The sequence below is a fragment of the Eucyclogobius newberryi genome, unplaced genomic scaffold, assembly GCF_026437365.1.
Source record: "Eucyclogobius newberryi isolate DKJ021-1_F unplaced genomic scaffold, fEucNew1.0.hap1 SCAF_19, whole genome shotgun sequence".
Taxonomy (NCBI): Eukaryota; Metazoa; Chordata; class Actinopteri; order Gobiiformes; family Gobiidae; genus Eucyclogobius; species Eucyclogobius newberryi.
Window position 1 is genome coordinate 27,578,530 of NW_027315823.1, and position 51,150 is coordinate 27,629,679.

General features: G+C 41.2%; 2 protein-coding genes, 1 long non-coding RNA gene and 1 pseudogene across 3 annotated transcripts; all 4 read right to left on the reverse strand.

The window, feature by feature from the left end:
- Positions 1 to 7,041: 7,041 nt before the first annotated feature.
- Positions 7,042 to 8,498, reverse strand: LOC140365924 (E3 ubiquitin-protein ligase TRIM35-like; annotated as a pseudogene).
- A 1,403-nt stretch (positions 8,499 to 9,901) lies between these two features.
- Positions 9,902 to 21,358, reverse strand: LOC140365767 (uncharacterized). Its single transcript, XM_072452325.1, is given in 5 exon segments — positions 9,902 to 14,921; positions 15,141 to 15,413; positions 15,741 to 15,929; positions 16,886 to 19,036; positions 19,039 to 21,358. Coding segments are annotated over 5 exon segments (9,174 nt in total). The 5' UTR covers positions 21,230 to 21,358; the 3' UTR covers positions 9,902 to 10,551.
- Positions 21,359 to 27,104: 5,746 nt separating this feature from the next.
- On the reverse strand, positions 27,105 to 32,777 carry gm2a (ganglioside GM2 activator). The gene is made up of 4 exons (XM_072452945.1): positions 32,692 to 32,777; positions 30,824 to 31,007; positions 28,113 to 28,295; positions 27,105 to 27,300 (listed from the first exon to the last, which is right to left on the reverse strand). Exons 1-4 carry the CDS (start codon positions 32,760 to 32,762, stop codon positions 27,145 to 27,147), a joined length of 594 nt encoding a protein of 197 aa, XP_072309046.1. The 5' UTR covers positions 32,763 to 32,777; the 3' UTR covers positions 27,105 to 27,144.
- Positions 32,778 to 41,304: 8,527 nt separating this feature from the next.
- On the reverse strand, positions 41,305 to 42,550 carry LOC140366281 (uncharacterized). Its single transcript, XR_011927873.1, has 5 exons — positions 42,486 to 42,550; positions 42,236 to 42,289; positions 42,019 to 42,063; positions 41,550 to 41,785; positions 41,305 to 41,427 (listed from the first exon to the last, which is right to left on the reverse strand). It is a non-coding gene; the product is annotated as an uncharacterized lncRNA (long non-coding RNA).
- Positions 42,551 to 51,150: the final 8,600 nt, after the last annotated feature.

Below are 51,150 nucleotides of genomic sequence, written 5' to 3' on the forward strand. Positions count from 1 at the left end.
GAGGGGGAGAGAGGGGAGAGAGAGGGAGAGGAGGAGAGAGGGGGAGGGAGAGAGAGAGAGGAGGAGGAGGAGAGGGAAAGAGGAGAGGAGGAGAGGGAGAGAGGGAGAGAGAGAGGAGGAGAGGGAGGGAGGGGGAGAGAGAGAGAGAGAGAGGAGGAGAGGGAGAGAGGGAGAGGAGGAGAGGGAGAGGGGGAGAGAGGGGGAGAGAGAGAGGAGGAGGAGGGGGAGAGAGGGAGAGGAGGAGAGGGAGAGAGAGAGGAGGAGAGGGGGAGAGAGAGAGAGAGGAGGAGGAGAGGGAGAGAGAGAGCGAGAGGAGGAGAGGAGAGAGAGAGGAGGAGAGGGGGAGAGAGAGAGAGAGGAGGAGAGAGAGAGGGGAGAGAGAGCGAGAGGAGGAGAGGAGAGAGAGGGAGAGAGAGAGGGAGAGGAGGAGAGGGAGAGAGGGAGAGAGAGAGGAGAGAGGGAGAGAGAGGAGGACCGAGAGAGCGAGAGGAGGAGAGGGAGAGAGAGGGGGAGAGAGAGAGAGAGGAGGAGAGGGAGAGAGGGAGAGGAGGAGAGGGAGAGAGGGAGAGAGAGAGGAGGAGAGGGGGAGAGAGAGAGAGAGAGAGAGGAGGAGAGGGAGAGAGAGAGGGAGAGGAGGAGAGGGAGAGAGAGGGGGAGAGAGAGAGGGAGAGGAGGAGAGGGAGAGAGAGGGAGAGGAGGAGAGGGAGAGAGAGAGGAGGAGAGGGAGAGAGAGAGGAGTAGAGGGGAGAGAGAGAGAGAGAGAGAGGAGGGAGAGAGAGGGAGAGAGAGAGGAGAGGAGGAGAGGGAGAGAGAGGAGAGTGAGAGAGAGAGGAAGAGGAGGAGAGGGAGAGAGAGAGGAGGAGAGGGAGGAGAGGGGGAGAGAGAGGGAGAGGAGGAGAGGGAGAGAGGGGGAGAGAGAGGGAGAGGAGGAGAGGGAGAGAGGGAGAAAGAGAGGAGAGGGAGAGAGAGGGGGAGAGAGAGAGAGAGAGAGAGGAGGAGAGGGAGAGGGAGAGAGAGAGAGAGAGGAGGAGAGGGAGAGAGGGGAGAGAGAGGAGGAGAGGGAGAGAGGGGGAGAGAGAGAGAGAGAGAGCGAGAGGAGGAGAGGGAGAGAGAGAGGGAGAGGAGGAGAGGAGAGAGGAGAGGGAGAGGGGGGGAGAGGGGGAGAGAGAGAGGAGGAGACGGAAAGAGGGGGAGAGAGAGAGGAGGAGAGGGAGAGCCGGGGGAGAGAGAGAGAGAGAGGAGGAGAGAGAGAGCGAGAGGAGGAGAGGGAGAGAGAGGAGGAGAGGGAGAGAGGGAGAGGGAGAGGAGGAGAGGGAGAGAGGGGAGAGAGAGGGAGAGGAGGAGAGGGAGAGAGAGGAGGAGAGGGAGAGAGAGTGAGTAGAATAGAATCAGTATTTTGAATTTATAAAATGTCTGTTTTGTTATGACCAAAAAAACTAAATGATAATTGTTCTTCAAAAGAGACACTGCTGTGTCACATGTGAAGTGTATGTTATATGACTTGTATAATCTAAACATGTGAAGTGTATGTTATGTGACTTGTATAATCTAAACATGTGAAGTGTATGTTATATGACTTGTATAATCTAAACATGTGAAGTGTATGTTATGTGACTTGTATAATCTAAACATGTGAAGTGTATGTTATATGACTTGTATAATCTAAACATATGAAGTGTATGTTATGTGACTTGTATAATCTAAACATGTGAAGTGTATGTTATGTGACTTGTATAATCTAAACATGTGAAGTGTATGTTATATGACTTGTATAATCTAAACATGTGAAGTGTATGTTATATGACTTGTATAATCTAAACATGTGAAGTGTATGTTATGTGACTTGTATAATCTAAACATGTGAAGTGTATGTTATATGACTTGTATAATCTAAACATGTGAAGTGTATGTTATGTGACTTGTATAATCTAAACATGTGAAGTGTATGTTATATGACTTGTATAATCTAAACATATGAAGTGTATGTTATGTGACTTGTATAATCTAAACATATGAAGTGTATGTTATGTGACTTGTATAATCTAAACATGTGAAGTGTATGTTATATGACTTGTATAATCTAAACATGTGAAGTGTATGTTATATGACTTGTATAATCTAAACATATGAAGTGTATGTTATATGACTTGTATAATCTAAACATGTGAAGTGTATGTTATGTGACTTGTATAATCTAAACATATGAAGTGTATGTTATGTGACTTGTATAATCTAAACATATGAAGTGTATGTTATGTGACTTGTATAATCTAAACATGTGAAGTGTATGTTATGTGACTTGTATAATCTAAACATGTGAAGTGTATGTTATATGACTTGTATAATCTAAACATATGAAGTGTATGTTATGTGACTTGTATAATCTAAACATATGAAGTGTATGTTATGTGACTTGTATAATCTAAACATACGAAGTGTATGTTATATGACTTGTATAATCTAAAACATGTGAAGTGTATGTTATATGACTTGTATAATCTAAAACATGTGAAGTGTATGTTATGTGACTTGTATAATCTAAACATGTGAAGTGTATGTTATATGACTTGTATAATCTAAACATGTGAAGTGTATGTTATGTGACTTGTATAATCTAAACATGTGAAGTGTATGTTATATGACTTGTATAATCTAAACATATGAAGTGTATGTTATGTGACTTGTATAATCTAAACATATGAAGTGTATGTTATGTGACTTGTATAATCTAAACATGTGAAGTGTATGTTATATGACTTGTATAATCTAAACATGTGAAGTGTATGTTATATGACTTGTATAATCTAAACATGTGAAGTGTATGTTATGTGACTTGTATAATCTAAACATGTGAAGTGTATGTTATATGACTTGTATAATCTAAACATGTGAAGTGTATGTTATGTGACTTGTATAATCTAAACATGTGAAGTGTATGTTATATGACTTGTATAATCTAAACATATGAAGTGTATGTTATGTGACTTGTATAATCTAAACATATGAAGTGTATGTTATGTGACTTGTATAATCTAAACATACGAAGTGTATGTTATATGACTTGTATAATCTAAAACATGTAAAGTGTATGTTATATGACTTGTATAATCTAAACATATGAAGTGTATGTTATGTGACTTGTATAATCCAAACATGTGAAGTGTATGTTATATGACTTGTATAATATAAACATGTGAAGTGTATGTTATATGACTTGTATAATCTAAACATGTGAAGTGTATGTTATATGACTTGTATAATCTAAACATGTGAAGTGTATGTTATATGACTTGTATAATCTAAACATGTGAAGTGTATGTTATATGACTTGTATAATCTAAACATGTGAAGTGTATGTTATATGACTTGTATAATCTAAACATGTGAAGTGTATGTTATGTGACTTGTATAATCTAAACATGTGAAGTGTATGTTATATGACTTGTATAATCTAAACATGTGAAGTGTATGTTATGTGACTTGTATAATCTAAACATGTGAAGTGTATGTTATATGACTTGTATAATCTAAACATATGAAGTGTATGTTATGTGACTTGTATAATCTAAACATATGAAGTGTATGTTATGTGACTTGTATAATCTAAACATACGAAGTGTATGTTATATGACTTGTATAATCTAAACATGTGAAGTGTATGTTATATGACTTGTATAATCTAAACATGTGAAGTGTATGTTATATGACTTGTATAATCTAAACATGTGAAGTGTATGTTATATGACTTGTATAATCTAAACATGTGAAGTGTATGTTATGTGACTTGTATAATCTAAACATATGAAGTGTATGTTATGTGACTTGTATAATCTAAACATACGAAGTGTATGTTATATGACTTGTATAATCTAAACATGTGAAGTGTATGTTATATGACTTGTATAATCTAAACATATGAAGTGTATGTTATATGACTTGTATAATCTAAAACATGTGAAGTGTATGTTATGTGACTTGTATAATCTAAACATATGAAGTGTATGTTATGTGACTTGTATAATCCAAACATGTGAAGTGTATGTTATATAACTTGTATAATATAAACATGTGAAGTGTATGTTATATGACTTGTATAATCTAAACATGTGAAGTGTATGTTATATGACTTGTATAATCTAAACATGTGAAGTGTATGTTATATGACTTGTATAATCTAAACATGTGAAGTGTATGTTATATGACTTGTATAATCTAAACATGTGAAGTGTATGTTATATGACTTGTATAATCTAAAACATGTGAATTGTATGTTATATGACTTGTATAATCTAAACATGTGAAGTGTATGTTATATGACTTGTATAATCTAAACATGTGAAGTGTATGTTATATGACTTGTATAATCTAAACATGTGAAGTGTATGTTATGTGACTTGTATAATCTAAAACATGTGAAGTGTATGTTATGTGACTTGTATAATCTAAACATATGAAGTGTATGTTATGTGACTTGTATAATCTAAACATGTGAAGTGTATGTTATGTGACTTGTATAATCTAAACATGTGAAGTGTATGTTATGTGACTTGTATAATCTAAAACATGTGAAGTGTATGTTATGTGACTTGTATAATCTAAACATGTGAAGTGTATGTTATGTGACTTGTATAATCTAAAACATGTGAAGTGTATGTTATGTGACTTGTATAATCTAAACATGTGAAGTGTATGTTATATGACTTGTATAATCTAAAACATGTGAAGTGTATGTTATATGACTTGTATAATCTAAAACATGTGAAGTGTATGTTATGTGACTTGTATAATCTAAAACATGTGAAGTGTATGTTATGTGACTTGTATAATCTAATACATATGAAGTGTATGTTATGTGACTTGTATAATCTAAAACATGTGAAGTGTATGTTATGTGACTTGTATAATCTAAAACATGTGAAGTGTATGTTATGTGACTTGTATAATCTAAAGCTGAGACATGTTCTGTTTGTCCCTCAGTCATACGATGGAGCTGAACGGTGCAGTTACTGAAGTACAGAAGACTGCGTAGCCATGGAAACAAAGTCTTGTTAAATACTGAGATATTCAGTATTTAACGCAATAATGTCACATTCATGTGCATATAACTGATGTAAATAGAGTGTTTATTTTACCATTATTATTAGTATTATTTTGTCTTACGCTGTTTTTATTTTATCTTTATCTTTATTTTCCCCCTCCATTCTTTATTAGGTATGAGAGGTTCTGTCTATAGGAGTTTTGTTAATAAGAGTTTTTCTATTAAGATCGATCTATTAAGAGTGTTTTTTAAACTTCCTACAAGTTATCTGTCCTTTTCCTCTGTATTTACTGTGTTGCTGTGGACAATAAAGGAATATCTTATCTTATTCAGTTTGTTCTATTTGACTTATACAGGTTGTTTTATCATTGTTAATATTTTTATGTTGCACTGAATCACTAAAGCAAGTTCCACTGTTTGTGAATTATTTTCTTTGACAATGGCAATACATTTTCTGATTCTATTAATGATGATAATAATAATGAACAGTACACAAGGGACTCCCACATTGTAGCTTTAAAACTCAACTAAAACTGGCTAAAATCAATTTATCATTTGTAGTTATAATCAGATTTGCATTTATTGAACAAGTTCATTCATGTTCATTATTCTTATTAAATACATTAATAAACAAATGTGTTTTGTATTTATTAAAGATTGACATGACACAAAAACGACATAAAAGGAAACTGAATATAATTAAATACTGCTTAACTCAATTATGTAACAGAATCGATGATTATATTTTATATTTCTTCTCATCTGATTAAAGAAAAAAGAGCATATTGCCCTAATTATATTATGTAAATAAATAACTGAAAAGTTAACAAAATAAATACCCAAACCAAAAACTACAGAAAATGATGAGGACGTTATTAAACCTCTAAATGTAATTCATTGTCATTAAACCAGACTTTTTATCTTAACACTTCTTTATAATTCTCTTAAATATCAGAGCTTTACAACATGATACATGTATATTTATAGATGAATATAACAATTCATCATTATACGTTACGTAAACAGACTATTTCAAGCCGAATTATTCCAAAAGTCCGTGTTGACTTCTCAGTCTTTCACGCTGCTGTGACGTGCGCGCTCCCGACGCCAAAGCCTCACGGCGATGACGTCACAAAAGTGGGAGGAGATATACCAGTATTCAGGAAGTAATGCGGAACTAAAAAACTTTTTTGGAACCATGCGCCAATGAGCAGCTCCATAGGCTTCAATGGCGGCCATCTTGGCTTCCGGGGGCTTGGGTAACACTTACCTCTAGTGGACAAGTATGGAACTACAGACTTTAAACGCTAGAAAAATAATAGTTCTGTCTCTGAAATAATAGATGACTTATTAAATATGAACGTGCAATTGGCAAAGATTGTTAGAATTTGCTTTATTCTAATGTGAAAATAAAGTGCACAGTAAAGGTAACTCTAAAAAGTCCATTATTTAAGCTACAACAACATCCAAACGTTACAAAGATAAACAACAAAAAATCACAAATAGTATGAGGATCGGGAGCTAACTACATCAGTTTTCTCAAGTCAACATTGCTTTTAAATGTAGGATTTGTGGTGATTGATAAAATAACTAAAACAGGCCTATAATCTTTGCTATAAGACGACTGATACTAATTATAATAATTCGTTCTTCCATGCTTTTCCCCCTGTATTTTTAAAAACACAACACATATAACCCTTTTTAACAGCATTAGCATTAGCTTCCAAACATCACAAACTACAAAATATTTCTATATTTAGCTGTTTTGTGTTGATTATTAACAGTTCACACCGAATTTAGCGTGCACACTAACAATCACCTAATGAACAAATCTCTCGTTTTGCTGGACCATAATGCGACATTTGACAATAAAATGTCTGTTTTGTTTAACTGAGCGCCGCATATCCTGTTTTCAATAGTGAAATTAAGAACATAGAGGTGGAAGTTAGATGTTTGTCTGTGTTGTCTATAACCCTCGATATGGCGCTGCTGTTCTTGTCTTGGAAGGATCTAATCAAATAACTTGTCCACAGACATCATTTTTTGAGGCAGGATAGTGATGGGTTTGTTGCTGCCACTTACAAAAACTGGGAAGAGTTTCTGTTGGTGGATCTGGATGAAGGAGTGTAACAACTTGTTGGTGTCGGCATCATAAAACTTGACTTTACGTTTGTCACATTTGAGTTGGACTCTGATCCTGCGAGGACGCGTTTGAATCTTCAGAGGGGCCCCGTCCCCCTTCTACACGTGAAGGGTTTGTATTCTTTATCTTTGAACGAGAAAGACCACCACCCCATGTCTTCCTCCAACTCTTCAACATCCAGAATGTAATAAGTGGAGTTTGTGGCCACTTCAAGCTCCCAGTCTGTGCAGTCTCCCACGTCCACGACCCAACTGTGAGAGCCGGAGGCAAACCCTGTGGAAGCACGCACCGTTTCCACATCCATTCGCACTCTCTCTGGGTTTTGGGAAGCTTTTGCTCATCTTCTAGAGTAAGAGCAAAGCTGGTCAGGTCATCAGATAGGACCAGTTCTGGATGGGCTGTGTTTGGATCCAGTATGACAGGAGAATACTGCACCAGGTACTTCATTCTGCTCCAGATGTTGAAGGCCAGGTTGCCCAGATGTTTGGCCTGGTCTATCAGAGCTCCTGGGCCCAGCTGTGGTTCCTCCAGCAGGGGGCAGCTCTGCACTCTCTCCATTGCAGCCTTGGATTCGAGCAGGAAGGAGATGTCTGCGGCGCTCAGCTGCTCCTCCGTGGCTCTGACGGTTTCTGACAGAACTTCCATCTCTTTGCTCACAGCCGCCATCTTCTCCTTCATCCTCAGAGTCTTCTGCTCCTCTTCCTCCATCAGAGCCTTCAGACGGGACTGCTCTTCCTTCACAAAAAACTGGTGAAGCTTATTAAACTCATCCTGGATCATTTTCTTTGTCTGACTTGACTGGCTTTTGATATGACGCAAAGACAGCTCACCGTTTTCTCCAAATTGTTGAAGGCTGTTTAACTTGTCTGTCAGTGGTGTCAAACTATCCTCCAGCCTTTCTCTCAGACCCTCAGCTGCTTCTGCGATGGGCCTAAAGCGATGATGTTCATGAGCTTTGGACTCTTTGCACACCAAACAGATCGGCTGGAAGTCGTTGAGACAGAAGAGCCAGTATTTCTCTGAGTGCGTTCTGCAGACCTCCTCCATCTCTTTCTCCAACACCCTCTTCCTCTGTTTCCACCTCTCAAGCACATGGGTGGCATTTCTCAGAGCCAGATTTCGTATAGGTTCCCTCCTTGATGGCCTCTTTTTACAAAGGGGGCATGTCCTTCCCTGGTCGTCCTTGCTCGCGGTCCACCACTGCTCGATACAGACTTTGCAGAAGCTATGGCTGCATGACAAGACAACCGGATCTTTGAAAGCATCACGACAAACAAGGCAAGAAACGTCCTCGTCTTCTTCCCGTGGATAATCCATTTTTTGAGCTGGAGCTCGGAATCCGTGCCTACGATTGCCTCTTGTGCGTCAGGACTATCTTCACTCCTAAACAGTGGCTTAAATAGTGCCCATAAGGTGGAGATGTGTTATTTCATTTCTGGTAAGCAGTCTTCACTTTTCGTCCACAGCAATTTTCTCAACCCCATAATTATTGTATTAAAATATATTGTTATTCTTACATTGTGTTGAGGGTGTAACCTGTAGACGCTGGGAAAACATTTTTGAGCCATGCCCTAATGTGTTCTTGTAAACGCATTTTATGGTAAAAGAAAACCAACAATCACAAAAAATATATATTGTATTTAAAGTATAAATGAAAGTTCTTGGACAGTAAATAAACATATTTTCTAACCAATATGCAATTTTATAGAATATAAAATAGAGAATGGAATCTGAAGTCAGACAAAATGATTTGGAAAATTACACTTTGTACATGAAATTTTATAGAAATAACATGGAAACAAAATGGGGGACAAAAGATTCTACTTCAAAGATCAAATCTATCAGCCTGTTGTGCAACTCCAGAGACCTGGCCCCTCCTCGGCCCAGTCCCTGCTGCTCTACAGGCTGTAGGGACCGGTCCAGCCCCTCTCTGAGATCCAGTGCTACTTCTACTATGGGCCTAATGCGGTGGTCTTCATGAGCTTTGGACTTTGGGCACACCACTCAGACAGACTGCTGGTCAGACAGACAGAACAGTTTAAATGCCGTGGACACTCGTGTTCTTCTGGAGTCTTCTGCTCTCTCTGCTGTAGATACGCCTCACACAGGTTCCTCAGCACCAGATTTCCTGGATGATCTTCTCTTACAAACAGGACGCTCCTGTGTGGGCCTCTCTCCCCACCAGCACCTCAGAAGCTGTGGCTGCAGGACAAAAGCACAGGATCATTAAAGACCTCCTGACAGATCGGGCATGACCAATGATTCCCTGGTGATGATGCATTGTAAAAAAATGTTGTGATGCATTGTTCAAACCAGAAACACACAACTTTCTTTCTGTACAACTAGTTTGGCTAAACTCACCAGCACCAAGTGGATGTGAATGACGCTTAGTGAAGGGACAAATGGTTGAGACATATGCCTCAATTCCATGAAATGTGTACCATGTCAAGCTCTAAAGCAGACCATAAACCCTTTTTAATGGGTCTAAATGTGGCCAGGTGGTAAAATGATGGACACAGACACCAGCAGCTCCAAAAAATAATGTGGGTCTTTTATTTCCCGACTGTCCTCAGGAGGAGAACAGCATTAATTTTGGTTTGATTTGGCTTACTCAAAAAAATATACTTTACACTTTAATATCTGTGTCAGGAACAAAATAAAATCAACAGAAAAAGACAACAGTAGTGGGCTTAAAGTCCTATGAAAACGCAAAGAATAAATACATCTTACTTTATACATTCGACTGTGGATACAATGAAAATAAAATTACATTAGAATCCCACAGTATGACAATGAACTTTAACTCACTTGAAAAAAAAGCAAACAGACTGCTCGGACCACACTCAGCACAGAAGGACCACGAGCAGTACTGTCTCCCCTCTGCATTAACCACAAATACAAACTTGGTCAACAACCAAAAACACAATATTAAATATTAATAAACATGACAATCAATCAATATTGCAACTCACGCCGTCACGCTGTTTCAAACTACCCTTACGTCAGTAGTAACACGCTTCACAGGGCTAGTAGTCGATCTACATGGATCCTTGTTCTCTACAAAATTAGAGGAGAATGATCTTAAAATATGATGCAGTTTAAAGCATTGTCTAACGATATCAAAGATTATTTTTGTACTAAAAGCTCATTTTAAAGAAAGATTCACAATATACGAACCAAATTCTGCTTTCTCTCAACGAGGCACTCGGCTGTCGCGCTGTGGTGACGTCACAGGTGCGCAAGTGTGACTGTGCTCACATTTGACCACAGTGACATCTGCTGGCTAAACGGAGACTTGCAACTAGCTTTTAAACTATTATATGACCCGGCTACATTCTCCCCTGCCAGAAGTCAACGTCTCGGTGACTTCCTAACCATCAGCCATAGCTTTTGATGTGTAAAGGACCATACCAGCTAACACCTGAGACAGCACATCTGGTGTGAAAGATACTGCATTATTGCAGGCACTCACAGGTAAGTTAAATGGGTTTCTGTTTTGACCAGCGGTTGCCCTTGCACTTTTGCGTGGGGGTGGCATAGGCGTGACTATCTTGGATGGTGCCGCCCTCCGCCGCGGAGCAGGTACTGGTCTTTCTTTAGACAAACCCGGACTTCCCACAACTGATCCTGAGTGAGGAGAATCTTCACCGGGCTCATCCATCATGTCAACATCCAACAGTTGGTCACTTCCAGTTTTACTCCTGCTTTCACCCTCAGAATTACTTTCTAGGTCTTCCAACCTTGGACCAATGGGTTCATCAACTTGTTCCACTAGCAGGTAGTCAGGTTCTGAGGCTGTGGATTCAGTTTCGGAGTCTATATCAGCTTCAGGCTCACGAACATGGGGAATCATTTGATCTTCCTGACTTGGAGGTGGCAAAGGCCCTACACAAAGACGAAGATTAGACCTATGCACTCTTTTTAGTGGACCACCATTCACTGGGACTACTGTGTGTGTTGTCCCCTGGACATCAATGACTTTATGCACTTTTGATGACCATGAATCTTGAATCTTATTTCTGCCAATAGGACGATGGCGAAGATACACGTACTGCCCTATTTCCACAGCTGGACAATAAGCTTTAGCATTCTGACGAGCCATTCTTTCTGCCGCTTTTCTTTCAGAAAACTCTCTGGCTCTCTCATGTGCATTCTGAAGACGTTCTCTGTGTGCCCTGAGCCAGTCTGTGTTCTCATCTTTGGTGGTCTCCTGCCCAAGCAGAGCATCAACAGGTAGATGAGGGTGTACTCCAAACAACATGTAGTAAGGAGAGTACCCAGTCGAGGAGTGTGGAGTCACATTATAAGCGTACACAAGTTCAGCTAGATGTTCAGGCCAGCGGCGCTTTTTCTCAGGGGGAAGTGTCTTCAGACGGTCATGTAAAGTTCTATTAAACCTCTCACACTGGGGGTTTCCCTGCGGGTGATGAGGTGTGGTGCGGCTCTTCTTCACCCCATACAAACTGCATAATTCTGCAATCACAGCACTCTCGAAATTTCTGCCCTGATCTGAGTGCAAGCGCTCAGGCACCCCATATTTCAAGAACCACTCTTTCAATATGACCTTAGCAGTTGTGTCTGCCCTCTGGTTTCTAGTGGGGAAGGCTTGGCTGAACTTTGTGAAAACATCGGTGAGCACAAGAACATTTTCACACCCATCACTTGCTCGGTCAAGTATAGTGTAGTCAGCTGCAACAACTTCAAGAGAACGGGTAGCTAGAAATGGAGTTTGGGGTGCACGAACTTTGGGTTGTGGCATCTTTGTTAACACGCACCGTTGACAGTTTTTGATCCATTTTTCTACATCCTCATGCATTCCTCCCCAAAAGCACCTTTGTCTCAACAGCCCAAGAGTTCGTTCTATCCCTTGGTGTCCCATCTGATTGTGCACACTGGTGAGGACTTTTTCTTTAAGGCAGGAAGGCAATAATTGCTGGTAGTATTTTCCAAGATTTACATCTTCAATCTCACGATACAAGAGTCCATCTTTTACTCTGAGACGGTGCCATTGTTTCAGTAGGGACCGTACTGGGATGGGCAGAGTTTGTCTTTCCTGTATAGAAGGTTTTTGTCTCCTATCCCAGAGCTCTTTCAAAACCTTAAGTGTTGGATCTGAAGCTTGGAATGTCTGGAGCTCAGCCTTTGTGTAACTGGGAAGAGTTGGTGTGTTGCTCTGCACTGAATCTATCTCCTCACTGTCCATGTGTAAAACACTTAGCTGTCTCACTCTGCAGTGCTCAACCCCTGCAGCAGTTAACTCAGAACCCAAAGCAGTGCCTACCCTAACAACGTTGCATATAGCTACACAACCGTCAAACTCTGCATCCTCTGAATCTGGATCCAACTCTGTTAAAGCCGGCTGTCTGGAAAGGGCATCGGCTGCTGAGTTACAGCGACCGGGCCGGTACTTAACATCAAAGTCAAACACTGCTAACTGCGCTACCCAACGCTGTTGGATAGCTCCCAACTTGGCTGTAGACAGGTGACAAAGTGGGTTATTGTCAGTTAGGACTGTGAACCTGGACCCAAGGAGGTAGCTGCGAAACTTTTCCGTTACCGCCCATTTCAACGCAAGAAGCTCCAGCTTCATACTACTGTAGTTCCTGTCGTTCCTCTCAGCCCCTCTAAGCCTGCGACTCGCATAAGCTATGACCTTTTTCTTCCCACCCTGAACCTGATACAGAACTGCACCTAAACCAAGGTTGCTAGCATCTGTCTCTAGGATAAATGGTAACTGAAAGTCTGCATAACCTAGCATAGGCGCATCTGTCAACTTGGCTTTTAGAACTTCAAACGCCACAGAGCATGCTGGAGTCCAGTTCAACTGGAACAATTGTTTGGCCTTAGCAGGACTACTCTCCTTGATACAGCAATTTACAACGTCGTGAAGTGGCCCTGCAACCTGTGAAAACCCCTCAATAAACCGCCTATAATAACTACAGAAACCCAGAAAGGACCGGAGATCTTTAACTGAGCTTGGCTGAGGCCAGGTTTTCACAGCACTTATCTTCTCAGGATCAGTGCCTACACCCTGAGCGGAAACATGATGACCTAAGAACTTGACTTCAGATTGAAGAAGTCGACATTTTTCAACTTTAACTTTTAGACCTGTTTCTTTCAGCCTCTGGAGGACAGTTTCAAGTCTCTCAAGATGTTCTTCAAAGGTTTTGGAATACACAAGCAGGTCGTCCAAGTAAACGAGAACAATCTGGAAGGCAAGGTCACTCATTGTTGCTTGCATTAATCTCTGAAACGTTGCAGGCGCGTTGCATAATCCAAACGGCATGCGTAGATATTCATATAGGCCGAAAGGTGTTGTAAAGGCCGTTTTGTGCCTGTCTTTTTCATGGACTGCAACTTGATGGTACCCGCTGGCAAGGTCAATGCTTGAGAAGAATTCTGCACCACTTAAAGCATCTAGACTTTCATCAATACGTGGTAGCGGAAATGCATCACGTCTAGTCTTTAAGTTCAACTTCCTGTAGTCTACGCATAGTCTCAGACTACCATCGGGCTTACGGACCAAGACTATTGGTGACGCATATGAGCTTGAGCTTTCTTTGACAACACCCTTTCTTAACAGTTCTAAAATGTGATCCCTCACCTCTTTGTACTGATTTGGTGGGATCCGTCTGTATGGCTGGTTAACAGGCGTCTTGTCTAATACTGGGATCTCATGTTGGACATGGGCAGTGTATCCCAGGTCTTCGTCCTGCACTGCAAAAACATCAGCATACTTAAGTAATAGCGCCTTTAACTCTGTTTGCTGCTCACTGGTGCCACCTAAGTGTAACCGATCAAACAGGGCCTGCATGTCTTTGTCAGGATTCTCTTCACTCTTCTGACTAACAGTGACCTCCTCGTGTGTAGCTGATATGCGCTGAAACTTAACTTCATAAGGGTCACCTTCAATGCACTCACATGGGGTAAGAACTCCTAATCTGGCTTTCCCTGGGAGCCACACATCATTTTGAGAGAAGTTGATCACTTGGACTGGACACATGTGACTATTAGCAAATACAACAGTGGGCATAACAATAACACCACCAGGTAGAGGAGTATTGCCTGGTTCTAGCACCATAACAGAGGTGTCACTAGAGTCTCTCTTTGGGCCCCTTACATAAACTGTGGACACTGAAAGGGCAGGCAGGTGACATTTATTTTTCTGTGCAACACGAGCCAAGGCCGTCTTTTCCAACAGTTCCGCCTTCTGTACTCTTTGAAAAGCCTCTCTCCACTCTGAATCCAGTTCTCCTCCAAGTGCTGCATCGAATTCTGTTAGTATCAACTCTTTGCACCGTTTTGCAATGTTCATTCCAATTATGCCAGGTGGAGATGGATCATATTCATTTTTGTCTGTTTTACTGCCGTCTCTGTCTCGTGTTATCAAAAATCCACATTCAGGTAGTGTCATCCCCATGACTTGAATATCTAGCTCTACATAACCCAGGTACGGTAGTGGTAGCTTGTTAGCCGCAGTGATTTTCAGCCATTTTGATGTACAGTGCATGTCCTCATCCTCCCCATGGAGATGGTCCCTGAAAAATCTCTCTGTTAAAGTGCTAACATTGCTTCCTGAGTCTATGAGGCATTGCAGGGAAACACCACCGATTTGAATGTCGACAATGGGGCATTTACCTACTGCATTTCTCAAAAAGCGCTCTTTGGTCAAAGTTTGTGGGGAGCCTTCGGACTTACCTCGCATTGCCTGGCTCATAGCAATGGAGGGACCCCGTTTCCCTGTACAGAAGAGGTAGTTGTGCTTGTCTGGGTTGGAGCTCTACGTGCAGGACATTGTCTAGCCATGTGTCCAACTCCTTCACACCTTAGACAAATAGGCTGACCATCTTCAGTATATCTGGTAGTTACTTTTGGCCTATTGGTCATGTTTGGTAGTTGACTTTGTCTTTTGAGCGTTAAGATCACGCACAGCAGTTGTTAACTCTCCAATAGCTTTACCTTGCTGAGCTATTATTTTCACAACTTCCTGGAGTGTTGAGGCCAATTCACTTTCTGTGTTGCTGTTGGACTTAGCATTTACAAAATATCCATCCAGACTCTCTCCCACAAGGTTTCTGTTCCTCGCCACATTGGAAGTTCTGTTACGGTCTTCGAGGCTCCACATAATGGCTTCTTCACGAACATCAAACAGGCTGGACTGTGGTTTCTCTCTGATCAGCCGTCTGAGCTCGCGGCGGAGGGCAGAATCACGCACCCCCTCAATAAACTGGTCTCTTATTGCAAGTTGCGGGTCATTAACAACATTAGGAGAAGTTAATAGAGCAGAGTTTAACAACTGTGAAAGAGCATGCGAATAGTCCCTCAAATCTTCTCCATCTGGCTGTCTGCGTGCATAGAATGCATGTAACAACTGTGGTGTTGTACGTTTCTCTCTTGGCACATACACAACGGACCTCGGTTGTACGTCACCCAAAGAAGCAATACTGGACATTACAGCATCATGTTTTCGACTCAGTTCATTAAGCTGTAACTGTAACCCTAATAACTGGTTACCACTCTCGGTTAGAGGTGAAGAGGAAGCACCTCCTGCCGATTCACCTCCTGCATGGCTTGGTCCAGGAATTGAACCGCCTGGTCCGTCCTCTCCGTCTGACATCTTGCAATGTCTTTCTTTAAGTTGCAGTTTCTTGTAGTCCTCAAGTCCTTTGGAACCGTTCCAGTGGATACTCTTCCTCACAGCAGCAGTGTCTTTAGCTGAGCGGAACACCTCTTCACCACTACTGTTGTCTTAAAATTAAAAATGTTCAAAAACAGCCAAATTTACCAGGAAATCCCACTTCTGACACCAAAAAGAGGGGTGTGTGGCCAGGTGGTAAAATGATGGACACAGACACCAGCAGCTCCAAAAAATAATGTGGGTCTTTTATTTCCCGACTGTCCTCAGGAGGAGAACAGCATTAATTTTGGTTTGATTTGGCTTACTCAAAAAAATATACTTTACACTTTAATATCTGTGTCAGGAACAAAATAAAATCAACAGAAAAAGACAACAGTAGTGGGCTTAAAGTCCTATGAAAACGCAAAGAATAAATACATCTTACTTTATACATTCGACTGTGGATACAATGAAAATAAAATTACATTAGAATCCCACAGTATGACAATGAACTTTAACTCACTTGAAAAAAAAGCAAACAGACTGCTCGGACCACACTCAGCACAGAAGGACCACGAGCAGTACTGTCTCCCCTCTGCATTAACCACAAATACAAACTTGGTCAACAACCAAAAACACAATATTAAATATTAATAAACATGACAATCAATCAATATTGCAACTCACGCCGTCACGCTGTTTCAAACTACCCTTACGTCAGTAGTAACACGCTTCACAGGGCTAGTAGTCGATCTACATGGATCCTTGTTCTCTACAAAATTAGAGGAGAATGATCTTAAAATATGATGCAGTTTAAAGCATTGTCTAACGATATCAAAGATTATTTTTGTACTAAAAGCTCATTTTAAAGAAAGATTCACAATATACGAACCAAATTCTGCTTTCTCTCAACGAGGCACTCGGCTGTCGCGCTGTGGTGACGTCACAGGTGCGCAAGTGTGACTGTGCTCACATTTGACCACAGTGACATCTGCTGGCTAAACGGAGACTTGCAACTAGCTTTTAAACTATTATATGACCCGGCTACATTCTCCCCTGCCAGAAGTCAACGTCTCGGTGACTTCCTAACCATCAGCCATAGCTTTTGATGTGTAAAGGACCATACCAGCTAACACCTGAGACAGCACATCTGGTGTGAAAGATACTGCATTATTGCAGGCACTCACAGGTAAGTTAAATGGGTTTCTGTTTTGACCAGCGGTTGCCCTTGCACTTTTGCGTGGGGGTGGCATAGGCGTGACTATCTTGGATGGTGCCGCCCTCCGCCGCGGAGCAGGTACTGGTCTTTCTTTAGACAAACCCGGACTTCCCACAACTGATCCTGAGTGAGGAGAATCTTCACCGGGCTCATCCATCATGTCAACATCCAACAGTTGGTCACTTCCAGTTTTACTCCTGCTTTCACCCTCAGAATTACTTTCTAGGTCTTCCAACCTTGGACCAATGGGTTCATCAACTTGTTCCACTAGCAGGTAGTCAGGTTCTGAGGCTGTGGATTCAGTTTCGGAGTCTATATCAGCTTCAGGCTCACGAACATGGGGAATCATTTGATCTTCCTGACTTGGAGGTGGCAAAGGCCCTACACAAAGACGAAGATTAGACCTATGCACTCTTTTTAGTGGACCACCATTCACTGGGACTACTGTGTGTGTTGTCCCCTGGACATCAATGACTTTATGCACTTTTGATGACCATGAATCTTGAATCTTATTTCTGCCAATAGGACGATGGCGAAGATACACGTACTGCCCTATTTCCACAGCTGGACAATAAGCTTTAGCATTCTGACGAGCCATTCTTTCTGCCGCTTTTCTTTCAGAAAACTCTCTGGCTCTCTCATGTGCATTCTGAAGACGTTCTCTGTGTGCCCTGAGCCAGTCTGTGTTCTCATCTTTGGTGGTCTCCTGCCCAAGCAGAGCATCAACAGGTAGATGAGGGTGTACTCCAAACAACATGTAGTAAGGAGAGTACCCAGTCGAGGAGTGTGGAGTCACATTATAAGCGTACACAAGTTCAGCTAGATGTTCAGGCCAGCGGCGCTTTTTCTCAGGGGGAAGTGTCTTCAGACGGTCATGTAAAGTTCTATTAAACCTCTCACACTGGGGGTTTCCCTGCGGGTGATGAGGTGTGGTGCGGCTCTTCTTCACCCCATACAAACTGCATAATTCTGCAATCACAGCACTCTCGAAATTTCTGCCCTGATCTGAGTGCAAGCGCTCAGGCACCCCATATTTCAAGAACCACTCTTTCAATATGACCTTAGCAGTTGTGTCTGCCCTCTGGTTTCTAGTGGGGAAGGCTTGGCTGAACTTTGTGAAAACATCGGTGAGCACAAGAACATTTTCACACCCATCACTTGCTCGGTCAAGTATAGTGTAGTCAGCTGCAACAACTTCAAGAGAACGGGTAGCTAGAAATGGAGTTTGGGGTGCACGAACTTTGGGTTGTGGCATCTTTGTTAACACGCACCGTTGACAGTTTTTGATCCATTTTTCTACATCCTCATGCATTCCTCCCCAAAAGCACCTTTGTCTCAACAGCCCAAGAGTTCGTTCTATCCCTTGGTGTCCCATCTGATTGTGCACACTGGTGAGGACTTTTTCTTTAAGGCAGGAAGGCAATAATTGCTGGCAGTATTTTCCAAGATTTACATCTTCAATCTCACGATACAAGAGTCCATCTTTTACTCTGAGACGGTGCCATTGTTTCAGTAGGGACCGTACTGGGATGGGCAGAGTTTGTCTTTCCTGTATAGAAGGTTTTTGTCTCCTATCCCAGAGCTCTTTCAAAACCTTAAGTGTTGGATCTGAAGCTTGGAATGTCTGGAGCTCAGCCTTTGTGTAACTGGGAAGAGTTGGTGTGTTGCTCTGCACTGAATCTATCTCCTCACTGTCCATGTGTAAAACACTTAGCTGTCTCACTCTGCAGTGCTCAACCCCTGCAGCAGTTAACTCAGAACCCAAAGCAGTGCCTACCCTAACAACGTTGCATATAGCTACACAACCGTCAAACTCTGCATCCTCTGAATCTGGATCCAACTCTGTTAAAGCCGGCTGTCTGGAAAGGGCATCGGCTGCTGAGTTACAGCGACCGGGCCGGTACTTAACATCAAAGTCAAACACTGCTAACTGCGCTACCCAACGCTGTTGGATAGCTCCCAACTTGGCTGTAGACAGGTGACAAAGTGGGTTATTGTCAGTTAGGACTGTGAACCTGGACCAAGGAGGTAGCTGCGAAACTTTTCCGTTACCGCCCATTTCAACGCAAGAAGCTCCAGCTTCATACTACTGTAGTTCCTGTCGTTCCTCTCAGCCCCTCTAAGCCTGCGACTCGCATAAGCTATGACCTTTTTCTTCCCACCCTGAACCTGATACAGAACTGCACCTAAACCAAGGTTGCTAGCATCTGTCTCTAGGATAAATGGTAACTGAAAGTCTGCATAACCTAGCATAGGCGCATCTGTCAACTTGGCTTTTAGAACTTCAAACGCCACAGAGCATGCTGGAGTCCAGTTCAACTGGAACAATTGTTTGGCCTTAGCAGGACTACTCTCCTTGATACAGCAATTTACAACGTCGTGAAGTGGCCCTACAACCTGTGAAAACCCCTCAATAAACCGCCTATAATAACTACAGAAACCCAGAAAGGACCGGAGATCTTTAACTGAGCTTGGCTGAGGCCAGGTTTTCACAGCACTTATCTTCTCAGGATCAGTGCCTACACCCTGAGCGGAAACATGATGACCTAAGAACTTGACTTCAGATTGAAGAAGTCGACATTTTTCAACTTTAACTTTTAGACCTGTTTCTTTCAGCCTCTGGAGGACAGTTTCAAGTCTCTCAAGATGTTCTTCAAAGGTTTTGGAATACACAAGCAGGTCGTCCAAGTAAACGAGAACAATCTGGAAGGCAAGGTCACTCATTGTTGCTTGCATTAATCTCTGAAACGTTGCAGGCGCGTTGCATTATCCAAACGGCATGCGTAGATATTCATATAGGCCGAAAGGTGTTGTAAAGGCCGTTTTGTGCCTGTCTTTTTCATGGACTGCAACTTGATGGTACCCGCTGGCAAGGTCAATGCTTGAGAAGAATTCTGCACCACTTAAAGCATCTAGACTTTCATCAATACGTGGTAGCGGAAATGCATCACGTCTAGTCTTTAAGTTCAACTTCCTGTAGTCTACGCATAGTCTCAGACTACCATCGGGCTTACGGACCAAGACTATTGGTGACGCATATGAGCTTGAGCTTTCTTTGACAACACCCTTTCTTAACAGTTCTAAAATGTGATCCCTCACCTCTTTGTACTGATTTGGTGGGATCCGTCTGTATGGCTGGTTAACAGGCGTCTTGTCTAATACTGGGATCTCATGTTGGACATGGGCAGTGTATCCCAGGTCTTCGTCCTGCACTGCAAAAACATCAGCATACTTAAGTAATAGCGCCTTTAACTCTGTTTGCTGCTCACTGGTGCCACCTAAGTGTAACCGATCAAACAGGGCCTGCATGTCTTTGTCAGGATTCTCTTCACTCTTCTGACTAACAGTGACCTCCTCGTGTGTAGCTGATATGCGCTGAAACTTAACTTCATAAGGGTCACCTTCAATGCACTCACATGGGGTAAGAACTCCTAATCTGGCTTTCCCTGGGAGCCACACATCATTTTGAGAGAAGTTGATCACTTGGACTGGACACATGTGACTATTAGCAAATACAACAGTGGGCATAACAATAACACCACCAGGTAGAGGAGTATTGCCTGGTTCTAGCACCATAACAGAGGTGTCACTAGAGTCTCTCTTTGGGCCCCTTACATAAACTGTGGACACTGAAAGGGCAGGCAGGTGACATTTATTTTTCTGTGCAACACGAGCCAAGGCCGTCTTTTCCAACAGTTCCGCCTTCTGTACTCTTTGAAAAGCCTCTCTCCACTCTGAATCCAGTTCTCCTCCAAGTGCTGCATCGAATTCTGTTAGTATCAACTCTTTGCACCGTTTTGCAATGTTCATTCCAATTATGCCAGGTGGAGATGGATCATATTCATTTTTGTCTGTTTTACTGCCGTCTCTGTCTCGTGTTATCAAAAATCCACATTCAGGTAGTGTCATCCCCATGACTTGAATATCTAGCTCTACATAACCCAGGTACGGTAGTGGTAGCTTGTTAGCCGCAGTGATTTTCAGCCATTTTGATGTACAGTGCATGTCCTCATCCTCCCCATGGAGATGGTCCCTGAAAAATCTCTCTGTTAAAGTGCTAACATTGCTTCCTGAGTCTATGAGGCATTGCAGGGAAACACCACCGATTTGAATGTCGACAATGGGGCATTTACCTACTGCATTTCTCAAAAAGCGCTCTTTGGTCAAAGTTTGTGGGGAGCCTTCGGACTTACCTCGCATTGCCTGGCTCATAGCAATGGAGGGACCCCGTTTCCCTGTACAGAAGAGGTAGTTGTGCTTGTCTGGGTTGGAGCTCTACGTGCAGGACATTGTCTAGCCATGTGTCCAACTCCTTCACACCTTAGACAAATAGGCTGACCATCTTCAGTATATCTGGTAGTTACTTTTGGCCTATTGGTCATGTTTGGTAGTTGACTTTGTCTTTTGAGCGTTAAGATCACGCACAGCAGTTGTTAACTCTCCAATAGCTTTACCTTGCTGAGCTATTATTTTCACAACTTCCTGGAGTGTTGAGGCCAATTCACTTTCTGTGTTGCTGTTGGACTTAGCATTTACAAAATATCCATCCAGACTCTCTCCCACAAGGTTTCTGTTCCTCGCCACATTGGAAGTTCTGTTACGGTCTTCGAGGCTCCACATAATGGCTTCTTCACGAACATCAAACAGGCTGGACTGTGGTTTCTCTCTGATCAGCCGTCTGAGCTCGCGGCGGAGGGCAGAATCACGCACCCCCTCAATAAACTGGTCTCTTATTGCAAGTTGCGGGTCATTAACAACATTAGGAGAAGTTAATAGAGCAGAGTTTAACAACTGTGAAAGAGCATGCGAATAGTCCCTCAAATCTTCTCCATCTGGCTGTCTGCGTGCATAGAATGCATGTAACAACTGTGGTGTTGTACGTTTCTCTCTTGGCACATACACAACGGACCTCGGTTGTACGTCACCCAAAGAAGCAATACTGGACATTACAGCATCATGTTTTCGACTCAGTTCATTAAGCTGTAACTGTAACCCTAATAACTGGTTACCACTCTCGGTTAGAGGTGAAGAGGAAGCACCTCCTGCCGATTCACCTCCTGCATGGCTTGGTCCAGGAATTGAACCGCCTGGTCCGTCCTCTCCGTCTGACATCTTGCAATGTCTTTCTTTAAGTTGCAGTTTCTTGTAGTCCTCAAGTCCTTTGGAACCGTTCCAGTGGATACTCTTCCTCACAGCAGCAGTGTCTTTAGCTGAGCGGAACACCTCTTCACCACTACTGTTGTCTTAAAATTAAAAATGTTCAAAAACAGCCAAATTTACCAGGAAATCCCACTTCTGACACCAAAAAGAGGGGTGTGTGGCCAGGTGGTAAAATGATGGACACAGACACCAGCAGCTCCAAAAAATAATGTGGGTCTTTTATTTCCCGACTGTCCTCAGGAGGAGAACAGCATTAATTTTGGTTTGATTTGGCTTACTCAAAAAAATATACTTTACACTTTAATATCTGTGTCAGGAACAAAATAAAATCAACAGAAAAAGACAACAGTAGTGGGCTTAAAGTCCTATGAAAACGCAAAGAATAAATACATCTTACTTTATACATTCGACTGTGGATACAATGAAAATAAAATTACATTAGAATCCCACAGTATGACAATGAACTTTAACTCACTTGAAAAAAAAGCAAACAGACTGCTCGGACCACACTCAGCACAGAAGGACCACGAGCAGTACTGTCTCCCCTCTGCATTAACCACAAATACAAACTTGGTCAACAACCAAAAACACAATATTAAATATTAATAAACATGACAATCAATCAATATTGCAACTCACGCCGTCACGCTGTTTCAAACTACCCTTACGTCAGTAGTAACACGCTTCACAGGGCTAGTAGTCGATCTACATGGATCCTTGTTCTCTACAAAATTAGAGGAGAATGATCTTAAAATATGATGCAGTTTAAAGCATTGTCTAACGATATCAAAGATTATTTTTGTACTAAAAGCTCATTTTAAAGAAAGATTCACAATATACGAACCAAATTCTGCTTTCTCTCAACGAGGCACTCGGCTGTCGCGCTGTGGTGACGTCACAGGTGCGCAAGTGTGACTGTGCTCACATTTGACCACAGTGACATCTGCTGGCTAAACGGAGACTTGCAACTAGCTTTTAAACTATTATATGACCCGGCTACATAAACATCACACGCTTGAACCAAGCCTGGACCTGTATTTCTGCACAAACAAAAACCTGGAGTCATGCTTCATCCGTATGAGCAGTCCAGTATTATGCCTCCTTCTGACCGGGGCAATATCTAATATGCCCTGGCACAAAACCTTGGTCATAAGCCCACCAGTTTAAGAGTTAGTTTGTATGTTTTGATTAGTTCTTTCCATGTCGTAAGCACAGATTTTACCCAGGGAAACGACTCCAAATGACTCTGCCAGTACAGGAACCTGGCACTCTCAATATTATTCCATTGAGCTTCATATTCTGGGTCACAGTAGAGCAACGCTCTGATCGGAGCTCAAACAAAGTCATTTTTCAGACAAAGTAAAGACTAATTTGACCTACTACTATGCTACCATCTTTATTTTCCTAACCTTTTCAGTTATTTATTAATTTGATGTATGCCAATGAGAGAAATACTAATACAAAATACAGATTAAACACACAAACAAACACAGGATCCAGATAAAATGCAAATAAAACATTCAATGAAAGTAAAGGATACATTAAAAAGCCAGAGCACCGGCATTGTGGGTAATCTTTAAATCTCTTCAAATGGTCTGTGTGTTCAAAAGTCAAGGTAGCAACAATGGTCAACATGGTCAAAATGAAGTTTAGTTCCACTTCACATAATCAATATGCTAATGCTATGCTAAATATACTAAATAATTGATTTTATTCATTAATTTTCTACCGCTTGTTCCCGTTAAGGGTCGCGTGTGACTGGAGCCTATCCCCCGTGACTTTGGGCCTTAGGCGGGGGCCGGGCACACCCTGGACAGGGGCCAGCTCGTCGCAGGGTTAACGCTGATTGATTTAATTATCATTGCAAATAAGTTATAAATGTAATATTTTTTAGACATTATAAGATTTGAGTATGTTACTAAATTTCACCCAGTAGTGTGCTTAATTTTTCTACAAAGTAATCATCAAATTAGACGGGGGCGCTAAGGAGAGCCACCTGAGGATCATTTACCGAGCTTTTATCTTTCAGTGTAATTACCCGATACCTCGACAAAAATATAGCGCAAACAATTAAGTACAAGTGGATAAACGCAGATGTAAACCAGTTGTTCAAACACTAATACAACGAATCTTGCAATTAAAATGATAATAATGAATGTGTTTACAGGTTCAGGTCACGTTTCCGTCACCAAGTGGAAGGCTTCAGAGGAGCTTCCGGAACCCACGTTAATACACACTATATTTACACTGTACATAAACGTGTGCGAGCTGAAGGTGACAACCAATCTCTACAAACAAGAAGGAAAAAAAGCAAGTTTGAGCCATTTTATTATTATGGAAACTTTTGACACGTGAAAAAGAAATGTACAATCAACAAAATCTATTGAGATAATTGACCACTGAATAAGACTTAACATAGTGATTGTGGCTCTCACCGAGTTCCACCAAAGAAAAGATCTGTCCTTCCACACGCAGTGATCGAGAACTTATCCAATGGAGGACAAAATATTGATTAAAAGACTAAATTTGTTTAGGCAAATGCTGAATCTAAGGGAGGAGTTGGCGTACCACAGTTTGAGAACCACTGTTGTAGACTCTTAAATGGTGGTCAGAGGAGCAACGTGTCAGAGCGTCGAACAGGAAAATAAAACTGATCAACATAAACACATTTTCAGTTGTCAAATGTCCACAAAAAAACATTTTAGTCAATCAAATCTGAAAATGTATTACCGTATTTTCCGGGCACCTTTTTTCATAGTTTTGGGTGCGACTTATACTCTGGAGCAACAATATGTGATATTTGTTATTTTCACACTTGCAACCGTATTTCATACTCCAGTGCAAATTATATGTTGTTTTCTTCTCTATTATGCATTTTTTGGCAGGTGCGACTTATAGTCCGGACAATACGATACGCTTGATCCGTTAGCTCAGCCATAAAAACGACTTTAATGACGTGGTTGTGTGGCTGTTACATTACAACAAGGTATGTCGGTGTAATCCCTCATTCGTCCAGGCGTGTTCCATAGTAGAAAAAGCTTCAGTTGTAGTCATCTGGACTCAGTTTGAAAAAGTAGACGTTTCGACTCTCATCCAAGAGTCATTGTCAATAACAGAATTTAGGTCGAGAATTCCGATATTAATACTGTTCTGTGGTAAGACCCGCCCATTGGGAGGAGCCTTCCTGAAGTAGAAAGAGTTGTTTGTTTCAATAGAAACTCCCCCCTTGTATCTACCGAGCTAGCCTATTCAGAATCTTAATGGGCTATTAGAATCCTCTTTGTCTTTGTGAGACCCTGGCTCAACCACCCTGAGTACTTGATTAGCATCTGAATGTCCTCTACCTTTCCAGGGGTTCAGTAACCCATTATAAATAACAGGAAGATTAAACCTTAGCCCTCCATTTCTGTTTAAAGAAGGTCTTTCTTTTTTAACAAAAATAGCTTCCTTGACTCCTCTTTCAAACCATCTTTTCTCCCTGCTTAAAACCTTCACCTCACCGTCTTCAAACGAGTGATTAGAGGCTTCAAGATGGAGATGCACGGCACTCTGTGGTCCTGAACTTGTATTTCAGCACAGAAGAAATACAAGTGCATCTCCATCTTGAAGCCTCTAATCACTCGTTTGAAGACGGTGAGGTGAAGGTTTTAAGCAGGGAGAAAAGATGGTTTGAAAGAGGAGTCAAGGAAGCTATTTTTGTTAAAAAAGAAAGACCTTCTTTAAACAGAAATGGAGGGCTAAGGTTTAATCTTCCTGTTATTTATAATGGGATTCTGAACCCCTGGAAAGGTAGAGGACCAGGACCAGGACATTTAGATGCTAATCAGGTACTCAGGGTGGTTGAGCCAGGGTCTCACAAAGACAAAGAGGATTCTAATAGCCCATTAAGATTCTGAATAGGCTAGCTCGGTAGATACAAGGGGGGAGTTTCTATTGAAACAAACAACTCTTTCTACTTCAGGAAGGCTCCTCCCAATGGGCGGGTCTTACCACAGAACAGTATTAATATCGGAGTTCTCGACCTAAATTCTGTTATTGACAATGACTCTTGGATGAGAGTCGAAACGTCTATTTTTTCAAACTGAGTCCAGATGACTACAACTGAAGCTTTTTCTACTATTACAACAAGGTGTGATTTTGATTTGCCAACTGTACATGATTTCACTCGTTTAGGCACTTGACATAAAACACAATAAAAACTGATTTTACGTAGAAAAAGTAATAATTTGGCCACTTTAATACAGACCTTTGATTCCCAAAAATGACATGTAAAAAAAAGCAAAGAAATATGAATTGTGACACAAACAACAAAATATATTTTCCCAAATATTGTGAGACACGGGTAAAATAAGTCAATTCAGAAATATTCTAGTTACAAATTATGCTAATATTTCACTATAAAATGTGTATAAAATCTGTCTGAACTCATCTTCAAGTAATCATTTGCTTTTAGATTGAATCATTTACACATTTTTCATGTAATTTCCCCCAAAAATGTGGAATATTTTGATCCCAGCTTTAGTTTTAGAATTCACTTCAATTTTTGTAACACTTAATTATTGCTTTCTGACCCATTGATCATTATAGCTTGTTATAATCAGATAACCAGATAATTAGGTCTGATTTTTCACTAAAAACACCTGCTGACACGCATTGGTGACTCCGTGTAGCGACTGTTCCATTTGGAAGACAAAAGTACAATGACATAAAAATAAGTATTTTCATTCAGTTTAATTTTCTCTTTCATTTTGGTCTTTGTCACATAAGTTTGCCCTTTTTTGTATCATTTTCTGTGTCAAAAGCTAGATTTCTCTCAACATTTCAATAACCCGATAGCTCCAGAAATCAGATAACAATCAGATTTATGGCGTGCATGTAAACATAGCCAATGATAGTATTGCTCATCCCACAGTGTGCCAGAACAGTCTTGTTATAACAAACATAAGAAGCTGGTTGTGTGTGCGCGCTCAGCCGGAGTGGAGGGCTAGCGCCACCTTGATGCAGCCCAGCTCGGAGCCCTCCTTCCCCAGCACGCCCTGCGCCCTGTAGTGGCCGTTTGTGAGCCAGTACGGCAGCTCCAACTCTGGGACGAAGAAGTCCGACTTGGGCAAAGCGTACGAGCCCTGGGGACGGGACGGGAGTTAATGAGGACTGTTTTTATTACCTCTGTGTAGCATTTGATCATTTATTCCAGATGCCCTTCTATTCACGCCGTTGTTAAAAAGGTGACGTTATTGCTTTGCCCGGAAGGTTCCACAGTACGCATTAATACTTATCCATATGCCTCAGCGCAGATCCGACATGTAACTTGTGTGGTCATGGAATTTGTGGTGGGCATTTTCAGTCAAATTCAGAGGGGGAAAAAAGAGGGCGAGAAATGTCATAGTTTTAAGCGTTTCAATTAAATTAAAAATGTTTATTATTATTAATTTGCAGAACTTTACCTGTCTCTGTCAGGACATTTTTTCCTCTGAATTATAAAGTAAATATTCTCCCCCAAAACAATGCACAAGTTGGCAATTGACAGGAAATGGCTGATGCTAATGCGCTTTGCTAGTTAGTTAGCATCCGTGGAAATATGGCGCTTCATTACAGGATCGAGTCAGTAGTTTGGCTCAAATTGCAGTTTTCCGTTTCATGCTTTTTGTGTTTTATTTGCGTTCTTTCTTATCCAATCATCTCACACCAAAGTGTTCCATGAACCAGTGTTAGCCAGGCCCCCTTTGAATGCGTAATGTGAAAATAAGGAAGTATATATTTAAACCTTTCTAGCTCATTCCTAGCACCCACACACCCTTTGGTAAGTCACCAGTATTCACACGCTTCAGATCAGACTCTAAAGTGCAGCGGCGTGATATGAAATGGCGAAGTTTACGGTCATACTGTGGGACATTCCGAGCATCTCCCTGGAGACGCAGATGGCACCAGGACTCACGGCTTTGAAGGGGCATTGGCAGGGCAGCCCGTAGCTGTGCAGGGGCTCGGGGCAGTCCTGGCCCGGGGGAATGAGTTGCTCCAGCAGCTCACACGCGTCTTCATAGTGACAACTGCCCAGCTCCTCCACGCACGGGATCTTCACCCAGAAACCGGCCACCTCCTTCTCCAGGGTCACGTTGAGCTGTGGGTAAAGAAGGAGGGAGAGAGGGAGAGATCGTGATCAGAAAAACAAACTCCGGGGTTGTACACCTTTTCAAAAGATTAAATTCAAGCAGTTTTCAAGCACTTTAGAGGTAGAGTTGCAGGTTTTTCCAGCGTTTTATACAGATGTCTCTCCCTGCCTTTCCTGCCCGGAAAGACCCTGGCTCTTTTCTTTTCATTCAACAATGTAATTTTCCATTTCAATATGAAAGAAGGGGGAAAACACGTTTGGGTCTGTTCTCTGACAGTGTGTTTTCACAAGGGAGCTGCAGGGGGAGCTCTACCGCAAGTTCCGCTTTAAATTGGACCAATATTATGCATTATTTGTGTTGATATCTGCCTTTACATGTGTCTCTCTTGTGTAGCTCTTGTGTTTCCCACGGGACTGATTGGGTATTTGGCGCCATCTACAGGCTGCAAAGGGAAATACGAAAGTTTCAAATAAACACTGACAACTAGCTTCCTCCAGATTTGCTGATATAGATAGCTACACTAATCAATTTTGCAAAGTTGAAAAGACACCAATTTTGTAGACTGACTTGAATATTTATTAAATTAAAATTATATTATATGTATTCAATTAGAAATATACTAAATAGTTGGAACAATAGCCAATGAAATCACAATGTGGTAGCGTTGTTTTTTAAAATACAAAATTTGCATATGTAACATAACTAGGATGTACTAAAATATCTAAAAATATCGATATGCTGCGATTATTTTAGTAGTAATGTGAAAATGGATATTATTGGAAATGGTTTATGCTTTTTGTTTTGTCTTCTCGTCTGTTCAGTCCAGATCGTTACAGCCCGACCCGTGATGCTGGTGGTGCATTATCAATACATCACCATGAGTATTCATTTGTACATTTTACTATATTATTTTGTGACAATGCAACCATTTTTAAAAGACAGGAAACTTGTTTATTTTATATATTTGACATAACTGTTTTGACGATTAAAATTGGCATGTTTTATATTTTGCTCGTGCAGGTTGTGGTTAATTAAAGAAAAACTGTTGTATGCAAATGTATTCCCTCAAAAATATATATAATTAATCACATACATTGCATCATAATTATGTTATGGTGTCCCGAGCCACGTATCGTGTCGAATTGAGAAGGACCGTGTGATTCCTCGCCCTAATTATAACTGACATTTGACCATGTCAGTTAAACAATCCGTCTCAAAAATAAGCCCAATTACCATTTTGAAAGAATTGCCCAGAGAATGACTATTAAACCTCTGACACAAAACAATTACAGTATTTCCTCGTTGTTTTCAAAGCTGAGACCTAAGCCAGTGTTATATTTGACTAAACATTGACTTTAAGGGGGATTACAGCAGCGTAAAACTGAGCACATCACGAGGCAGACGTGCCCCACAGCCGAGAGCATGAGCAGCATGACAACCACAGTCCGTTTACTGATTACCTTTGGAATAGAGAAGCAAACTGATATTTTTACACTGATACGTTCAAAATTGTGACTTTTTTCTTGTTCTAGAAATACTTTAAAATCCTTGGAATATAGGTCAGATTTTCAGTTGTATTTTAAATGCAAGTCTCCTTTATTTTGTCTGCCGTTGGCCGCTTATTGTGGCTCGGCATGGAGACATTCTTGTAAAAACAGCCTGATAGCTGGGGATCCAAGGATGCGGTAAAACATCGAGTTCGTCTTGGCAATATGTTGAGACTGGTTTTGTGCATATGTGGCACCTGTTGTGCCTTGATAAATTGGACTCATCTTTGTTCTGGAGCCAGATCAGGGAGGGAGAGACAACTCTGTCAGGGAGAGCATTTTGGCTTGTGCACGGCTAAAATAAAGATTCACCTTTGGACAAGACAACTTGGTTCTATTCTGCCTCATTTCTCTGTCATTGTTTACAGTATTTTCTCCACAACAGCTCCATTCTGGAATCGAGAAGATTCTGATAAGAGCATTTAAAAGGGTCTATTAGAATAGCAATATATTTCAACTTAATTTGATTAATTTGACAGTATTGATCATTGTTTTATTGCCTCGATGACAGGTTCAACTTCAGTAGTAGACTAGACACCGGTGCTCCGCAGGGGACTGTGCTGTCACCATTCCTGTTTACTCGCTCCACACCAGACATCGGGTACAACTCAGAGCTATATCACATGTAGAAGTTCACTGATGATACTGTTGGGTGTATCAGGTCTGGTGAGGAGGGGAGAACAGGCAGCTCATTGAGGACTTTGTGGTGTGGAGCAGGGCTAACCACCTTCAACTTAAGACTTCCAAGACTAAAGAGATGGTTATGCAGAGCAGCCAAACCATCGAGAGGGACAATCTGGAGGTTGTGGAGAACTAGAAGTACGTTGGTCTACAGCTGGACCACAGATTACACTGATCTGTGAATATGGACACTACGCAGAGGGACAGAGCAGGCTGTAAGATCAGGACCTCAACATCTGACAGATCTATCCATCTACAGTATCCATCCATCCAGGATCTCAGCAACTTGTGTGTCAGAGAACACTCACAGCCAGAGGAGAGTCCAGCAGCACTGCAGTGGCCCCTGAGGCCTCGGCGCTGAGGGCCCCTGGGATGGTGATGGGGTCCGGGGCCACGCTCAGAGTCTTCAGGACGGCCGGGGCCTCAGGTTTACCGCAGTTCTCCCACTCGAAGCGCAGCACCTGCACAGACTGCACACACACAAGTCGTTTACTGAACAGTTTAAATGCAGAATCTTAGTCAATTTATTTAAGAAAACTAATAAAAGGATCAGCACTCCAGCACACTACAGTCAAAAGAAGTGTTTAACATGGAGACCACAAAGGAGAATTGAAAAAGGTATATAGCCCAAAAAACTGTGGGCACTTTACAGAACAAATACTAGTTAAAACAAGGAAGCGGTTTCTAGGACGATCACGCACTTTAAACGACTGTACTTCCACGTCAACAGCAACATTTAATACCGTTCAAACAAGCCGACTTCATCACTTTTTGAGGCTCTGTACTTTTAACTTGAGTTGAATTTTAGTTGTGTACTTACTACTCTGACTCCACTTCATTTGAAAGGCAAATATAAAAGTTATTCTTGTGAACAGAGCTCTGTGTTAAATCAGCTGACCAGACTGAATGTTTTATATGTTCTATGGTTAAAAAACGATATAGATAGTATTCTTCCCTTAGTTTTGCAGATATAGTGAATAAAGAAAAGATAAGCTAACGGAATGCCTGCTCCCAGAGTGTTCGGTCACTTGTTTCTAATCTATTTGACATTGCAGACACACGCTTGCAGTGAGGAGAGCGTCAACAATGTCAACAACACTCTTACTTGTGTTGGAACAAGACTGGACCCGGTGCATTTCTACTCTTACGCAAGGCATGAAGAGCTGTAAAACGCAGACTACAGTAGCACAGACAGTTAGATTAATCATCATCCAAGGGGTTTAGAATGAGGATTATTTGCCATAGCGACTAACGTTTTAAAACTAAACATTGCATCTTTTGACAGGGGGGAAAAGTCCTCGAAATGGTGGATACAACAGGAAGACGTATTTGGGATATTGAATCATTAGAAGCGCAAGCAGTGGTGGAAAAAGTGTTCAATGTTTTTGCTTAAGCATGACTTGAGAAGAAGTATTAAAGTCATGTTTAAAATGTCACTTTTAGAGTGCAATGCATTTCACAGAGATTTTTGATAAAGAGTGTAATGTCGTTTATGATATTGACAAAACAAAACTTCCTGATTTTATAAGTCAATACATTTTGTTTTAGACTTTTTATATTTAGATGTTTGTTTGCTCAAAGCCAGGACCTGTCACTTTGATAATCATTAAAAAACTGTCCTTTTGCACACATTTTGTACTATTGTCCGAACAAACAAAGACTTTTCTGGTCAAAAAAAGGTCCATAAATAAATAAAACTGTAAAATTGGTGTATATACTCTAGTCAAAGAGTTTAAGTCTGTTTTATGCACGTTTGTCCAGTTATTTTTCGCAGAAGCAAGTTTCTTGTAAGTGTGTTCACTGATAATAAATGCTGATTCTGATCGAGCTCAAAACAGTGTGTGGCATTACAAAAGTGAAAGCAAAAGGTTGAAAGCTTTTAAATATTAAATGTGTCAATCCTTTTCCAAAATGTAGTGCAGTAGAAAGTGCAGATTACTGCTCTCAGGTGTAGTATCCACTGTAAGACTGACTTAAGTTAAGTGCAGATACGTAAATAAATTATTTAAGTAATACAAATTCCTTCAGTGTAAAGTTGATTGCAGGCACTCATTTCCAGTCAAATTCTTGTCCTGTGCAAAGTGCCACACATTGTATTTCTGTCATAAATCAGATCATATTCGGATTCCATCGCAGTGTGTTCTTCTTCTCGCCCACCTGCGCTTTGCTGCTAAACCCGTCTCTTTTGGCTTGGATCGCGGTGACAGTCAGGCTCAGAAGCACCGCCAGCAGCAGCCTCTGTTCCATGACGAGTCCTCTGAGCAGACACACACGTCCAGCAGGAGAAAAGGTGCAAAGTGAAGAGAGAAACCCGCTACGCGCTGCGGAGGAGACGAGCCTTCTGCTGCTGCGGAGGAGACGAGCCTTCTGCTGCTGCCGGGAACACAAAGTGCAGCGGCGGCGGTGGCGTTACTTCCGTGTTTACGTACTCGGGAAATGGTTGCCATGTCCGCGGTTTTAGAGCAGGTTTGGGCTTCTAAATATTTTTTTGGACTTGCTCCTAAGATGCACTTTCACATTAAAGCGCCCCCTACAGGTTGGACGACTCATTGGACTAAAATGCAGTTAAAGGCGCAATGGACGATTTTTCGGCGATTTGAGAACGCAGGCGGAAGTGCGCATGCGCACTCCCCGTGCGGACTGATACAACACACACGTGCGTTTGTTTATTAGAGCGACGGATCACATCGCATCTCTCGTCTCCCATACATTTCCGACTCTTCTGAGTCAGCTCAAACTGTCTTTCCCCGTCTTCATTTTGTCCCGTACAGTGAGGGAACTATATTATGATAGATCAATGCGCTTAGACACGTGGAAACGTGGGACGAGCCGCACGCGGCTGCAGGTGAGCGGTAGGTGCGTTTTATGATTGATACGTGGCAGGACTAATCGGCAGTCCACGCCACGAGGAAATAAGACTCAGATTTGGTCCAAAAAAAATCATCCATTCAACCTTCAAGATAAATATATTTGGAATTTTGCTAAAAATCGTAAAAATGTTATCACAGAATAGCAGATTTTTTAGGTTTATACTTTCACTTCCTGTTTGTAATTGATGACATCACCCAGCAAGCACTGGGAAAAACTCATCCAATGTTACAATTTGTCTTAAAATATATGAGAGCGACTTTATTTTGTTGAATTAATGTTTAGAGAGTCAAGAAAAAGTTGTTTCTTTGTGTAAATTATGCATAAACTTTGACTGGAATGAGTGTACCAAGTGTGATGTCACTATTTGTAACTATCGTAATATGTAACTATTTCAATGTTTATCCACAAATACCTACTGGTGTAAAACTATAATTTATATGTAGAGATATAAATACAAATTGTAAAAACCTATCATACACTTTAATAGGCCCAGTACACTAATCACTGAAAAACAACTTGTTATAGTTTTAAAACCTTTATTAATGTAAAATATATTGTGTGCGTTTAAATTATGAGCTAAAAGCAGTCCATAATCCTTGCTAATGAAAAGCGAAAACCTTTTATGTTGAATTGTTTGAAATAATAATTTAATTTCCTAAGTTTACATACGAGTTCTGACATGTAAATTCACACTGGAACAGTTACAGTGAAAGGACGAGTTTTACATGGAGAACACAAACGGACAACTGAAAAAGATACGTAAAATGTACTGTGGTTTTCTTTGTTGCAAAAGCAGTTTTATTTTTGAGGCTCTGCACTTTTAACTTGAGTTGTATTTTAGTTGAGTACTCATTACTTTGACTCCGCTACATTTGAAAGACAAGTATAATAGTTCTTATAATAGTTGCTTATGAACAGAGCTCTGTGTTTATCAAGACCTGTTCAAGTCAGCTGACCAGACTGAATGTTTCATCTGTTCTATGGTTATTAACAATATTTACATTTTTATTCTTGCTTTAGTTTTGGAGAAATAGTAAACAATCAAAACTAAATTACTGTCCCCAGTTTGCTCCTTCTAATCAAATTGGTCTCTTTTCTTTTATTCGTTGGCCGGTAGTCTTTTTTGGACAGGACAGTATTGTAACATGGGGGTGAGAGAGAGAGAGTAGGACATTCAGCAAATTGTCTGAGCAGGATTCTGATTTACAAGTCTGGCATACGTGCCACCTACTCGAATTTTATTCAGACCAAGTCCAAACGAAGTCCAATGGCTCCCGCTACAGTGGACATTGAAGTTTGGATGCTACCTCATTATCTGCTCATTTTATTTTTTACTTACCCTGAGTTCTCTATGGTCTTGCCCAGCTCTTCTTTGATAACGTTATTATTTTATACAAAATAATATTATTAATAAGAAATAATAATCTTAGGTCAGTTTGTTTTATGCATGTTTTTGTTGATGCATGTTTTAACAAGCCAAAGCCCAAAGAGGATCCTACTGAGACACAATGACATCTCAGGGACTTAGCAGAACATCATCTTGACATGCAAAGCACGCACTATCTCATCTTTGGGGGGAAATATAGTATACTATAATATGTATATGTCATATAAACAATAGCTTGTAACATATTTGATGAAAGTCTCACTCTAAGAAATTGATAATAAAATACACTTTATTAAATGCCAATAAATTAAATTAATAAGTAGCTACTGTGAAATGGCTGAAGCCATTGTGAGTGTGTGCATTTTTGCGTAAAAGTGCTACATGTGTAATAAAGACTTTATTCTTGTTGCTCGAGTCTATGTTCTTCCCCTGGGGGCGTGGCACCGGGCCGTGTGGATCCACACGGCCGAGCCGATCGCGTCTATGTCCCATGTGTGACTTTCATCAATGTTCAGGGGGTCAAAAATGTATGTAAAAATGTCAAAAGCAATAGCCCCCCTAAGATGGTGAAAGCGATCGTAAAGATGTATAACTTGTTGAAATCGGTGAAAGTGTTAAGGAGTGAAAAGCAATAGCACATAGAGTCTGCTTTATGACATCATAAGCAGACGCTCATTCAGCGTTTGAATCATTTTATAAAAAACTTTTATCAAAAATTCCACACGATAAAGAAGATTATGTACATTTCTTTCTGGAGTCATTGTCAACAAGCGAATTTAGGCCGGGGACTCAGATATTTATACTATTCTGTGGTAAGTCCAGCCCATTGGGCGGAGCCTTCCTGAAGTGGAAAGAGTTGTTTGTTTCAACAGAAACTTACCCTCTTTGTATCTAACGATCTAGCCTATTTGTTTACAATCAGTCCTTTAATGGGCAATTAGTCTCCCCTTTGTCTTTGTGAGACGGCTGGACAATGACTCTTGGATGAGAGTCCAGATGACTACAACAGAAGCTTTTTCTACAAAAAAAAATTTAAAATTAGGATCTAAAGTTATGGAAATACAAGGTGCAATCAAAAGATTAAAGAACAATAAATCTCCAGGAGCGATGGGTTCACTTCAGACTGGTATAAAGCTCTAAAGACACACCTCAGAGTGGTATAAAGCTCTAAAGACACACCTCAGAGAGGTATAAAGCTCTAAAGACACACCTCAGAGTGGTATAAAGCTCTAAAGACACACCTCAGAGTGGTATAACGCTCTAAAGACACACCTCAGAGAGGTATAAAGCTCTAAAGACACACCTCAGAGTGGTATAAAGCTCTAAAGACACACCTCAGAGAGGTATAAAGCTCTAAAGACACACCTCAGAGTGGTATAAAGCTCTAAAGACACACCTCAGAGAGGTATAAAGCTCTAAAGACACACCTCAGAGTGGTATAAAACTCTAAAGACACACCTCAGAGAGGTATAAAGCTCTAAAGACACACCTCAGAGTGGTATAAAGCTCTAAAGACACACCTCAGAGAGGTATAAAGCGCTAAAGACACACCTCAGAGAGGTATAAAGCTCTAAAGACACACCTCAGAGTGGTATAATGCTCTAAAGACACACCTCAGAGTGGTATGAAGCTCTAAAGACACACCTCAGAGTGGTATAAAGCTCTAAAGACACACCTCAGAGAGGTATAAAGCGCTAAAGACACACCTCAGAGTGGTATAAAGCTCTAAAGACACACCTCAGAGAGGTATAAAGCGCTAAAGACACACCTCAGAGTGGTATAAAGCTCTAAAGACACACCTCAGAGAGGTATAAAGCTCTAAAGACACACCTCAGAGTGGTATAAAGCTCTAAAGACACACCTCAGAGTGGTATAAAGCTCTAAAGACACACCTCAGAGTGGTATGAAGCTCTAAAGACACACCTCAGAGTGGTATAAAGCTCTAAAGACACACCTCAGAGTGGTATGAAGCTCTAAAGACACACCTCAGAGTGGTATGAAGCTCTAAAGACACACCTCAGAGAGGTATAAAGCTCTAAAGACACACTTACTCCTTTACTTCTGGCAACTTTAAACTGGGCACAAACTCAGATCCTCCGAGTGTGAAAGAGGCCATCATATCCCTGATCAACCCCAGCACTGAGGGCAGTGGATCATATTAGCACTAGATCATATACGGAATCCAACATATTCAACCGAGACCAGTCCCACTGTTCCAGCTCAGGGAATAATTTTCTCTCTTGGGTTAGGGTTAACCGTAACCCCTAACCCTAAACCCTAACCCCTAAACCCTAACCCCTAACCCTAAGTTTTTGTAGTAGTTAGCCCATTATTTTCTTGAAGTTGAATAATGACAATGAATGAGGAAAGTTAGGTTTACATAGTCTGATTAACTAGTTTTGCCATGGCTCTGTATTAGCAAGAGTGTAGCTAACTCATACCAAAACAAACTAGATTGCGCAATCTATACATTTAAAAAGCTTACTCTCAAAATAAAATTTGACTCTGTGCGGGTGTCAAAACCATGATCTATTGCACCCCAAACCGTGTCCTTAACACCTGAGCCAACACATCTGAAAATCGTGAGAAGGCTGCTGAAGCCAGAACTAGAAAGACAAAAAACATCAAACAAACACTAAATACACAAAACTCTCCCACAAGTGCTGGTGTAAATGGAACATAGAACCCAAGGCTCGTTTTTTCTCCTGAGTTTGTACCGATCAAAGGTTCTATTACAGACTGAAAAACTGTCAGGTTCTTCTGCTGCGTGAATGTGAACACTGTAATGCAGCGCTCGTCCTGGTTCTCTCACTGAAGGAACAGCTGCAAGAGCCACAAACACTCAGAAACCCAAAAGCTGAAAGTTCCTGTGCAGTGTCAGAACGTTCCGGTCTGTCTCTGTGACAGCGCTTGTGTCTGCTGAGATTACTTTTGTGGGCAAATGTTTCCTCACAGACTAAACAGCTGTAAGGTCTCTCTCCAGTGTGAGCGGTCATGTGGACGCTGAGAGCACTTTTGTAGGGAAATGTTTTCTCAGACTGAACAACTGTAAGGTCTCCCTTCATGTGTGCGCGTGTGTCTGTTTAAAACACTTCTGTGGGCAAATGTTTTCCTACAGACTGAACAACTGTAAGGTTTCTCTCCAGTGTGAGTGTTCATGTGGTCGTTGAGAGTACATTTGTGGGCAAATGTTTTCTTACAAACTGCACAACTGCAAGGTCTCTCACCTGTGTGAATTCTGGGGTGTGTTTTTAGCATCAGTTTTGTCTTAAATCTCTTCTGACAAACAACACTTGTGTTTCTTCCCTCCTCCTCCTGCTCCAGTCCCTGACCCGTGTTCCTCTGTGACAGTGGCTCTGCTCTCTGCTCCTGCTCCTCCCCTAGTCTCTGAGACATGTCCCTCTGTGACAGTGTCTCTGCTCCTCCTGCTCCTCCCCTAGTCTCTGAGACATGTCCCTCTGTGACAGTGTCTCTGCTCTCTGCTCCTCCCCTAGTCTCTGAGACATGTCCCTCTGTGACAGTGTCTCTGCTCTCTGCTCCTCCTGCTCCTCTCTTAGACTCTGAGACATGTCCCTCTGTGACAGTGTCTCTGCTCTCTGCTCCTCCTGCTCCTCTCTTAGACTCTGAGACATGTCCCTCTGTGACAGTGTCTCTGCTCTCTGCTCCTCCTGCTCCTCTCTTAGACTCTGAGACATGTCCCTCTGTGACAGTGTCTCTGCTCTCTGCTCCTCCTGCTCCTCTCTTAGACTCTGAGACATGTCCCTCTGTGACAGTGTCTCTGCTCTCTGCTCCTCCTGCTCCTCTCTTAGACTCTGAGACATGTCCCTCTGTGACAGTGGCTCTGCTCTCTGCTCCTCCTCCTCCTTCAGTCCCTAACACTTGTCCTTCTGTGACAGTGACTCTTCTCTCTGCTCCACACTTGTATTTGCTGAATAGACCTGAGTTGTGTGCAGATGTACTTTTATCTTTTATCTGGACTTGGTTGTCGTGGTCTCCATCAGTCTCTGTCTCCATCTGTGCAAATAAATCCCTCAGTGAAAATACATCACTAATAATAATGTCTGGAGTCTCTGATCTCAGTCCCTCTGCTTCCTCTTTAATCTGATGAGTCTCTGGGTTTTCCTGCTTCACACTGGGCTCCAACTGAACACCTGCAGGACCGGGCTCCACCTGAACACCTGCAGGACAGTGCTCCACCTGAACACCTGCAGGAGAGAAGCAACCAGGTAAGAAACCCAGAGATGGACCGGGGGCAAAGGAAAGACCCGACAGAACACGAAACATAAAAACAATTCCACTAATAAAGAGACATTTAAGAACAAATAAGTTAAAGCTCTAGTTCAAAAATAGATTTACAGTAAAAAGTTGTACAGGTACAACATCATTTTATGTAGAACTAAGGAAAGATATTTTTCTGAAATAATTGGAAGCTGCAGTAACAACTGGCGTGTCCTGTTTGCCACAGTAACAGATTCACAAACCCTCCAGCTCAGCTGCCGTTAGAACTCATTTCCACATCCAAGTGTAATTAGTTTGCATTATTCTTTAATGACAAAGTTCAAGACATTAAAAATGCTATAAATCCCACAATGCAAAAAATAACCGTAAAACCATCTAGACACTTAGAGCTGACTCACTTTGCACCTGTAACTGACAAAACTGTCCAGGAGATCATCACCAGTCTGAGTTCATCTACATGCTGCCTCCATGTGTGACCCTCCAGAAGTCTGTGCTGAACATTTTGTTAGCACCATTTACTCACATAGTTAACATGTCGCTTCAATCTGGAACATTCCCAATGTCTTTGAAAACTGCGGTCATAAAGCCTCTCCTAAAGATGAGCAGTACTCATTACCGGCCCATCTCTAATCTGCCATTTTGGGGCCTTGAAAAGGTTGTTTACCAACAGCTCACAAATGTCCTCTTAATAAACAACTAATTTGATGTTTTTCAGTCCCACAGAAACAAAGAGAAAGTGTTAGCGGTCACCTCCAGAGTTTTGCTCTAAAACCTACAAACCAAGGTAGAAATCTGGGGGTAATAATGGACTCAGACTTGAACTTTAACAGCCACATCAAATCAATAACATCAGCAGCTTTTTACCATCTAAAAACTCACATACAATCTATTCCAGAATAGATTACTTTTTACTTAATCTAAAATCAATGAATCAGATACAGGCACAATAGACCTAAGTGATCATGCTCTACATTTCTGTGGACTTAGAGGAAAGATGTGAAACAACGTTGATTCAACGTTGTTTCAACGTTGAATCACATTGATGTGAGGTTGATACAGAATTGAATTTTCAACGTTGAAACAATGTTGAAAATTATTGTTGATCTGATGTTGTTTCAATGTACACATAGGCGTTAATATCAACGCTATTTCAATGCTGATCAACACGAGCAACATGTTGTTGATTCAATGTCAGACATCAACGTTGATTCAGAATTGAATTTTCAACGTTAAAACAACGTTGAAAATTCTATTCTACGTTGTTTCTATATTCTATAATGAAGCAATATTTAATTTAACAATGCCTATATAGACAATTTAATTAACAAAATATAAACAAAGATCTTAAATGATTTTTGGTTTTCCATTAAAAAAATTACTGACCATTATTTACCATTTGACGAATTTTATTGCATTGAACAAATTTTATGCAACGAACATTGTCAGTGTAACAATCCAAAACTGTAAGAGAAAAAAAATACATAAGTGTTAGCATTGAAACATAAACACATTCCTTTATAAACTCACAATTATTTTTTTGGGTTAAAGGTGGAATGGACAATTTTTTTCAGCAAATTTTTTATCATATTTCCTCGTGGCGTGGATAAATCATTAGTCCTGCCACGTATCAATCATAAAACGCACCTACCGCTCACCTGCAGCCGCGTCAGGTTCGTCCCCACGTTTCCGCGTGCCTAAGCGCATGGATCTATCATAATATAGTTCCCTCAGTGTACGGGGCAAAATGAAGACGGAGAAAGACACAGAGCTGACGCAGAAGTGGACAGAAATCTACGGGAGACGAGCGATGCGATGCGCTCCGTTTTTTCCAGCTCTAGTCCACGTTTTTCCTTTTCAACCCATCTTTGCGGTCTGGTGCATAACGCAGCCACTTCTTCACCACATCATTGAACACAAGTTTCGACAACTTGCGCTCAAACTGACGAGCAGCAGCTGAGAAAGGGGGAAAAAAACACAATCAAAATTCTGGTTCAAAATACATATTATGAAGCACAGATGAAGGTTTAAAGCATTGATTTTTAGCCTGTTGCACTAAGATCTTGTGTAAGTTGTAAATCACATTTAACCAGCCTTTAGAATTTAGTTATTTCACTTTGACAATGATTGAAAATATATTGAGGATATCAAAGGCATTTTAAGTTACCTAAAAACATTATTTGTATTGCTAAATGCAAATAAAACTGCAAAGCAAAAAAAATGATCGGATCTGCACCTCTGTGAATCTGTGCCTGTCCAGCCCTCTCCTGAAATAGATAAAACCAAAACCACTAACCTCTTCTGTCCTTTTCCCATCCAATTAAAAATGCAGGCAAGACTGTTGGACATTGTTCCCGAAAGCATTCGCCGGATCATGTTTTCCGGGTTTGTTCCTCCCACCAATGCCAGACGGGAAATCTTTAAAACCATAAAAGGGTTAGTCTCATATTGAAATGTAGTATTCATTGCATATTTCAAAGGTGTCAAGAAACATTTCTGAAGATTAAACTAAATAATTTGTGTTTAACACAAAAGTGTACCATTTTCCGGCGAACTGAGTCCTCCCGCAATGCAGCTTCGGCTTCATCAAACTGGGCCTCATTGAGCAGAGGCAGGACAAACGGAAGGTCCCCGTGTGAGCTCGGTCCAAGTTTATCAAGGCCAGCTGCTCTCAGGTTAGCAACTTCAGTTTTTATGACCTCGATGTCACGTGCCATTTGCCTGACCTCCACAATTAGCTGTGCAAGCATTGTGGTAATTTTGTTGTTTGTAATGTCTAGAAGAAAGAAAATAAGAACAAGCTTTAACATCAATTAAACTTAACGTTTCCCTTTTAAACAAGTTGGTGTAATTTCACATTTGTCCAAGAGTCGTATCATCTGGACTCTTTTTTTTGTTTTAACACAAGAGCCATTCTCAATCTGTGAATTAGGTCTGGTAACTCTGATATTTAAACTGACGTCTTGTTTTTATAAAAATACTACAACTGAATTGTTTCTACAAGTTTACCTTTTAACACTTGTTTGGCTTCCGCAGGCCTTTCTGGGGTGGAACCTTGAAGTTAGAACAGAAGTAACTTCAGCTTTGCGTTCACGTTATCCTTGTTTTGATTGTGTGGTATATGGTTTGGTACTGATATAGTAATACAACTGTAAGCTATTTCTTTTAAGCATAATTTCTGTCACTATTATTAAGAGAGCAGTGAAGAGTGGAAATATGGTATTACTTTTATCAAAGGTGGCGTAATCAAAAGCAGGTGTGCTGCCGGCAGGTGTGTAGTCTGAAACAAAACACACATTTTATTTGATATACATACAAAATATACTCGATTAGTTGAAATTTTTTTTCGATCGATTACTCGATTACTGAAATAATCGATAGCTGCGGCTATTTTTTTACAGACTTGAGACAATTAAGTGTCTGTCAATTTATTTCCGTCTACATGGAGCACACACATTTAATAATTGTCTACCTACCAACACTACCAGATGGGCCTGGTAACTGAAGCTCTGTCAGGTAGGTGCAGTCTAAAATGAAAGTTGGAAGAAAAAATAAAAATACATGTAATTAGTATTACTTAACTCAATAAGCTAACAGATGTGCAATTAACAATAAAATGTTATTTTAAAAAAATGTGTATAATGTTTTACGAAGTGTAAGCAAAATCATCCAATTACTCAATTACTTGTTTGAAGTATAATCAATAGATTATTCAATTACCAAAATGTATTAATGGCCGCAGCCCAAAAAAACACAATGTACCCTATATAATTAGACTTTGAAATAATGTTAATTACTAAAAATATGGGGGGAAAAAAGTAAAAAAAATAAAAAAAAAAGTAAGAAAACAAAACAAAAAGAAAAGGATTTCCTTCTCCAAAAAAAAGAAGCAGGGACTTACCATCATTTCTGTAGTGACAGGCCTGTTTGTATATGCTAAGCTCTCCAGTTACTATGGGGAAAAAATTTTTAATAGAGAAATGCGTTTATTTCTAGACTAAATGTCTATCTTGGGAAAACTTACCAATGTTGGAATGTGGGGGGGTCCTGGTATATTGATTAAATCCCTGCATCACTGAAATAACAAATAATACATTTATACAAACATGAAGGAACACTGTATTACAGCAGTAACACTGACATACCTGGAAAGGTCATGTCCAGTGGCTTTGCAAATTTTCTCTTTATTGAAGGTGCTGATTCGTCTTCTGATTCGAGGTAAAGGGGATGTTGCCTTGAAATACAAAAAACAATAATTTATCAACTGAGCAGTATAGAACATTTAAATCACTTTTTGTGCTAATGAAACAGCATTTTACCTTGCTCTCCTTTTCATCGGTCGCTTGTCTACTTCGTCGTCTGTTTCCATGTTTGTGGTTGCACACCCAGTTTTTATGTATTTGTCCTCAAAATGTTTGGCTTTGGTGAATGAGTCTGTAATACCAAAAATGTAACATACAGAATGAATTATTGTGACTTGTACATAAAATGGAGATTTAGATCATTCCAATAAAAAGTATGAATTCCAGCGCTATAAATGCTTACCACAAGTGATTAAAAGCCGGACGTCCTCATATGAGGTCCACAATTTGTTAGGCTGCATTTTTTCTTTGAGGGCTTTAGAGTGATTTATATTTTTAGGTGGCCACATCACAGTTTTCTCGTTTTCATTTAACCAGCTGGAAAGAACTGTTGCAGTTCCACCATTTGGAAATAACACAACCGCCCACTGCACCACCTCACTCTCCATCCTGTCTGCAATTGATTCAAATGTAATGAATTCAACAGATACAAATAATAGTAGGGTTGCAACTAATAATTACTGCGGTGGATCCCAATCTACTGTACACTGCAAGTGCTGATGTGCTTTATTGATGAAAATCTGAAAAAGTTTGTTCTTTGACATTTAATAATAATGCTACCTTAGTTATGAAGTTGCTAGTAAGATTCTGCACATTGTGATGTTTAAAATTGTAATTTTGACTGGATTGCGATTAATCTATAATGATAGGGTGTTGGGTTCAATTCCCGGACCAGACCAACATCACATGATCTCTCTGGGTGGAGTCTGCATGTCCTCCTCGTGTTACTGTGGTTTCTATCCGGGTTCTCCGGCTCCTCCCACCATCCAAACACATGCATGTGTTAGGTAAGAATTGGTAACTCTAAATTGGCCCCAGTGAATGAATGTGAGAGTGAATAATTGTCATGACAAGTTGGCCACTGTCCAGGATGTACCCCGCCTAAGGCCCGAAGTCACTGGGATAGGCTCCAGTCACCCGCGACCCCGAAAGGGAACAAGCGGTAGAAAATGGATGGATAGGATCTATGATGCATTTCAGTCATCCTTGGAAGTTAGAAATCAAACCTTTTCTTTGGACATTTTCTTTAGAAAAGTCATCAAGTAGGAAAAACTAAATACATTATTACATAGTATATTATAGTAACAACTCAATAAATAAAGACTAGGAAAGTGCACTAATCAGCCAAATAATTAAATAAATATCTGCCATTTGAGTTAATTAATTGACCTGGACATTGTTACTACATTTCAATATCAAATAATTTTGTTTTTATTAGCTCAGAGAGACTGAATTGACAGTAGAGCCAATAAATAAACTGTTAGTGTAGATCTTTCACCAAACCACGGTGCAGTTATGTTTGATTTTCTAGCTCTGGCTTTGAAATGTCCTCAGTGTCTGAGTTGGAATTTTGCGTTGGATGAGTGTTCCATGAAAATTTAGAATTTGGAAGATCAGAATTCCGAGGACAACTAAAATACTCAATGAGACATCTTACTCCCGCAAATGTACAATAGGGATCGCTATGAGGAAGTTTGATTGTGGATACAGAACACACTTTTGCCGTATGCTACCAAGCCTACCAACACCAATACTGTCACTCAAGTCACAAACTTTGTAGGTTCCCAAGTGGGAGGAGTCACATGGATAAGTGTAATAAGGCTCTTTTTGCCTGAAAAATCTGTATATCACATAGACCTCATCATTAACTTCCACTACATTCTGCACCAATGCAATTTCCTTGCCAACAACAACGCAATTATCTCCTGGCTCATTTGACAAGGTGAAATGCCTGCTGGAGACCTTCTTGTACTGTGGGTTACCACTGAAATGAGCTGGAAGTGGACCATCTGTATGTATTTTCTGTAAGACTGGCTTCTCTGTTGGAATTGGAACTTCAACATGTTGCATCTCAGACATTCTTTTGACTAACTGTTGAAGTGGCTTGTGGGGTTTGCGCAAAAGGCATTTCATTTGGCCTAAATAATTTTCAAATGGAAAACCAGACACATTATCCAGAGGACCAAACCTTTTATATTCCTCAGCCAAATGAATAAGTTGATGTATGCTATATACAATCTCATTCCTGCCGTACAACTGCCCAAAGTGTTTCACAAAGGAAATCATTACTGTCTGTGCAAATTCAATAATTTCACCACACATGCCAGGAGACAAGAACACATACATGGCAACCGAAAACATCATGAAGTTATCAAACAACTCACTTGGGAGAGAATCTCTCAAAACAACAGGACCCCAATACAGCATGAATGACCGAAGCTGTGTTGCTTTCCACCGATCCAGCTCATTCAACGCCCTTGGTCTGCGGTTAAAATCACATGGCGTATGTGATCGCAAGTCCAACAGTTTGCGTGATATGTTTTTAACAGTCTGTGAATTAAGTCGAATGGTTAGATTTCCCTTCAACCACATATTAAGCAGTTTCCTTGTCACACCAAGACAACAGAGATGCATATAATCAATGGGAAACATTGAAACCATTTGCACAATGCCTGTTAAAGGACTGAGTCTTACTCCCAAATGATGTCCTTCATCAGTCATATTACTGTAACTTGCATCAGTTCTAAGTCTCACAGTGGTTTCATGATGTCATTTTGTTCTTCCAGACCCCTTCCTGCTCGCATTTATCACAGCCTGAGTAACCATTATGAGACTTAACATTCTTGATGTAAGCCCTAGCTGGCGCATCACACACAAATGAGGAAACAAGTACCTGGAGCCGTTTACCATTGTGAACAATGCCATTAGTCAGGACACTTTTAAGGTCACTCACAAATTGTTGGAGATACTCAAATACACACTTCGGCTTGCTTAATCCACAAAATATTCCAACAATAAATGGCAAATCGGTATAGTTACACTTCAGAAGAGCAAGTATGGGCCAGAACTGAAGCCTTGAACTTTTAAAGAGTGGAAGTCCATCAATGTTGAACTGCAATGACAGACTTTTGGTGTTACTAGGGAAACACAAACCCTTTAGCCTTGAAAGAATACCTCGCTCCAAGCCAAAATGGTAGTATTCCCCACCCTGCACTTTATTGGTTTCTACCCGAGACTGTGTCCCTAAAAGAGTCCTTCCATCTTTTGGGAGCCTAGGATGAAATACCTTCAGGATTGAGAGCAAAGCAGACAGTGCAACTAAACTGATGGAGTAAGATGTTGCCCAGTATCTTAAGCTTGTCATTAGCAGATCCTCATTAGGCCCTTCCTCCTCATCACTACAACCCTCACTACTTGAGTCAGGACAAAAATGTTGCTCAACTTCATCTTCAGAAACATAGGCATCCATGTCACTGTTTTCCATTTGTGCAAAGTCATCTTCCTGAACTGCAGTAAGCACTGCAAGGCCATGTTCTAGTTGTACATGAGGAGCTAATGATGCGTCTTGCTGGTGTACAATAGTGACCAGCGGTTCTGCATCCACAAACCTTTGGACATTATTAGTTTGACCATCAAGTTCAAGACCCTCGTTGTATTCCTTAATAATATCCCCCGGTGTGTCGCTGACAAGTTTCCTGACCTACGCCTTTTAGTCCAATAGGACATGATAAAGTGGAAAGTGAGGTGGTGATGGTAACTGTACTTGGATTATCTTTACTGTGGTGATCTTTATTCTCCAAATCAGCACGGCAGCACGGCCTGAAAGTAGAAGAAATAGTTAAATTAGTAATGCTCCTGCAATAATAATTAAGTGTAAACAATAATAAACATAATTATCCACCAAATAAACTGTTTGAAAACAGAACCATCACAAGTATGGCTGAGTAATGAGAAAACAGGAAATGAAAAAATATGCTATACACTCAGGGGTCGGCAACCTTCATGTTCAAAGAGCCAAATCGGACCAAAAAAACACAAAGCTGTGTGGAGCCGCAAAAAATGATACGCCTTATATGAAGGGAACAAAGTATACAAATATACATTAGCTATATTATCCTACTATCAAAATGACAAGGCTACAAATACATAATGAGCATTCCTGATTAAATGGTTATTTTTCCTGCAGCGCACGAGTGACGTACCATGTGACTACTCTGCTATACGAAATTGGTGCTTTAAGTTTAACTTCCATTACAATGTTAATGTGCAATATTGTGCAATTCAATACTTAATAATAATTTCTTCAAAGTCACCCCCTCATAGTTCACATACCTGCACAACTGTTTTATATCGTTCACATCACACGACTCACAGGCAAAGTATGTTCAAGCTGAATTACTGTATTTGATTTGCTGATTGGTGATGTTGCCATTTGAATGTCCCTTTCCTTCACTGTATTTGCGGAGAATACTTCGTGTCATCCTGGAATTCCAAATTACACTTTTTGTTTGACAACTTCTCATGACAGAGCAAATATGCATGTAAACCTTCTGCATTAGCAATGAAAGCAAATTATTCCGTCCATTCTTCCTCTGTTCTCATCAGCTATCTGTCGGTACGGTTTGTTTACAACTGGCCCTTGCGCGCGCAGTGCACGTGTCTCGCAGGCTATGACGCAAATCTTCAGGGAGCCACTAGGAGCGCATGCGGCTCCGGAGCCGAGGGTTGCCGACCCCAGGTCGTTAAATACAAAGTCACCGAAAGAAAAGTGCTAAAACCCTGTATTTTCAGCCGCGCTGCATCCGCATGTGGCACCGAAGTGCCGCACAGCCGCTCCAAGTCGCAGGGGAAGCCGGAGCACGCCAAAATAAAGCTTTTTTTTTCATCTTAAGGCTCGCGCAGTAAAGCGGTGTTCAGTCAAAATACATAGAAAATGTGCATTTACAGGTGCATTTGGACGAATAGAGTAACACTACAGCTTATCACGCATTATTAAACATCAGGCGGAAGACCAGCTGAGCTCGAACTTACAGTGAATAAATACATTTTACAGTTTCAAAGTCAAAGCGTGTCTCGAGGCTGCCTGTCCCCACACCGCTCACCGTGAGCCAGGTCCCGTGGTGGTCGGTGGTGGTCGGCGGCCGGCCCGGCCCCATGGTGGTCGGCCCCTGAGGGCGGGCGCACAACCCCGAGTTTATTCCACGAGTCCACATATCACAAATAGATTGGTCCACTCTATGGATATTCAACCCAATTCAAGCTTTAAGCTAAATGCTTGTAAATGTTAGCTGCTGCAGCTAACAGACGCTAGCTAACAAGTAGAAAAAGCTTCAGTTGTAGTCATCTGGACTCAGTTTGAAAAAATAGACGTTTCGACTCTCATCCAAGAGTCATTGTCAATAACAGAATTTAGGTCGAGAACTCCGATATTAATACTGTTCTGTGGTAAGACCCGCCCATTGGGAGGAGCCTTCCTGAAGTAGAAAGAGTTGTTTGTTTCAACAGAAACTCCCCCTTGTATCTACCGAGCTAGCCTATTCAGAATCTTAATGGGCTATTAGAATCCTCTTTGTCTTTGTGAGACCCTGGCTCAACCACCCTGAGTACCTGATTAGCATCTGAATGTCCATTACCTTTCCAGGGGTTCAGAATCCCATTATAAATAACAGGAAGATGAAACCTAAGCCCTCCATTTCTGTTTAAAGAAGGTCTTTCTTTTTTAACAAAAATAGCTTCCTTGACTCCTCTTTCAAACCATCTTTTCTCCCTGCTTAAAACCTTCACCTCACCGTCTTCAAACGAGTGATTAGAGGCTTCAAGATGGAGATGCACGGCGCTCTGAGGTCCTGAACTAGTATTTCTTCTGTGCTGATAGAGCCTCTTGTGTAGAGGCTGTTTCGTCTCACCTATGTAACGTTCTTTACAACTTTCTTCACTGCATTGGATAGAATAAACTACATTGCTCTGTTTTTGAGTCGGCAACTTGTCCTTTGGGTGAACCAGTTTTTGTCTTAAAGTGTTTCCTGGTTTAAAATAAACAGGGACTTCGTGTTGTCTAAAAATTCTCTGCAGTTTTTCCGAGAGGCCAGACACATAAGGGATAGAAACACCCTTCCTTCTCTGTTCAGTTTCCCTTTTGTCCTGCTTCTTGGTTCTCTTCACTCTGTTGAGAGCCCAAGCGGGGTAACCACAGGCTGAGAGGGCATTTCGGACATGTTTTTCCTCTTTCTTCTTGCCCTCTGAGCTGGTGGGCACACCTTGAGCTCTGTGTTGTAAGGTTCTGATCACCCCCAGCTTGTGCTGTAGTGGGTGGTTGGAACCAAAGAGCAGATACTGGTCCGTGTGTGTAGGTTTCCTATATACTTCTATTTGGAGTTTCCCGTCCTCTCCTCTGATCGTGGAACAATCAAGAAAGGCCAAGCGATTCTCCTTAGCGTCTTCTCTTGTAAACCTAATATGTGGGTCCACAGCATTGATGTGATCAGAGAAGGTTTCCAGCTCTTGTTTCTTGATTGTTACAAAAGTATCATCGACATAGCGGAGCCACAGTTTTGGAGCTATGCCTGAGAATGAGGACAGTGCCTTCTTCTCAAAGTGCTCCATGTACAGGTTGGCCACTATGGGAGAGACGGGCGAGCCCATGGCACAGCCATGAATCTGTCTGTAAAATTGTCCCCGGAATTGAAAGTAAGTGGTGTTCAGACAGATGTCCAACAGTTTACATATGTGTTCAGGTGTCAGTTTGGTCCTTTCCTGTAGGGTGGTGTCTTCCTGCAGTCTGATCCTCACTGCTGCTACTGCATCAGTGGTCGGGATGCAGGTGAACAGGGACACAACATCATATGAAACCATGAGGTCATCGGGGTCCAGTTGGAGATGTTTCACTTTATCCACAAAGTTGTGCGTGTTTTCCACATGATGTTCCGAATTCCCCACAAGCGGAGCCAATATAGTTGTTAAATGCTTGGCCACATTGTAGGTGATGGAATCTGTGCTGCACACTATGGGTCTGAGTGGAACCTCCTTTTTGTGTATTTTTGGAAGGCCATAAATGCAAGGCATGGCTTCACCAGGATACAGTCTGTAATACAGAGGCCGGTCTATCGCTTCCTCTTTTTCCAGCCTTTGTAAACAGTCTATCACTTTCTTCTTGTAGCCACTGGTCGGATCTCTTTTCAAGCGCTCGTATGTGGTCGTGTCCTCGAGGAGGGTGTGGACTTTGGCTTCGTAATCAGCTGCGTTGAGAATCACAGTGCAACGTCCCTTGTCTGCTGGGAGGATGTTGATGCTATGATCTTTTTCCAGTGCTGAAAGTGCTTTCCTCTCTTCAGCTGTGATATTTGAAGGCGGTGGTTTGGCACTCTTCAGGGTTGCTGTGACACGTAACCTCAGGTCTGTAGCCTCCGATTCAGTCATTTTGTTGTTCCTAATTGCAGTTTCAGTGGCTGTGATGTAGTCCTCTGTAGGGATGTGTTTAGAGGTGACAGAAAAGTTGAGCCCTTTAGAGAGCACCTCCTTTTCTGCCTGTGTCAGAACACGATCTGATAGGTTCTTAATCCAATTGTTTTTGCTGGTCGCTAATTTGTCTGTCTCAGTCCTAATGTCTAGCTCGACCTCACCTGCATTCTTTTTGTTCAAAAGAATGTTGAACTTCTTGATTTGGCGTTCTTTGCTCTTCCTGTGCTGTGCTTCTTGTGTTGTCTGTGTAAAATCCAGCACTCTTTTGAAAGCTTCTTCAGGGAGTATGCTGGTTAATTTCTCCTGTAAAGTTCCTGTTCTGCCTTTCAATTTATCAATTCTGACGTTGTTTTCCTGGATCCTTTCACTGAGCATCTGCATAAGGCTCCTTCTCCAAATCTTCTCTGCTCTGTGTCCTCTGACCGGTGATTTGATCTGCAGGCTCTTCGGGATCATGTTGTTCTGTCTGCATCTAAGATTGAACCTCAAGTGATTCCTGTTGTCTGCTAGTTTCCTGGCTACAGATTCGAGTTCCCGAACT

Excerpts from the sequence above, each read along its gene's own strand:
- gm2a (XM_072452945.1), bottom strand. The coding sequence starts at position 32,762 with ATGGAACAGAGGCTGCTGCTGGCGGTGCTTCTGAGCCTGACTGTCACC. Across the intron at positions 28,296-30,823 it reads TGCTGGACTCTCCTCTGGCT|CTCAACGTGACCCTGGAGAA; the intron begins GTGAGTGTTCTC and ends CTTTACCCACAG. Across the intron at positions 27,301-28,112 it reads GCCAATGCCCCTTCAAAGCC|GGCTCGTACGCTTTGCCCAA; the intron begins GTGAGTCCTGGT and ends TCCCGTCCCCAG.